Source organism: Osmerus eperlanus, chromosome 14 (genome assembly GCF_963692335.1).
Source record: "Osmerus eperlanus chromosome 14, fOsmEpe2.1, whole genome shotgun sequence".
NCBI lineage: Eukaryota > Metazoa > Chordata > Actinopteri > Osmeriformes > Osmeridae > Osmerus > Osmerus eperlanus.
The window spans coordinates 1,805,149-1,877,005 of record NC_085031.1 but is presented as its reverse complement, the minus strand read 5'-3'; the positions used below and the strand labels follow the sequence as shown (position 1 = coordinate 1,877,005).

Sequence of the window (71,857 nt, the reverse complement as noted above, 5' to 3'; positions counted from 1 at the left end):
CAGCAAACACTTACCCCAGCCCCGGTTTTTGGCTGTTCGTGACGGTCAGCTATGACAGTCTTGAGCCTCGATTTTTGCAGATTTCTGTGAAACTTGCTAAAATAAAAACGATCTAGCTAGATTATGTACACTTTAAGCTCAATGTAGATACCTTGTTTGGCCAATTTGGTCGATTGTGGAAAAAAAGTCGAACCGTTTTTAGTTATGGAGAGCCATCGCGCTAGCTCGATTATAAGAGAGAATAACAGAAATGTAGCTAGAATCCACACCTCAAACAAGTTAACCTAGACGCAAAACTATACGTCCAATCCAAAAAATAATGATATTTTCCGAGACCCAAGACTCTGCCGAAACCAGAGATGTCCTTTATATTTCTGTGCGGTCAGAAATACGACTCTACCGGCAGTTTCAAAATCTTGTTCTTTTTGCTTTCTCTGACGATTTTGTCACCAGATTTGCATTGGTCTCTATGGGGCGAGAGTTGGACTTTGTCTCGCTTTCGTGGGGCTCTGAACAAATGTGTACGTCTGTTGGATTCAACAGACAACTGTCTACGACCAGCACAAAATGAGCTATCTATTGATCCAAAAATGAAGCATGAAGAGCGAAAATTGTGGCAATGCTGGCAAACTAGAAATATTTTATCAACGACATCCGAAGCTGCACACACCCATGTAAATCTCAGAAACGGCTTGAAAAAGTCATGAAACATAATCAGTGATATTGAAAAAAGTTGAATAGATATCAAAAAGCTGAATTATTTAAAAATAGTTTAGGGTTTTGTCAACATTTTAAAGATTGAGGAAGAAGAAGGATTGGAAGTTGAAGAAGTTTTAAGAAGTTTGAGAGGATTTGAAAGTAAACTCCATTGGAAAACCATGTTAAAAATATTATGAATATTGATTTATATTAATTCAAGCATAAGAGGTACAAAGCTGAAAAGTCATAGCAGGAATGGCCTGAAACTGCAGAATTTTTTGATAGCTGAACGGTTTTAATAGCTGAAGATTTGAAGGCGCTGAAACGTGCCACGGAAGAAATAGAATAAGAAGAATAAGAATATGAAGAAGTTGAATAAAGATTCAAAGAACAATACTTGGAATGCTGAAGCAGCGTTCCAACAAATATGAAGAAGTTGAATAAAGATTCAAAGAACAATACTTGGAATGCTGAAGCAGCATTCCAACAATAATATATATGTGAGAGAGCAAAGGTTGTGCCCTTGCCGAAGGCAAAGCACACCCAATTAGAATGTATTTGTTCACTGAGTGAAACATACAGATGCATATAAATGAAATACTCCCCTGAGCTGTAACACAGGAGTAAACATTTACAGCAGAGACATGTTGTGGAAAAAACATCACACTGTTGTAATTATGAACATGGGTAACGATTATGGATTATATGATTGAAAATTAACCCCTTAATCATTTTTTTACCTTTTATATGCTATATTACTGAAAACCAGATGCAAAGCTGTTGACTGATGAGTATTGTCACTAATATGTAGAAGATATTAAGCCCAAAAGTGCAAATCTGGATATTTAGGGGCTGAGGGCGAGAGAAGATGGTGTGTGTGCTTCTTCCATAGAAAACTACAAGGCCCAGATATCATGGACTACAAGGCCCAGATATCATGGGACAGATTTACGACTTTACACTCAGCAACCCAGTGCAGCTGGTCTTCAAGGCCAGAGCAAGCCTAAAAAATAGGAGAGTTTTCTATGCACCTGTAATCTGAAGCCTTTAGAGAGAGAGACCAATAGAGCGTAAAATGCATTATGCATCTGTGACAAACAGTAATGTACCAATAGCAAAATTACAGAACTGATAAGGTTTTGATATAAAAGAGGAATGTCCGGAGAAAAATTCCAGTCTGCTCCCGGGAACACACTCACTTGTTTAGATACGTTTGTGTCTGAATAAACTTTTGCATCAAACTCTGAGTTCCAGTGCGCCTGTTGGGTCTTAGGATCTAGCCCTTCACGACACTTAGAATTATTCTTCACTTCAAGACGTAGTATATTTCACAATATAATGGAACTTACAAAAGTATTTACATCATTTCAAACATTGAGAAATTGATAACACGTAGTACATATTTATCCACTTCAGACAGCAGACAGTGAGCTCTCCAACTACTTCTAGCACATTAGCTACCATTTCACCAAAATACCATCATTCTACACCGAGTAGCCTAATATCAAGTTAGCAGTTTGCACTAATTATAGCAGAGATACCTATGGAAAAGTTATCTAGTATAATTATAACAAGCACACAGAACTGAGTGATGAACTGCTGGCGGCGGTGGATGGTCCAGGTGCGACCGGAGGATGAACGGCCGGGGGGGCGATGCTCGGTACGGCTCCGCGCTGCAAGAGAAGCCGTGTGATGGTGAACCTCGTCTGTCTCTGGTCCATCGTAAAACTGTCCGGCGTGAAATGGTCAGTGGCGCAGAGGCGGCTGTTGGAGTTTATCCGAAGCTTTCCATGAGCGTGGCTCTTCACAAAATCTATCCACCTATTTTTCCTTTCATTATCAATAGGGAACTTAAATGGCGTTGCAGCGCAGCTGGAGTTCTTGCATCCAGGGAAGATGCAGTTGCGGGTGGTGGGAGACATCCTGAAGCTAGCTAGCTAGCTGATATAAGCTACAATAACAGTACAGCAGGAGGAGCCATTCAGTGATATGACGTAGATAGGGCATTTTTTGGCTCCACCCATTAAAACTTGATCTGAAAACGGAACAGAAACTGTTCTTCGGTCTAACTCCACATTTCAGTGCGACAAAGTTTTAGCGCTTTGCACATGCTTTCAGGAACTAATTTCACACATATATAATGTACTTAGAAGCAAAACATGGAATTTACTTTCCAGGATCTTTAAGTAAAAGTCATAGGGCTACATATAAATGCAATACATCCTCTAACCAGCGTTGGCGAGATACCGTTTGTACAAATCCCATTGGCTTACATATATAAATGCAATATATCCCCAGACCAGCGGTGGCGGTAATACGCTACACCTGAAAAGAGGGGCCTGAGGAGACCCTTCTCATATCATTCAAGCTCCCACTTTTGGTCTGACTTAAAGTAGCAGATTTGTTAATAACTGTTTGGAAGTGCTCAGTGCTACTTTTATTTGATTTAGCTTTTGGTACCCACAACACCAAACTAATCACACTAATAACTAATTCACAATGGCTTAAAAGTCAAATGTAGTAATAAAAAAAATTAATTAAAAAAAAAAGAGTAAAATGTAGAAGTGCCGGTGTTACGTCCCAACTGGTTCCCCATTTAACTGGTTCCCCAGCTGTGCGTGCACCTATCAGTCTGCCTCTATCACCAGATTCGTCACAAATACACAAACATATTACTGGCGATTTTCAAGTCGGATCTCATATTTGCTGCGGCAAATATGAAAGTAGGCCTATACGTGCGCACTACATTAGGCTACCATTCGCGACAAAATAAATGGAGACAAAATAAAACATTTGCAGGCTCCCATGAAGTGGGATTCGATCGCACTAGAGCAAAAACACGTGCGCACCAAAGTCCATTGATTTACACCGCAAGCTATACAAGCTCACAAAATGTAACTAAATTGTTATGTATTTGTTAACTACGTTGGCCTTCAGGTAACATTTTGATTTGGCTTTTTCTGAATCAACTGGTTCCCATAGACACTACCCGAATGTAGGCTACTATGCACGTATTTGGGGCAGGGCCGGATGCACCCTGCTTTGACTGGGGGGGCAGTGAACATTTCTGGGGGGGCATCATGATTACGGAAGGGGGTCATATAATTTTTTATATAACCATTATGTTATCATTTTTTAGTCTGCTTAACGATCTGAGTGTTAATCAGGCACGGAGCCAGACAAACCCATGACCCCGTATATCCTTTTTTTTATGTGATGCTGGATAGGATCCTACACAGTGCGAGCGCGCGCAGCGAACGAAATTTTTGGGCATTCATTTGAGCGCAAAATAGTTTTTTGAGCTCTATGTAAAATAAACCGCTGCCGTTTTCCAATTGGTAAAAACCTTGTCTAGTGAAGGTGATGTCTTTATAATTTCTGGCTCCAAATTGTCGACAGGGGAAGCAGAAACATGCATGTAGCTTGGCTGAGTACTCTAACCAAGTTTGAGAGCGATGCCCTAGGACCGCTTGGCTGAAAATGCGCACGGGGTACGTTTGCAGAACAGGCTGCATTGGATTGCTGTCATTCAAACCATGCTCGCCTTCACCCACAGGCAGCAGCGGTAATGTTGGTACCGAGAGACAGGGAAGTGCTTCCACTAGGACCAGCACGCTCTGCCTGCTCTGGAGTATGAGTTTAATATCCCTTGTCGCAGGGGCTGCAGTAGATGGTTTGGGGATCAGAAATCGATGCATGATAAAAGGTTTTTCTTGTATTGTATAACAATAACTTCGAGAACAAGTGAGTGAGTGGCTAGAGATTCAAGGTTGATTTAACTTTTATTGGTAAACGTGGATGCAGAGCTCTAACCTACGTTGCCCAATATCAACCAGACAATCACTGGGGAATCTTTTAAAAAGATTGGTTGAAAAAAAAAGCATATTACTGAAAGCACTAACAGAATTTTCATAGCTTCAACATGTAACCATTTTGTCTGAAGTCAGAAGGAGTTTGGGGGGTGATGACACCTTAATGACACCACATATTGCGAAGCACTACTACTTATGTGAAGCACTACACATGTTTGTATGAAGTAGCCTATAAACAACTATTACATCTAACATCCAGGTAACTTTTGGGGTTACTTGGTTTGGGGTTCATCCAAAACAGCTGGTTACCTGTTAGGGTTACCTTGCCATGATTATCAGAAGTAGGATCATGTCTGTGCCCACGTTTCTATATCATGCAGCGACGATCTAAGTATTACTTCGCAATATGTGGTGTCATTAAGGGTCTGTGATATCGTGGTTAATATGGCTATTTCCTTGAGACAACTCCAAATACGTGATGAGTAGCCTACATTCGGGTAGTGTCTACGTTAACTAGTTGATTCAGAAGAACCAAAACAACATGTTGCCTGAAGGCCAACGTAGTTAACAAATTCGTGACTGAATTCCTGAAACACTCATGTGCTTCAGTAGCTCGCGGTGTAATGCATAGGTATAGCTTGCGGTGTAAATCAACGGACTTTGATTCGCACGTATTTTTGCTCTAGTACGATCGAATCCCACTTCATGCGAGCCTGCAAATGTCTTATTTTGTCTCCATTTATTTTGTCGTGAATGGTAGCCTAATGTAGTGCGCACGTAGCCTATAGGCCTACTTTCATATTTGCCACAGCAAATATGAGATCAGACTTGAAAATCGCCAGCAATATGTTTGTGAATTTGTGACGAATCTGGTGATAGAGGCAGACTGATAGGTGCACGCACAGCTGGGGAACCAGTTAAATGGGGAACCAGTTGGGACGTAACACCAGCAATGGGGCTAACGTTATTTCATGTTCCTGACTGTTTCATTCAAATAAATAACCAGTGTTGTCATGTAAATCTACAATTCAAGATGCATGTTGGTCCAGATCTATTTTTCAGCAAGATAGCCAGAGATAACTGAAGTTGAGTTGAATCACGATAGTTTGTTTGCTAAGCTGTAGTGCTAACGTTACCCACTTAAGTCGATCCTGTTTGCTTCGACAACATAAGTGGAAACAACTAAATCATTTCAAATGATATGCAGTCAATCTGTTAAAAACAGTGTTGTGTAGACACAATAGATTTATTTGTACATTTTTATTTCAAGTCTCCACCTTCATGTTTCAGTGAGTGTTGGCCGTGTTGCGTCTTTGCTCCGCAGCTTCACTCGTTGTAGACCAACCAATCAGTGCGCAGCTCATCTATATATTCATGAGAATACCATAAAAGTAGAAAACCTAGCGTTTTTTCCCGGGAAAATTTCACTGGATGTATAAGGGGATATAGAACATCACCCTGGCCAGAGTTAATTATTGGATGCACTTCGGAAAATGCTGCCCCCCTCTTCATTCCGCCCTAGGCGGCTGCCTATGTCGCCTATCGGAAGGACCGGCCCTGCCAACCAATGTTACATACCCTATTCAGAGACCTTAAGGAACAGTGTGAAATACCCCAAAAACCCAGTCAATCATCCCTTTAATGTTTTACTCTGAGGGGATTACTAGTAGGCTATTTGTGTTTTTTGGATAAGATTATGCGTATCAGATTTCTTGAATCATGTGTGTTGAAGTTCTATTTTGATCGATTTGTGACTGCATTGAACAGTGTAGGCTATTCCTATTCAATAAATTGATCCAAAAAGAGGCTTGAACTTATTTCAAGTTTCTGTGGCTCAGTATTTAAAGCGTTGCATCTGCAATTCCGAAGGTACGTGTTCGAATGTCCATGATAGAAAATAAAATATTTAACTCCGTTGTCAGTTTTTAAGTGTAACCTTCTTTATGTCATTTTTGCAATGTTTTGTTATTTTGAGGAGGAATCAGCCATTGCTGCTGCAGCTATATATATTTTTTTTCTTATGGTAGGGTTAGTTAACTACAATAAAGTTGTTTGCGACTATTGGCCTACTGTGTTTGGATACAATCTTTGCCTGCATCTGGAAATAGAAATCTGCTTAAAACATCTCTATTCAAAAGTCTGCTAAATTAAACAGAACAATTCTCTCCCCCTTTATTTGCATGTTTATGATATAAATGTGGTTCTAGCCAGCTAATCTTATAATTTTAAAACAATATTTTGTGATAATGTTCCCCATAGGCCTATGTAACGCTAGCCGCAATGCTAATTTCCACTATGTTAAACACTATTGACTTATGCTAAAACCAAAGTATCCTCCGACCAGCGGTGGCGGTAATAGTGCTGCAATTGGACCCTATTGGCTTGAATTATGCGAGAGCGAGCGAATAGCGAGAGCGAGCGAATAGCGCGAGCGAAGAGCGAGAGAATAGCGTAGACGTAGCGTAGACGTAGATATGTCACAACGTATATACGTTCCACTTCTAATCTTAGCCACCTATCCAGATCTTCTCCACCTGCCCTCTTTCTATAGGGCTCTGGAACTGCCAGTCTGCTGTGAACAAGGCACAAGACTTCATCCCGGCGTTTGCATCCAATGCTTCTCTGCACGCCCTTGCGCTGGCAGAGACATGGATCCGCCCAGAGAACACTGCAACTCCAGCTGCTCTCTCCGTCAACCACTCGTTCTCTCACTCACCCCGCTCAACCGGGCGAGGTGGTGGGACAGGTTTGCTTCTTTCCCCTCATATTAAATACACATCCACCCCACTCTCTGTTACTGACAAATCATTTGAACACCATTATGTGATGCTAACTGATCCTATCAAAGCATTTTTAGTTGTCCTCTATCGCCCACCAGGGCCGCTAGTCGACTTTGTGGAGGAGCTGGACATGCTCCTCAGCGTCCTCCCGGATGATGGAACACCGCTGATAGTCCTTGGGGACTTCAACATCCACCTCGAAGGAACGCAGGCCGTCGACTTCAAGTCTCTTCTGACTTCCTTCGACCTGACGCTGCTGAACACACCAGCGACCCACCAGGCAGGAAAACAGCTCGACCTCATCCTGACACGTACAGTTAGGTCCATAAGTATTTGGACATTGACACAATTTTCATCATGTTGGCTCTGTATACCACCACAATGGATTTGAAATGAAACAATCAAGATGTGCTTTAAGTGCAGACTTTCAGCTTTAATTTCAGGGTATTTACATCCAAATCAGGTGAACGGTGTAGGAATTACAACACATTTTATATGTGCCCCCCCCTTTTTAAGGGACCAAAAGTAATTGGACAAACTAACATAATCATAAATCTAATTGTCACTTTTAATACTTGGTTGCAAATCCTTTGCAGTCAATGACAGCCTGAAGTCTGGAACCCATAGACATCACCAGACGCTGGGTTTCGTCCCTGGTGATGCTCTGCCAGGCCTCTACTGCAACTGTCTTCAGTTCCTGCTTGTTCTTGGGGCATTTTCCCTTCAGTTTTGTCTTTAGCAAGTGAAATGCATGCTCAATTGGATTTAGGTCAGGTGATTGACTTGGCCATTGCAGAACATTCCACTTCTTTGCCTTAAAAAACTCTTTGGTTGCTTTCGCAGTATGCTTCGGGTCATTGTCCATCTGCACTGTGAAGCGCCGTCCTATGAGTTCTGAAGCATTTGGCTGAATCTGAGCAGATAATATTGCCAGAAACACTTCAGAATTCATCCTACTGCTTTTGTCAGCAGTCACATCATCGATAAATACAAGGGAACCAGTTCCATTGGCAGCCATACATGCCCACGCCATAACACTACCTCCACCATGCTTCACTGATGAGGTGGTATGCTTTGGATCATGAGCAGTTCCTTCCCTTCTCCATACTCTTCTCTTCCCATCATTCTGGTACAAGTTGATCTTGGTCTCATCTGTCCATAGGATGTTGTTCCAGAACTGTACAGGCTCTTTTAGATGTTTTTTGGCAAACTCTAATCTGGTCTTCCTGTTTTTGAGACTCACCAATGGTTTACATCTTGTGGTGAACCCTCTGTATTTACTCTGGTGAAGTCTTCTCTTAATTTTTGACTTTGACACAGATACGCCTACCTCCTGGAGAGTGTTCTTGATCTGGCCAACTGTTGTGAAGGGGTTTTTCTTCACCAGGGAAAGAATTCTTCTGTCATCCACCACAGTTGTTTTCCGTGGTCTTCCGGGTCTTTTGGTGTTGCTGAGCTCACCAGTGCGTTCTTTCTTTTTAAGAATGTACCAAACAGTTGATTGAGCCACACCTAATGTTTTTTCTATCTCTCTGATAGGTTTGTTTTGATTTTTCAGCCTAACGATGGCTTGCTTCACTGATGGTGACAGCTCTTTGGACTTCATATTGAGAGTTGACAGCAACAGATTCCAAACACAAATACCATACTTGAAATGAACTCTAGACCTTTTATCTGCTCCTTGTCAATGAAATAACGAACTCCCATGAGGGAATAACATACACCTGGCCATGGAACAGCTGAGCAGCCAATTGTCCAATTACTTTTGGTCCCTTAAAAAGGGGGGGGCCACATATAAAATGTATTGTAATTCCTACACCGTTCACCTGATTTGGATGTAAATACCCTGAAATTAAAGCTGAAAGTCTGCACTTAAAACACATCTTGATTGTTTCATTTCAAATCCATTGTGGTGGTATACAGAGCCAAAATGATGAAAATTGTGTCAATGTCCAAATACTTATGGACCTAACTGTAACTGTATCACTGACTTAACCTCTGTAACCGCACTACACATCTCTGATCACTCATTTATCCAATTATCTGTCTCTCTCCCTCCAACTCCTCCTACCTTCCCTCCCCTCGTAACTTTCCGCCGCAACCTCCGCTCCCTATCCCCCTCCCATTTCTCCTCCATTGTAACATCCTCCCTCCCATTAACGAGTTCATGTCCCACCCCACTGACACTGCCACCAACACCCTGTTATCCACTTTAACTGCATCACTGGACACTCTCTGTCCCCTGTCAACCAGGCCTGCACGATCTTCTCCCTCCTGCCCGTGGCTCACGGATGTTGTTCGTGAAGAACAGTTCATCCTTCGGGCAGCTGAGAGGAGATGGCGCAAGTCCAAAGACGGTCTGGACCTTGATAAGTATCACTCCCTCCTTAAATCCTTCTCTGCCTGCATAACCCACCACTTCCTGAACAAAATTAACTCTGCCTCAAACCCTCACAAACTTTTCCCTACCTTCTCCACCCTTCTTAACCCAACCGACCCCACCACCCCCCTCCACCCTGACAGCAGACGACTTCTCCTTCTTTGAGAAAAAAGTTGCTGACATTAGCAGTCGGTTCCCTGAACCCACCTTTCCTATCCACTCACCCTCTATGACTGACCCTACTAAAGGTCTAAACTCTTTCTCTCCCCTGTCCGAGGCAGAGATCTCTGACCTCATTCTCTCTCATCGCCCCACCTCCTGTCCCCTTGATCCAGTCCCCTCCCTTTCAAACCATCTCTCCCTCCATCATAACTTTTCTTCTCCATGTCCTCTTTGTCCTCTGTTCTCTTACTTCCAGCACTTTCCCCTCTGCCTTCAAACAGGCCAGAGTTAGCCCTCTATTCAAAAAACCCTCCCTTAACCCAGCCGTCCTCCAGAACTACAGACCGGTATCACTGCTACCCTTCTTTTCTAAAACAATTGAACGGGCTGTATCTAACCAACTGTCAAACTTTCTCTCTCAGAACAACCTGCTTGACCCCAACCAATCGGGCTTCAAGACTGGCCACTCCACAGAAACTGCCCTCCTGTCAGTCACCACTGCCCTCCAGTCTGCCAGAGCGGCTTCGAGGTCATCCGTCATCATTTTGCTGGACCTTTCTGCAGCGTTTGATACGGTTAACCATCAAATCCTGCTCGCCAGACTTTCTGAGATGGGCATCACTGGCACTGCACTCCAGTGGATCTCATCCTACCTGTCGGGAAGATCCTACCAGGTCTCCTGGGGAGGCAAAGTGTCAGGCACACGCCAGCTCTCCACTGGTGTCCCACAGGGCTCCGTCCTTGGACCCCTCCTCTTCTCTCTGTACACCACCTCACTTGGACCAATCATCACCTCCCATGGCTTCTCCTACCACTGCTACGCTGACGACACGCAGCTGTACCTGTCGTTCCCCCCGACTGATCCGGGGATCTCAGCTAGAATCGAGCACCGAGTGGTGCTCGGTCATCTCCGCCTGGATGACCGAGCACCACCTCCAGCTGAACCTCGTCAAAACAGAACTCCTCATCATCCCGGCTAAACCCTCCATCTCCCACGATCTCTAAATCACCCTGGGATCTGCGACGGTGACCCCTTCATCCTTTGCCAGGAACCTTGTGGATGACGAGCTCTCCCTCACAGCCCACATTGCTGCGGTCTCCCGGTCGTGTAGATTCACCCTCTACAACATCCGGAAGATCTGGGGCCTCATGTATAAACGTTGCGTATGCACAAAAAGCTTGCGTACGCCGGTTTTCACGCACACGGTGTGATGTATAAAGATTTACTTGACGTGAGAATGTGCGGGCCGTCACGGAAACTTTTGAGCAGACGTGAGAATGTGCGGACCACCCGCAAAGTCTTGTCTAGCTCTATAACATGGCGAATTCTAACTGAAAAGTGCCGAAACTCACCAAACATTACAAAATAAAGTTTTCACTACTACGTTTATGACGTTGACTAATAAAAAACATGATCAAAAAAAAAGTTTGATCATTAATGTGGATGATCACATCAAAATGCCAAAACCCAAAACGGGAAATGCTATATAGCCTTCTGTTTAATCCGCCACCACTTAATAACTTCTGTTAAACTTGAGGGTGTCAAACGAACGACAAAATCATTTAGGAAATGCATGTCACGCTAACCCTATAGCTGCCATGCTGTTACGATGCGCCACCACTCGTTTCTTCATTTAAAGTTTTACATTGGACCATTTCTTCTTAATTTCTGCCATGGTCCGGTTCTCTGAACCCACATCATTTATGGCCCTATAATAATAATAATGATTTTATTTGTAATGCACTTTACATTTAGCTAAATCTCAAAGTGCTACAGGTTAAAAACAAGAAAGGGCGCAAATAGTGACAGTTTTCCACTCCGCCAACTTTCTTTTGTCCCTAAAACCTGATGACAGGCCGACAAACAGGACACATTTTCTCACCTCCACCTCTGTTCAGAACCTCGAGCTCACGGTCACCCTTATTTCTTCGAATAAACGCTGCAGCGTTTATTAAATAACGTTCGTTTTTGGTGCTGCGTTTATTCGAGGGCAGCGTTTATTCGAAGAAATACGGTAATTCAGACAAAGAAATGACCTCAGGAGCGCATTTATTGTCCATCTGCATATTCATTTATGGGAGGAGGCAAGGCGGGGTCAGTGGCTCGTTCACGTGCGGTCAATTTCACGTTGATTGTTATTTATAAAGGAAAGGTGCGCAGGACCTGGCGTTGGCCGTACGCCATCTTCTGGTATGAAAGCTGTGCAATCCTTTATACATGAGGCCCCAGGAGATACCTGTCTGAGCATTCCACCTAGCTGCTAGTCCAAGCACTTGTCCTCTCAAAGTTGGACTACTGCAACTCGCTGCTCGCCGGTCTCCCAGTATGCGCAACCCGCCCTCTCCAGAGGATTCAGAACGCAGCGGCCCGTCTGGTCTTCAATCTACCCAGACGCTCCCATGTTACCCCGCTCCTCATCTCCCTCCACTGGCTTCCCATCACGGCCCGTATCAGATTCAAGACTCTGGTACTGACCTTCCGAGCGGTGAACGGGACTGCACTCGACTACATCAAGTCTCTCCTCCAGCCTTACACCCCCCCCCCCCCCGCCACCTACGGTCTTCTTCTGACAACCGTCTGGTGGTCCCACCGCTCAAGAGCACCCGGTCCCAACACAAGCTATTCTCCTGTCTGGCCCCCCAATGGTGGAATCAACTCCCCACCTCCATCAAGGACACTGACTGTCTCCCCACCTTCAAGAAAAGGCTCAAGATGCACTTGTTCCGGGAGTACAACGGCACTTAGGAATGCTTGGCTGGACCTGATGTTAGTTTCCTCCAGGATCACAATGACTCGTATTGAGAGACTTGTTGCTCTTGTTGGTTAGTTGTAACGGTTTTAAATTCTTGTACTCGCTGTGAAATATTTTACTGTTGATTATTTTTCTACAGGTACACTCTTGCACTTTTTGAGTTTCATGTTGTTTAATTGTAACTTGTTTAACTGCATGCTCTTATGGTCAGGGCCAGGTTAAGGTCATCTGGGGCCCGGGGCAGAAGCCTCCCTGAGGCCCCCCCCCCACGCAAAATATTTGTAAATATATATATTATTATTACTATGATTTTTATCAATATATATTAGAGAGAGAGGGATTGGTAATTAAATTATGACAGACAAAAATATCAGTATGTGATACATTGTAATCAGTGGCGGCTGCTGGTCTTTCAAAGAGGGGAAGCTCATTTTCGGCCTACATCCTAAAAATGTTTTATTTATTTGGCTATTCACTGGCTAGTTCACCCCTACGACACTAGCCTAGCCTACTGAATGAATGAACGAACGATCTAACAAAACAATATTAATCAAGGAGGAAATGTGGAAATTAGGTTCAACTGAAACAAGGAACGTGGTGTATAATTGTATGAAATGTATGATGAAAATTGGTTAGCAATTTCGCCAAGCAAATACCAAGAAATAGGTTGCTGCAGCTTCGGTGACTTTTTGCGTCCAGGCCAGCCCACTTCTCCATTCACCCCCAGAGACGCTGAGCGTCCGAGGCGGGACATAATCTCAGCATTCATCCAATGACCGTATATTTTCGAAGCGCTGAAAAAAAACTGTTAATAGCAGCCCCATTGAAGTCCATGGAAGCTGAGCTTCAACAGGGAAATGCACTGTGACGCTACGGGAATGTATGAGAAGGAAATCTGTCAGTCGACCGGCTAATATATGTAGCTGATTCTGAAAGAACTCGTCTTCGATATGAACGTGTTCTAACGCATTTAAAATGTTAACACAATAGTAAATGCGTTAGGGAATATTGGACCATTAATTTTTTGAAATTTTAGGGGAGCTTCCCTTGCAGTCTTAAAGAAATCGCCACTGATTGTAATACATTGTAACACGCACCCCTAGCCAGCCACGATGTCAAATAAATTGGAACATGCAGTCTAGCGTGCACACACATAGCCCAGCGAACACATATATACAAACAACTCGATTGAACAATTTAATTATCAGGCTGTGGCCACCTACTGATAAGAACATAGGCTAGATAATCAGTGTGGGACTAGTTTAAGTCCACTCGTCTACTTTTTTGAAGGCAAAGTCACAAATCAAATCGTTGAAGTAAATTTGGCGAAGCAGGTCAAACTCGTTTGACATCACCTTCATGCGAAGCCATTGTTGTCTTGCATGATTTGATACCGGCAACGACACGTGACGCTAAGAGAACATGGACTTCACTACGGGTGGGTAAATGCATCAAAAATATATATATTTTTTATTATTTCTTTTTTTTTTTTCTCCCGTGCCGGGGCCCCCTAGTGGCCGGGGCCCGGGGCAGCAGCCCCTCCTTCCCATTGCACAAACGCGGCCCTGCTTATGGTTCTTCCCTTTGGCACTTATTTGGTTTTTCACAATGTATGCTTCATGTTTTGGCTGCTCGCAATGTTTGGGGCTATTTCGTTGTTATGATCAGTGACCTATGCTCTTTTGTAAAGCTCTCTCTTGGAAGTCGCTTTGGATAAAAGCGTCTGCTAAATGCGTACATGTAAATGAATGAAATTGGAATTCTTCTAACTGTAAGTGATGCTATGATTTGGACTGCTTGCTTATTAGCCTTGCTGGACTTTGCAGACTCCCTGGGATATGAGTTGTTTATGCAATATTGTGTAGTTGTGTGTGTGTATATGTACTTGTATGTGTTGTTTGTAACTGCAACTGCTTTCAATAAATTCATAAAAATAAAAAATAAATACGAACTCTATTCATTCGGTTAAAGGAGACATGACATGCCGTTTTTGGATGCTTTTATATAGGCCTTAGTGGTCCCCTAATACTATATCAAAAGTCTCTTTCCCGAAATTCAGCCTTGGTGCAGAATTACAGCCACTACTAGCAGTCCCACAAGGAGCTTTCCTCAGAACGCGCTGTTTTGGTGTCTGTAGCTTTAAATGCTAATGAGGAGCGGAGGGGCGGCACCATGCGCTAATGTTTACAATGGATGCATCGCAATGGCTGTAGCCCCGTTGCTGTAAGATGCCTCGAATTTGCCCATTCTCATCTGATAACCCTGGTTTGCAGAGGTACACACTCAGTCATTTCAATGAGGGGAAAGGCGGATATCGCGCGCGCCATAACACCAACAGCAGAACGGTTATCCAAATAACAAAGAAGTGTACAACACTCACGTTACAGCATGTGTATTCACACACATACTTGACGCTATCTACCTTTCCATTAGCGACAGTAACTCAGCTGTTAGCTGCAGAGCTAATGTTACAGCCACATTCTAAGGGTAGCAAGCTAGGTAACCTACAGTGAAGCTACAAAATGATATAGCGTTAGTTAACTTACTTGTCCGAGGTTAGTAGCTGGACGAAGGAGAGTTAGTACTGATCCAGAATTTAATTTCAGCAAGGCCAGTTTTGTATTAGCTCAAATTGAAGAAACAGTCGTGGCTGAAGTGTTTGGCGCAGACATACAAAACAAATGCGCCTAGTGTAGGCGCATTTCCAGAGAAAATAAAATTAAGACACTGGGTCTTCAGAGGCTCGGATGAAGGAACTGTAAAAAGATTTTTGTTTTCCTTTGTACATCCAAACTGAGCAAATGTAATGCTTCGTTCGTTTGCAAGCCATGATGTCTCTCCAGGATAAAAACACTTGCACGGTCATAGCTCAGTTTCTTATGGGCGGGCCAGATTCTCTGGGCGGGCAAAGCAGAGAGAGGGGAGGTAACCTTCCTCCTTGTGACGTCACAAAGAGGAGATTTTCAAACAGAGCAATAGGGGTTATGCGGAGCGCCCAGCGTTCGAACCGGAAAACAGATGTAATCGTTTCCGCTTCTAATTTCCGTACACATCTGCAGCGCTTGGTGATGCAAAGAACTTATATTGACAGAGAAGTTCAAGCATTTTATAAATTATATTACTCTCTACATTAGGCTAAGTGTGACAGGTAAGAATAAAGTGATGAGTTTATATAACGTTATAATAGCCTAACGTTAGACCGTTTCCCAGGAGGTACGCTAGCTCTACAGTACACATTACAACGTTAGCCTACAGTATACACAAATAAGTTATCAATGAAATATATGAATTCAGCAAATTAATTTAAGAAGCTCATTTTAATTTACTGTCATATCCATATAAATCATTATTCTGGTTTCTATGGCTAGGACCTGCAGTTCCTAGAAGGAATTAAGTTCACTAGCCTACTACTAGACAAAAAAAAACGTTAAAGTTAGCAGGTGCATAAGATTACGCTACCGACAAAATTGACCTGTCAGGGTCTTTGGGAAAGCGATGAAAGGCATAAATACTGTCACATTGATAGTTGTTGCAGTTGATTTCCGAACACTGCGTTCTTTGAGTCCACTTGGACTTCGTTGTCATATTGTGTCTCTTTCTGTGTAACTGTTATAACTAGCTAGTATGTAACTTTGTTACTATTAGTCCAGGCAAAGTAGCGTTTTACAACAGACTAATTGTAAAACCTTTTTTTTTGCAGCTTAGATCATTTCTATGAGGTGTCCAGAACAACATACTAAAAGTCCTAAGAAATCCTAGTTGAGGAAATATGTTAAATTCTCATCAATACGAGATGTGTGCCAATAAGGCCAGGCAACATTACACCCCAATGGGGCTATTTTTTTCCTTTACTCCAATCAAAATGAAACTTTACACAATGAAACTACCCATGACAAGTACAAAATTTTGCATTACAAGTTTCTTTAAAAATGAATGTTAATATGCAAATGAGCTATACACTAATCGAATATGCCCAAAATACACCCAAATAGGCTTAATTTTTTCCTTTACTCCTACCACAATAAAACTTAACATAGTAAAAGTATAAATGAAAAGTAACTTTTTATTACAAGTTTATTTTGAAAGTAATTTGAATATGCACATGAGCTCCACACTTATTGAATATGCTCTAATTTGAATAGGCAGAAACACCATTCATATGACAAATACATCGGCCCAATCTTCATCCAATCATCCTTCTGCCAATGACCTGATGGTCATTATTGGCATAAATCTCCCATCCAAAACATGCCACCCCCAGTCTTTTGGTCCATACGTTCACTTCCCCCTTTCCACTCCATCATTTGGTAAAAGACCCGAAGACTATGGAACTTTGCAGCTGTTGACGTTGGAGGGATAGTTACATTTATGCATTTAGCAGACGCTTTTATCCAAAGCGACTTCCAAGAGAGAGCTTTACAAAAGTGCATAGGTCACTGATCATAACAACGAGATAGCCCCAAACATTGCGGGTAGCCAAAACATGAAGCATACATTGTGAAAAACCAAATAAGTCCCAAAGGGAAGAACCATAAGAGCATGTTTAGACAAGTTACAATTAAACAACATGAACTTCAGAAGTGCAAGAGTGTACCTGTAGAAAAAGCAAGCAACAATAATATAATTCACAGCGAGTACAATAACTTTAACCCTCGTGCTGCCTTCGGGTCACATGACCCAAAGGTTCATAACGAACCATCGTTGTGTTTACCCAATTTTACCCAATACAAAAACAAATAAAAATAATTTTCTTTTAACCTTCGCAATGTGGGGGGTCTGAGACAGCCCAACGGTTAAAAGAAAATGCTTCACTTTGTTTTTGTATGCGGTAAAGTTGTCGCAATACGACGGTGGGTCACAATGACTGATGGGTCAGAACGACCCGAAGATAACACAAGGGTTAAGTCAGTTACAACTAACCAACAAGAGCAACAAGTCTCTCAATAAGAGTCATTGTGATCCTGGAGGAAACTAACATCAGGTCCAGCCAATCATTCCTAAGTACCGGAACAAGTGCGTCTTGAGCCTTTTCTTGAACGTGGGGAGACAGTCAGTGTCTCTGATGGAGGTGGGGAATTGATTCCACCATTGGGGGGCCAGACAGGAGAAGAGCTTGTGTTGGGACCGGACACTCTTGAGCGGTGGGACCACCAGACGGTTGTCAGAAGAAGACCATAGTTGGCGGGTGGGGGTGTAAGGCTGGAGGAGAGACTTGATGTAGTCGGGTGCAGTCCCATTTACCGCTTGGAAAATAAACTGAGTCTCCACTATATTACGCTGCACCTCAAAATGCTTCTGACCTTAGATCACAATACTTTCTTTTAGCAATTTACCATTTTTATTGCTGCACACATAGCCTAACTCTTACATACATATACAGTACATTTGCCTCAACCCTTACTGTAGTTCTGGGCTTGTGCTATTGTTGTTCAGTTTCTGTGCAGGCATGAACAGGGGGGACAACCTGGATATTGAGCTCTGAGTAATGAGCTGTCTGAAAGAGCAGTGCAGCAGTGTCATTACACACTGCTGTGCCAGCTTTGCACGAACACTGACTGGAGGTCATGACGACAGGTTCTGAATCACGTAGCACTATCTGTGTAAAATATACAGAGTCAATCAGACAAACATTGATACTGATGTATCCTTTGAAGTGTTTTTGAAGTGAATTTTGCTACTATTCAGATACCGCTGAATTAAGAATTGGCCTAGTAAAGTTGCTGGGGTACGTTTGTTGACAAGGGGTTTCCTACAAGTCTATTACAATACGAGGTGAGGTATACCATACCAAATATGTTGCAATAGAAAGATTTACTGTCAATCAACTTCGCCCCAATTACCTTACTTCTCCACTAACAGGTAGACTATAGCCATTTATCAAGTGTCTCAGAAGAATGTTTACATAGTCGAGAACATGCTCATGGTCAAATGAAAGCAGTTGTAATGTAAATATTTTCGTTCTGAGAGGCTTGATGAACGCATGCTATGCTGCAGTCATTGAACTGGAACAGACTGCAAAATTGAACAGAATACCCAAACCCATCCCTAAACATTAGCCAACTCTCAAGCTGTGTGGTTTTTCATTCTTCTGCATGGACCTGTGACAAGCTGCTCTGACACTGATAGTACCGGTCAACCTGTCTTTGTTTGAAACTGGTGGACAAGAAGATACAGCATTCATCCACTCAGTACTTTTATCATTATTCTAACAATATTTTAGAAATCTGAAACACCTGCCAGAACAGCAGTCTACATTAGACCTACAGTCGACACATTAGACCTACAGTCAGATGGAATACATAACGGTTGACCAGCATAAACACACAGGACATCGTAGTAATTATACTGTTGGTACTATAACCCCATCGCTAAAATGCAGTCTTCGTTTGACTGTTTTAATCGTCTGCGAGCAAAAATAAAAGACTAAACTACTGATAGCATACAAGTCTAAACTAACTACTGATAGTTAGCTAACACTATCGCTATATCCAATGCCATTAGCAAAAGCTACTAGTACACATATTACATACCTTCATAATTATGAATAAATGAGGAGGCGTAAAACTTAAATACCTTGTCTAACAGAGTACTCGGGGCTCTGGACGTCCGTTTGGCAATACGGTGTACATCGGAAATTGTAATTAAGGGTAACGTTAGCTCCTGTAAACACCGAAGGTGGCCATTACTACGCTGTGTTTACATCAGTAGCGGACGGCCGGAAGTAGTTACATCTGTTTTGTAGAACCCGGAAGAATGTTGCGCATAACCCCTATTGAGCCTTCATTTTCTCAAAGGCGGAGAAGAACACCCAGGGCTTGGTTTACACCTATAGAAAATTCTAGCCACTGGGGGACCAAAGGCAGGCTAGGGGAACTTATATTAATGTTAAATAACCTCCTAAAGTGAAGTTTTCATGTCATGTCACCTTTAAGACCTCGGATGAAAATCTGGCTGTTTTTAAGGCCTTAAATTTAAAGTTCTGAATTTTAGACTTTTTAAGACCCCGCGGGAACCATGTAGGTGGTGAGGTCCAGTGGAGGGGAGGTGGGAGGGTAGGTGGTGAGGACCAGTGGAGGGGAGGTGACAGCAGGAGGGGCAGAGATTCCTGGCGTGGCTGCAAGGGTAGGAGTGTTGGCCTCAGATGGTCCAGCGGCGTCCTCTGGGGCTCTGGTGGGACCTGGAGGTGATGTCAGCGGGAGGAGGCAGCTGGTGTCCACTGCGGCGGGGTTGAAGGGGAAGATGCCGCAGTTCCTGAAACCTGCAACCACAAATCTCCGGTCTCTGCACCGCTCGTACGGGCTGCCTAGGGCTAAAGAAAAATTAGCCTTATTTAATATAAATGAATTGTTGTAGAGGCAGAGATTGCTGGCAGCCTTAGCAAAATCTGCCTTTAGGGGGGAAGAAAATCCCACGTCGAGCGGTTGCAGGACATGGGAGAGATGTGGTGGCAGGCACAGGAGCACAACACCTTCCCTTCTGGCTGTGTTGATCACCTCCAGGTCCAGGTGGCTCTTGTGTCCATCAAAGCTGAGGAACAGGGGGCGCTCCCTCACGGCATGTCTATGTACCCCGAGGGACTCTTGCCAATTAAGGTCCCTCGGGGTGCTCCTGTGGTGAAGGCCCCCCCCGGGAAACCATTCCCATAGATAACAAAGGGGGGGATGTCGCCTCCAGCCGCGTTCAGGCACGCCAGCACCGTGATGTGGTCCCTGGTGCCGGGTGCCTGTTTGTAGGGGTGCTTGCACCCCTTTTTGACCAGCACCCTGTCCCTGCTCTTGTCCATCTGAAACCCCGACTCGTCACAGTTATATATCTGTCGGGGTTTCTCCCTCAGCTCGTTCTCTTCCAGTGTCCTTCCAAGTAGTTCGTAGAACTGCCCCACATTTTTCTCCCTGGCACACGAGGCTCGACCTCGGTCAATGTTGTCTGGCGCCCTCATGGTGAGAATACCACGGTGACGCTGGCGGATGTTCCACCACCATCTTCTGCAGAGGAGCTTGGTGGCGGTAGGGTCTCTCTTCCTCCTTTAACAGAATATAAATATATGAATTTGTTTTACAATAAGTATTTTGAGGGGTGCATATGTAATATTGAACATACCTAATGGCGGTGGCAAATGCCAGGATTTGGGCCTTGGTGAGTGGGAACCCATGGCCTGCGCGGTAGAGGCAGTACTGGACAAGGGCTTATTCATCCTGGTCAGTTAACAGGAGCCCTTGCCCAGACTTGTGGCCATGGGTTACCCGGCCCTTCACCCTATCCGCCAGCGTCATCCGTGGCACATTGGTGATCTTGGCTGCCTGCCTCACTGATACACCCTCCTCCACTGCTCTCAGAGCCCTGAGCATATCTTCCTCCCTCCACAGCTTCCTTTTGCTAATCTGGCTCATCTAAATAAAATGTTGATATCTGTTACTACCATAAATTAAGAAACTACTATGTTATTTCTGTTATCTAGAGTTCATAACAGTCATATGAATAGAGCTATCTATGATAAGCTTCAATAATAGTTGATGTCTAAAACAAAATGCTTGCTTTCTAATTAGAAGAAAATTAATACTTATTACTATATTGTCTATAGGCTACCTCTTTAATATATATTACACAAAACACAATTTAAATAATATGTTTGTAGCCTATACCACTCTTAACCAACATTGTCATGTGCTTGACAGAAAATGGCATGTATCAGTTGTTATTTTATTGATATTTTCGTCTTTTAAAACCAAATCCAATAGTAATGCCTGTAATCAGAACACACCAGCTGTAACCTGGTTGAAATCCTTGTGACTGAATGTATCGGATACATTGTAACCTAGCCTTGTTAAAACTTTCAGTCGCAGACAGCTGGGAGAAAAACGTCAATCCAAATGTTGTCATGGCATCATATTCACTCGAGCAAGATAAGTCCAGTCGCGGAGCCAGAGGGGTGACAGGGGTGGCACTGGACCCCCCTGATATCGGACTGGCCACCCCAGGTGCCACCCCAAAATGTAATTCGCTATCACTGGCAATTGGATGCTGATTGACATTTAATTTATCTTGATAAAAGAAGCGTTTCTTTAGACATATGACAGCGCATTTTTTCAATCAAGGATATTTCCAGTTCACAAATCAGTCACAAATCACTACGCCAGCGTCTGATACAGCGCCAGCGACGGAAGACAAGAGCATCATATTAGTTATCGTTTTAAGGTTTAGCATTGGGTTTGAGGCTTCCTGAACAAAATGTTATGAAATTTGAGTTGAGTTGATTCATATTGGCAATTTGGTTCCATAACAGATTCAGATAAGAGAAATGTCTCTGTTTTTGTTTAGCACGTAACACTACCTTAGTAGCTAACAGCGCAGTTCCTACTGTGGTGTAGTTGATTCAATTTCATTTTCATTTATAAAGGCCTGCACACTTTTAAAACAACAACAGTATCATTTAGCAATTTAAGGAACAATCATCCAGGCATAAGATGAAGTTCCCGAATTGACGTTTATTAACCACACGGTACACAGGCTACTATTAAGGCAAACAGCTGTTTGGCCCTAGCCCACGCTAAATTTACATTTAGTCATTTAGCAGACGCTCTTATCCAGAGCGACTTACAGTAAGTACAGGGACATTCCCCCGAGGCAAGTAGGGTGAGGTGCCTTGCCCAAGGACACAACGTCATTTTTGCACGACTGGGAATCGAACCGGCAACCTTCTGATTACCAGCCCGACTCCCTAACCGCTCAGCCACCTGACTCCCTAAATAAAATAAAGGTAGCCCACAAAACAATAGTGACCGTCTCTTGTGAAACCTGGTCTAAACTTCGAATGCGCCATCCCCCCTCAATGCACCAACCGCCAAGATGCCCGGCATTCGAACATTCTGGGCATTCCCGTGATTGGCAGACAGCAGGTTGATTGGCATGTCGGACCCCGCGAACACTACTGGTAAACAACAGCCTAACATATAACACACGTCTTTCTGTGTGGGTCGCTACACTATTTTTGTACTTTAACTGCTAAGATTCCTTGATGAGATGCCTTTTATTCACGTTACAAAAGATTAACACTGCAGGCAGATAGCTACCCTGTTTGCTATTGTATAATGCCTGTTTGAAATACGTATTTCAGAGTAGGGATAGCCATGATCTAGTAACTTAAACGCTGGTATTTTGATTGAAGATAATAATGGGGATATGTTTAAGATTGAGATTGGACTCAAATGTGGGTAATTGGATGTGTAGGCCTACATGTAATTTTTTTGCTTCTACTTTTTTTTTTTTTTTTTTCACTTTTTCACTTCAAACATTAAAAGAAAGGGTGAGATAGCAGACTTCTTCAAAAAGCTGAGCAAACAGGATCAGATGGAAATAGACCCCAGTACTTGCACCACCCCAAGACCTCAGAGCAGCTCTCTCCCCGAGGCTACAGGCACAAGGTCAGAGCATACTAGGCAGTCAGTCACATGCCAAGTTCAGCTTGTGTTTGTAGGCCACACATGTAAGCCTACACAAAAGTTTTTTTCCGATTAAGCCTCACGTTAAAATGTTGGTTGTTGATTCATGAGTGTTCTTGTGTTGATGGCTGTGGCATTTTTTGTGTGAGTATACACTAATAGTTATGTTTTAATGTAAAAGAAGGATTCTAACCTCTCACCTGGTTAGACCCAAATTATATATTCATGAAAACAAAGTGACGAAAGTCTCCCAGTTTGTGAGTAGCCTACAGTACAGTGTGTGTGTAAGAAAGAAATTAGTTGCAATTCAGATGTAGAGACACAGTCTATTCAAATTAAATGTAGAATTTGATTAAAGTAACCCTAGTGGACCATACTAGGCCACACTGAAGAACTCAGGCTTAAGTGAATTTGAATTTCTATTTCTCATCAGCAATCATATGAATAATTTACACTGCTTAGATGCCAGGCTAAGGTTAAACACACATTTTCAGTTTTGGTCTGTGGACCCCCTGAAGTAGCCCTGGCCACCCCTTGGCCACCCCATATATAAAAGTCTGGTTCCGCCACTGGATAAGTCTACAAAATAGGTAAGAAAATGGATAATCTGGATCTCTTATTGAAGTGGGCAGTTGTCAGATACCCAGTAGATGATTAGTACACAGAACATAACACATTTTGTTAACGTGGTAAATTGTAAGTGGGCTGATGAATAAAAAAACGTGTTTAACAAGTCCCATTTACTTCAACAGTCGAAAGTTAAATGTTCAGTAGAACAATAGTCCTCATTAGGCTACAGTACGCAGCTAGCATGCCATTTCTAGCTCTGCTTCACAATATGGCTGCCTATTGTTATAGGTGAATTATGTAATACATAAATGTTAATAAAGTATGAGACATATACATGATGCAACACACCAGTAACCAATTGATATTATGTGTTATAAGTATACCGAAAATGTCAGTAAATCGAGATGGTGCTGCTGTCTGTCCCGTCGAAAACCATTCAAACAGGTTGACAGCAGGTGCTGTTCGTGTTTTTCACCGCTCCTTCCTGTTAAAAGTAAGTCCGTCTGTCCAATCAGGAGGGTCAATCTTCTGCTAGATAGGCCCTACCTTTTCCGTCAGAAGTTAATGTCATTGTGCTTTTTGATTTTGCGTTGTGTTTTCCTATTTGGCGTCGTGTTTTCCTATTTGCCGTTGTGTTTTCCGATTTGGCGTTGTGTTGTCCTGTTTGGCGTTGTGTTTTCCGATTTGGTGTTGTGCTTTTGATTTGGTGTTGTGTTTTCCTATTTGGCGTTGTGTTTTCCTGTTTGGCGTTGTGTTTTATGATTTGCTGTTGTAATTTGCACTTCAGGGCCACTGTAGCAGCTTCACTCGTTGTAAACCAACCAATCAGCGTGCAGCTCTATTTATGAGCATACCATAAAAGGAGAAAACCTAGCGTTTTTTCCCAGGAAAATTTCACTGGATGTATCAGGGGGCATAGCACAGCAATTTTCAGTTATTTTGGAGTAATGGGGCGCAGGGGAAAGCACATAGACTTTGGGCGCGACTTATAGCGCCACCTATGGGCGTACATGGGGCATTAGCGGTCTGGGAGTAGTGAGTGACCTTTTGTATCATTGGGCCAAATTTGAAAAAATCGGGCAAAGGACTTTTTGAGCTATTGAGCCATTTCATGGAGAAATATAATAAGAAGAATACTAACAAAAACAATATGTTCCCTCCTACCGGAATAGGTGGTGGGCCGAGCCCGCGTATCTGTTTTAGTTTTTGAAATGACCTGTCCCCATCGATGGAGGAGCTGGATTTTTGATATTATCAACATTGTTTTTTTCTTAACCCTTGTGTTATCTTCGGGTCATTCTGACCCATCAGTCATTGTGACCCATCGTCGTATTGCAACAACTTTACCACATACAAAAACAAAGTGAGGAATTTTCTTTTAACCGTCGGGCTGTCTCAGACCCCCCACATTGCATGGTTAAAAGAAAATGCTATTTATTTGTTTTTGTATTGGGTAAAATTGGGTAAACACAACGATGGTTCGTTGTGAACCTTTGGGTCATGTGACCCGAAGGCAGCACAAGGGTTAAAACATTTTCATTTGTTGGCACATCCAATTCTTGCACACTTTTTCTGTAGCTTAGTTCAAAGTTAGCAACTTTATCAGGCAATCGTCTCAACTACCTAAACTCTCCAACCAACCAGAACTTGTGTATCATCTTGTTAGCTAATCGAATGGTTCGTAACAGGATCAGTTGATAGTAAAAACAACCTAAGTGACCATGCGTCAAGTAGCTAGCCTAGTAAGCCTACAAGTCTCGGCACCACAATGGTAGCTCGGTTGAGCTAAAAATCTTGCTTTCTGTGTCACTGTCTGTCTTTAATTTACCTTATTTTCTTCATTTTTTAAATCAGTGGCGGTGATTAAAACAGTTGGGTACTCACTGACACTGGAGATTTAGCTGGCTCAGGATAGCCAAACAACACAAAGAAACATGAGAACATTATTGAGACGTTTTTATACAACGAATACCATAATATGTAGCATGTTGAAAGTGTTTATGTAGTCTTGGCTCTTCCTCTTGTTGTGTTTAGTGGAGACTTAAAATCGACAGTGGCTGACCCTGAATGGGGTATCCCTTGCAAGAGATCCTGTTATGGCAGTTTTTGACATAGTTACAATATCTATGTTTCTTTAAGCGGTAAAAAGTAAGTTCCTTTGTTATAGACAGACGAATGTTAGAAACTGAGGCTCTGTGGTGTGGTTTACTCTGTAGAATGGACACTCAGATTGTCTTAAGGTATTTATGGTGTTGTTTTATGATACCTAACTAAGAGCCAGAGGGTCTTAGTTAGGTCTGGGGGTTGGGGGAGATTGTTATCTCAGTTGAGCGAGCTGACCTAACCTTTTGGCCAAGGAGATTGTGTCCTGTGTCCTGTTTGTGTATCATTAACCATCTCCTTCTTTAGAGAGGGAGCTGGGGCATCAATGAACTGTGGGACACTTGATGTGGAGTCAAACTGTCACTGAGCAGTGCTGACCAATCACAGAGACCGCCATATTGATGGATTGACCATCAGAAGAACCATTTGTTCTAAGTTTATATAAGGCAGGGTTTTAGGGTTGTTCTTCACCACTCTCTCGGACGACCTGTAGGTTACATCTGCATGTCTTTCGCTATGACCGGTCCAGAGTACTCTGTTAATTCTTAAATTGTACAAACTAAATAAATGTATTGAAACCGCCATCTCTTGACTGTTCAAATCTACACAGTGCCACTAGAATTTTTCCACAACGTCTTGGTGGCCAGTACGGGTATCCTCGATTGGTCTACGGCGTTCAGCAGGCGGCTCCCCTCGGCGAATTGATCTTCCGGCAAAAAGCCGCCTTTCCTTCCGCCATGCGTGAGACAGCAGGGCCAGGGGGGGCGCCCGTTGGACGTTTTGTGGCTGACGCGGGATCTTCAAAAGGAACCGGTGAGATATTCTTTTTGGACACTGTGTGATATTAAATTGTCTAGATGTGTTTTTTAGGCTATTGTCAATAATTCGGTTAATTGGGCAGAGGTAAAACTGTGTCCTGTACGTATGAAGTCGTACGAAATTAATAAGGTAAGGTTGATGAACCTATCTTTTACGTGGGAGTCGTAAAAAAAAAGTCTGCAGAAGTGTGTCGACGGACACACATAGAGGTAGTGTTGTTGACGAACACACATAGAGGGAGATAAATTCACATGTTATATCGTGTTATGTGTCTTTTTGTGGCCTAAACGTGATTCTAAGTCCCGAGAGTAAAAGTATACTAGTGAGGTAATCAGCTGAGTGTTTACAAAGGGTTTGAGTCCCTGAAGGTGAAGAACAAAAAAAAAAAAAAAGTTAGGACGTATCCTGAGGGATTTTGAAAACAAAGGTTTGAGTTTTTACACGCGTGTTCATTTTTTGTTTTAATTGCAAGTTATGTTTTTTGATGTTAAAAGAAGTATGAGTAACTAATGGTGTCTACTATTCAAGCTATATACAAATTACAAAAATCAAAAATTTAATTATTTTTCGGTTTGAATATTTGTAATTTGTGTGCAGTTGGGGTATATTTTCATTGAAAGTTGTGAAGTCGGAATTTAATTGTTTTTAGAAAAGAAAAGGGGTAATTGTGTCTTTATTTTCCGTCGTTGGTTATTGTTGGTTGGATTGTAATTCTAAAAATGAATGGTCTGGAGGCAGAATTGACCTGTCCAAACATCGATTACATAAAACAAAAGTATGGTAACGATAGTTTATTGCAAATGCAAATATGGATTGATAAATGTGGATTTTCGAGTGTGGGGTCGTTTTGTTTTAAGGACCTTATTGAATTGCGAAATAAGTTTGTGGAGAGAAATAGATACACAATTTTTTTAAGTGGAGAAAAGAATAGATTTTAGCCTGATTGGAGAGCTTTTTCTGATTGGATGGAGATAGGTCAGATGTCTTCTGACATCTGCCATCTTTCCCATATCTAGGAAAAGTCAAGAAAGTAGGATCCTGGAATTTGTTTATAGATTTGCTTTGGATTCCCGCAAAGATTGCGGCTTGTGCTTTGACTTGCAATTGCCTATACTTATTATTTTGCGTTTCAAAGAAGGAGGGGTTAAAGTCCTCTCCGGTACAAAGGGTTTGAGTCCCTGTTGTGTTTGGAATAAAAAATGTTGTGGGCTATGTTGGTCAAAGCTAATGCAGAGCGTGTTGACATGCTGTTGAAAAACATGTAGGCCAACGCGAATTGCTAGGTATGGTCAATCCAAAATGCATGCTTTAATTGTGGGAATTTGAGCAGAATGTACATGAATGTCCGGAGATGTGTCATCACTGTTGAAAGTTTTCTGGAAATTGGGGGCGAATTCTCGCAAATCAGAGGGGTTCGTGACCGGAAGTTGAGTTCCGAACTGGTGACGTACAATGTTTATCGGTTATGACACTGTTGGTAGAGGAGAGACGATTGACTTGTTATATTGTTTTACAACTTTGTGTTAACCGTTATATATTTGATGTTAGACTTTACATCGGTCTGATTACCGCCAGAAGGCATTTGTTTTTGAAGACAGAGACATTCTGTTTTGAAAATGCTAATGTTAATTCTTTGACTGAATTCTCCACTTGAAAAGAGGCGCATGCGCTTGAGCCTAGCGGAAGTTGATTCTTTCATTGAAGCTCATTCTGCGTGCAGTGGCCCACACCCCTCATGAGTGCAAAAAACAACAACAAAAATTTTACAGAGAATTTGACGTTGAATTGAGAAATATATTGGTTGGAAAACTTTTATTGTGTTTCTGTTTCTTTGTCAAACTTAAGAAAATATTGTGAGTTGCCATACTCTTGATTTGGAAATTATGTACAGACCGATTTTCGATATTATGAGCTTGATTCGATATTGAATAATGCGCTGGAAATTTCGTTTTTTGGGTAGGATAATTGGTTAAAGGCCAGTTTTGGCAACAAAAGCGGTATTCATTTTAAGAATTACAATCCCGGGGTTATTGAAACTTTTATAGAAAGTTATGTGTTCAAACGGAAATGTTATGTTGTTTAAGGTATATTTTTGTTTATGTCTGGAAATGTTCGATGGTTTTTATTTTTAATTTTGTGGGAGTTCACAGATGTTACTGTTTAAAGAAATATGTAAAGGGTTATGAAGAAGTGATTAGAAAGATTGAGCCAGTCCAAGGGACTGAAGTGTATACAAGGGGAACTAGTTCGAGAGACTGAATTGCGATTGTTGTTAAGGGCAAAGGTGCTACATGTGTGTTTATTGCTGCTGAGATGATTTGTTGAAATGTGTTGGGTTTGGTGGTATTCATATTTACCTATTTAAATGGACTTGAAGTTGAAGCTTTGTCCAACCAGAATGCTAATACATGTGTAAACTGTCATTCTCTGACGAGTGATATTAGGTGCATATGTAGATTTCGGAGCCTAATTTTTATGTTGAAATTAAAATAGTACTAATGGTTGATAGAATTGTAAAGGTTGTAATTGTAGAAGAAATCCGAAGGCTGACATGATTCTAGCGAATTTGCCAGTCCGCTGTCTGTTGAACCAAGTCATTTACAAATTGCTAGGATTGCTGGGATCTGAGGAAAAATCCAGGCTGTGACTTTGTTGGCTAATGGCTAATGGTGAAAACGTGGAGGAAGTGCATTTTGCTCTGTCCTGAGACAAAGGAGAGTCCAGGAAGTTGAATTTGCAACTATGGCAACGACATTAGCTAACAAACTAACAGACTCAACAGCGATGGCGGCGGGGTACAGGCTAGTAAAGGAATTGCAGCTTGATATTTGAGATCCAGGATGAGTAACCGCATGACGCATGCGCAGACGGAAATTGAGAAATTGACTAAGACGCAAATTTAGAGAAATAGATAAATTTGGAGCGAATTTTACATATTAATTTGGTTATTTTTGAAATATGTTGGGTGATGAGTATTTTGAGACATTTGCTAACAAGGTTTGTGTTTGTTTGAGGACATTTTAAAATGAGTTTCAGAAATTCCGAGGAAAGGTGGGGGCTAAAAAAAGAGTCCCGTTACGTTGAGTTTTACAAAGGTGATCCCAGAGGGTGTAATTCTGCATAATTATGTGAGTATTAATGGTGAAAGATGTGTCCGTTTAGATGAATTCGAAGTTTGGTGGTTTACGAATGTATGATTAACATTTGTTCTAATTCCTAGCCAAACAGGGAGGTAAAGCCTTTCAGACCAGAACTTGTATTTACGAGCGGAAAATCTGTGATGTGTGATGGTACCCAGTAAAATGCAGAAATTAAACCCCTGGTTCATAAATTAGTTCTAATTGGATTGGAAAAGTTATACTTTAGCAAAATTAAGTGAATAGACGGTAAACGCCAACCATCTGTGTTGTTCAGAGGAAAAAAAAAAAAGAGAAAAAAAATAAGTTAAATAATAAGGTTTTGTTTTACGGGTTTATGTTAAATTGTGAATTTAAAGGTTTAAAAAGAAAAAGGGAGAGTTTATATTTTCTTTTGTCTTAAGGGCATTGTTTGATTGATGTGATTGCGAGTCGTAGAGTAATTCTAGCATGAATTACTTATTCTAAGAGCAGTTTTAAGTGTGCGAACATGGATTTAATGAAACAAGAGAATGTTTTGTGGATGTGAAGAGATGATTGGTTTAAACACTTTGATGTTCTGAAGAGGGAACTATGCATATGCTTTGAAGAGGTATATGGACAAACATTTTAAGTCAAAATAGTAAAATCTAGAGGTTTTTAAGAGTTTTTATAAAGGTATTAGATGACGTTTATGAAATGAGAAAGAGAAAATAATTACAATGTACTTTTGTTTGGAGTTTGACTGTAATTTGATTTTAAGTTTTCTTTGAGAGTTTTATCAGGGCCTGGTACAATGTTTTGGGATAAACAGTTAGGCTGTGATGAGGTTGTTTTATTATGGTATTGGTTCATAAAGAGGGTTATTATAACTTGGTTTTGAGATAATTTGGGAAGACTCATTAGGTCTGATAAATTGTGGTGTGATGGTTGGAACTAAGTAGCTTGTTCTGGACTGCAGCCAAAGCAAGTTATGAAGTTCTACCTATCTAACCTATATAGAAATATAGATGGGGTATAAGTTTGGCTAATGGTTACATTAAGAACATTTTATGGTCTATGTTTCATTTTGGAATCCTACAGATAAAATTCTGGTTTGGGGTAGTGATTTTCCTCATGTCTTGGAAAATGAGAGATTTGATTTGGTGAATTTAAATACAGACAAACAAATAAAAAGGGAATCTGAAATATAAAGGTATTCATTTGAAATGTTCCTAAAGGTTTTTTTTAAGAAAAGATAATAAGAGACTAAAAGTTGAGGTTATTCGTAATTTGGTTGTTTTCTGAAATAGTTTTATTTTATACAAATTGGTTCAAAAGTTGTTTGCTTCAGTGTAAGCTTGTTAATTCATAAAAGGGAAAAGAGTTAAAATATTTACTGATAGTTAAATATATCATTGGTGTTATATATGATTTTGGGAAAGGTATGGAAACAGGAAGTTTCTTATTTTCACTTATAGAACAACTTGCTGTATGCAAATGTGGAATTCACTCTAACAATGATGATTATTCCACAGGGAAAATGCTAGTGCTGATACTAGCTGGAGCAGTTTCTAGATTGCCTGCATGCATTGATGAACTAACTAGAATATGTTTTTGATGTTGATATGTTTACAGGAAGTGATGAGATGATGTTGCTATGTCCGGATGAGCCTAACTTGACAAATTTGGGCTTACAGGACTCTTGAGGAAAATTGTTGTGTGACCTTGATACAACATTTGTTACAGATTCTTTAAGGGAAGCGCAGGCTTCTTAGAGAGGAAGAGATGACGTTTAGGAATTTATGACTGACTGATGACTGACTGATCCAAACAGAGAGTGACTATGGGGGTTTTATGGTTTTATGTCTTTAGCTTCAGTAGTTTGGCTTTGTGATAGGACTGTGAGATAGGAGAGGTTTGATATGATACTGCTGAGTTGAAAATATTGGACTGTATTTAACCCAGAGTGAGAATTTTGTTTTTGTTTGAGTATATTTGATAAGAATTACAGAATACAGCGGACAGATGGAGAAAGGAATGGTGGAATGGAGATTCGAACTTGGACTAAACCACAAGAAAATGCTTTTTGGAAAAAGGAAGGATATGAGAATAAAAATGGAGGTTGTATGGTCTGCATAAAACATTTATCTTGAGATTTTGCTCAGTTAACACATGGAAAGATCATGCCTCTACAGTTTGTGTGATATCAAGAATGCATTATTTTAGCATACAAGAGGATTTGTAATGGATGCATAGTCATTTTGTCAGTACTTCATATGTGGGACAAGTATTATGAGAAAAGGAATTTAAACACGATAAGCTTTACAGTTAAGGTTAGAGAAACCATTTGAGTATTGATAGATGGATTTTGTAGAGTTAAATTTTTGGAGAAGTGATACTGTTTTAATGATTGTTGATGGTTGTTGGATGGGAAGAAGTTTTAGACTTCTCAGGGGCTCAGTGGTCAAGTTTTGTTAATTTAGATTATTCTTCGAGGATTTGGGATTTTTCTTTGAGGGTATGTAATGATAATGGGTCACACTTGTTTAAGGAAGTTATTTTGGTGTTGATAGGATTCAACATTGTGTTAATCACTTCAGTTGAATGAGAGAACAGAACCTTGAAGACTAAGTCAGACGACAAGAAGTCAGTTACCTTTGACTGACCTCTGTGAGAATGTGCTTGTTTATCACTGTGCAACCTTTTGGAGTCTACTTTGTGTGAGATTCACAGGCAGGTGAAGGAGGCTATTCCTATGACTGGACCGCTGCATGATTTGATACCAGATGACTGGATCGTGGTGAAGGACCTGAAACGCCTGGTAAAACCCAAGGTGGACGGGGCCATACCAGATTCTCCTGACGACTAATCCGGCGGTTAAGACCGGAGGGAAGAGCAACGTGGATACGCGCTAACCATTGTAAGCGTGCGCCCTGCCCGGAGACGGAAGGAGAGGATACGCATTCTGCGTAGTACCAAGGAAAGCTCAGAGTCTGTGCGCACAGTGCAGTTCTTTGAAAGTTGCCCTGAAGCAATTTGATCGTCGTTTGCAATTGGTTCAATTAGGCTATCCTGCCTGAAAGAAGATTATCTACAGCCAACTGAAGATGGCATCCGTTCCGACAACCTGGACTGTGTGGTATACGGGGTACAATGGGTTTTGTCTTGGGAATGGCATTTCTTATTGTGTTTCCAAGGTTCTAATGATATTATGACGACAAATGTAATGACTTCAATTGTTTCACCAGTAATGATGCAGCTGTTAAAAAGAGGATTAGAATGATGTTTTTGCGTACGGCTAGCAAAATGTGGATTGTATTAATTATACATATTATAATCAGCAACGTTTTATTAATTACATGGTGGATACGATTTCTGGGTTAGAGAACAATGGCTAAGACTTTTTCAATTCAGATGGTGAACTATAGTCCTTTAGAGAATTCTGACTGGGTTTCAGGAAGAAGAGGTTAATGTGAATGATAGTATGAAATCAGATTTACAGATGAAGGTATTAATGTGTTTGCTACTTTGTTGAGGTTTGAGTCTTATTTTTCTTAATGGACTGTTTGAGTTTATGTTGTTTTTTAAAAAAAATTGAGGAATGTTATGGCAGTTTTTGACATAGTTACAATATCTATGTTTCTTTAAGCGGTAAAAAGTAAGTTCCTTTGTTATAGACAGACGAATGTTAGAAACTGAGGCTCTGTGGTGTGGTTTACTCTGTAGAATGGACACTCAGATTGTCTTAACCCTTGTGTTATCTTCGGGTCATTCTGACCCATCAGTCATTGTGACCCACCGTCGTATTGCGACAGATTTACCGCATACAAAGACAAAGTGAAGCATTTTCTTTTAACCGTTGGGCTGTCTCAGACCCCCCACATTGCAAAGGTTAAAAGAAAATTATTTTAAATTGTTTTTGTATTGGGTAAAATTGGGTAAACACAACGATGGTTCGTTATGAACCTTTGGGTCATGTGACCCGAAGGCAGCACGAGGGTTAAGGTATTTATGGTGTTGTTTTATGATACCTAACTAAGAGCCAGAGGGTCTTAGTTAGGTCTGGGGGTTGGGGGAGATTGTTATCTCAGTTGAGCGAGCTGACCTAACCTTTTGGCCAAGGAGATTGTGTCCTGTGTCCTGTTTGTGTATCATTAACCATCTCCTTCTTTAGAGAGGGAGCTGGGGCATCAAAGAACTGTGAGACACTTGATGTGGAGTCAAACTGTCACTGAGCAGTGCTGACCAATCACAGAGACCGCCATATTGATGGATTGACCATCAGAAGAACCATTTGTTCTAAGTTTATATAAGGCAGGGTTTTAGGGTTGTTCTTCACCACTCTCTCGGACGACCTGTAGGTTACATCTGCAAGTCTTTCGCTATGACCGGTCCAGAGTACTCTGTTAATTCTTAAATTGTACAAACTAAATACATTTATTGAAACCGCCATCTCTTGACTGTTCAAATCTACACAGTGCCACTAGAATTTTTCCACAACAATCCCCAAAAACCCTGTAAAAAGTAATACACAACATCCGAGTTGGACTATTTTTAAACATCTGATGCTATAATGTGTTCCAGGTAGAGGGTGTAAGCTGTCTTGTGTCTACCTCTTGTTGAGTATACTGTAGAGTGAGCTGGCTGGTGATGGGTCCCTGAGCTGACTGGAGATGGTAGACTGAGCTGGCTGGTGATGGGACCCTGAGCTGACTGGAGATAGTAGACTGAGCTGGCTGAAGATGGGAGATTGAGCTGTGTCAACATAATCAAACGAGCGACAGGTCTCGGTCAGCTCTAAAAGTTATTTCCCAACCTTTAACCTTCGTCATTGTCTTTCTTGCACTGTCCTTAAACATATAGGCCCAGTTTCCCAGACCCGGATTAAGCCTAGTCCTAAAGTAAGAGAAATTGGGCCCTAAAGATTATGTTTTTTAATCTCTTCACTATATCCTTTATCAGGGCTCTGAAGTTTTGAAGACAGGCAAGAGTGACATTCCCCCCCATACCCCCCCCCCCCGGGGGTCAAAATTAATTAATTAATTGCTTTTTACCTAACATCTTTGAAATGCAGCCATGATTAATGCATCCATGGCCAGGATATAATGATAAAATATGACATTATTTTAAAACTGACCTATAACATCGACTATGCAAAACACTTAAATGTATTTAGTGCTAATAAAATTATTACGCGTATTTGGAAAGAGATGTTTATAATGTGACAATATGTCAGTCATCGTGTGATAACGAAAATATGACTAGGCCTATTATATGTATCAGACGAAATATTGCAAGCTCCGTCAAAGGTATCGGGCATATGTTCGTCCCGCATTTGGTTCGAACCTGCCACCCCAAGCGCCACCACTACCAACTACGCCAACGAAAAGCTAGCTAACCATCGACGCGGGTAGCCTGGGTACATACCTGAGGAGTGAGTTTCACCGATACACACCGGCTACATCTATGAACTACTTGTTCTGAGCAGGTGTTGTCAGTGAACAGGCTGTAAAACTGTTGGTTAAGACACTCATGAAAAACTGATGCTAATTATCTGGGAAACATTTTCTAACAGCAGTCAAGTTGTCATTGTTTGTGTCAAACAAGTTGTGAATTTGTTGTAACATTAAAACAGGAGATCATGACTGTGCTCAAAGTGATGCTCAAGCTCCAGTGGTTTGCTCTGTAGGTGAACGAAACTTTTGGAAGATGTTGTAGCAGAATCACGTGAAAAATTACAGGATATGCTTTTTTTCCATTGGTTGTTGCATTAAATCTTACCCAGATACAATGGTGCTATTTTCCGATTGGCTATTGTACAGACCCTTTCTTTTTTTTGATTGGCTGATAAGTGGCAGGCTCGACTAAGAACTCCAAGGGAGGCGCGCTTGATTCCTGCCGGTTCCATAGTGAGAGTGGCGCGGCCAGAGGAATTTTGGTTGGGTGCTGCGGCATATTAACCCTTGTGCTGCCTTCGGGTCACATGACCCAAAGGTTCATAACGAACCACCGTTGTGTTTACCCAATTTTACCCAATACAAAAACAAATAAAAATAATTTTCTTTTAACCATTGCAATGTGGGGGGTCTGAGACAGCCCAACAGTTAAAAGAAAATGCTTCACTTTGTTTTTGTAGGAGGTAAATTTGTCGCAATACGACGGTGGGTCACAATGACTGATGGGTCAGAATGACCCGAAGATAACACAAGGGTTAAATATATTATAAATATTTTTTTTCTGTGTGAGAAATACAATGTGTGGCGGGAGGGCGTGACAAAAGACCGAAATGAGTGACTGTCACGCTCAATGCGTGACACTTGAGAGCCCTGCTTTATTGTACAAACTCTACAAAGGCATTGTCTCCTCTCTCTTCCGCCTCAAAAATGTCACTGACAACAGCATCTGAAGCTAGTTTTCATGATGTTATGTGACTTTCTCCCTCCAATGTCTGGTCAAATGGGTTGATCATACATTTGATTGTTGACATGATGTTTTGACTATCCTTTTTATTGTACCTGTAGGTATATGCAAAATGTGTGTCCTCCAGACTGTTCATCTCCAGCCAGTAAGAAGAAAGGCATCTTGCATAGTTTACCTTATCAAATGAAAAAAAAACATACGAGCTGACACTCGGACGTCTAGAGGGGCATGATATTCCACATCAGATTATAGGTTTTCTTTGTCCTGCCCATCCTCTCCTATGCCCTGCCCGTCCTGTCTGTGCTTTTAATAAGCATGCTATGTACTGTATGTCAACTAATTTTCAAATAAAATGTGGTGCACTTAGATTGTAACAGCAAAATTGATTTTGCAGTAGGTTATTTGTATACACTGACCCCACTGTACATCTTGCCATACAAAATACAGAATTTCATACACACCTTCTGTTTGAAAAACCTTCTCCAGACCTGCATTTTCACTCCTCCTACGTGCTTTAGCTATATTTGTTGTGTTGGTGAAGTTACTGTAACACCCTTGTGAAATCCAGCATTACCTAGCATATGGTTCTGAGGTGCTGAATTTAAGTTGAATCTTTCCACTGCTTTTTCTGCAAGAATGCTTTCCTTGCTGTCAAAATGTTGCAATTGCAATGGACTCTGAACAAACTTGGACCAACTAGCTTCAGTAAATGGGTAGATTAAATATTTTGGTTTGCTACCTACATGCATACAGTATGATTGCAACTACTTGTGGCCTTGAATACACTGCTAGCAATACAATTAATTGTGCACATGCGTGAATGAGGTTTGTTTTCCAACTTGCCAAGTGTGCAGAGATGTCAATATGTATTGATAAGTGTTACTGATGTGTAGGGCTGTCCCCACTCAGTCGACTAGTCGATTTTCTGGTCGATATGCTCTTGGTCGACTAAGAATTTTTTAGTCGAGCTGCCGTATGGCAGTGTGAGATCTGATTCCTGCTTGTGACATCATTGCTGAATTAACGAAATGTTCTACAGAAATTGTAGATTTTATTATTTAACCCTTGTGTTATCTTCGGGTCATTCTGACCCATCAGTCATTGTGACCCACCGTCGTATTGCGACATCTTTACCGCATACAAAAACAAAGTGAAGCATTTTCTTTTAACCGTTGGGCTGTCTCAGACCCCCCACATTGCAAATGTTAAAAGAAAATTATTTTTATTTGTTTTTGTATTGGGTAAAATTGGGTAAACACAACGATGGTTCATTATGAACCTTTGGGTCATGTGACCCGAAGGCAGCACGAGGGTTAAGACAAATAAAGCAACTCTAAAAATATATAATTTAAAAGAAAAGGTGTTACTGTTTTCCCTTTCGTTAATCTGCTCTGTTTTGTTATTTTGCACACGGCACGAGCACAATTGGCTGCCGAACTACAAACTCTGCCATAGTCGGTGTTATTAGTCAAAATGGCAAAGAAAACTGTGGTATGGCAGCATTTCATTAAAGTACATTTACAAAGTACCGGGTGACTCCAAAATTGTTGAATGCAAACTCTGCCAACAACGGTTTATTTTTCATAGTTCGACGTCGAATAATGATGTAGCCTACCACCTAAAGAATATATTGTGCTTATTAAAGTTATGTCTTATGAAACTTAGAAGTGTGCTCAGGCTTAAACACTGGGTCTCACACTGAGTGTGGGAAGCAGGCTGTTCTTTGTGTCTCTATCTCTTCATTTTCAGAAACAACCTTGAAACTGGGTGGAGATGCCACCCGAGCAGGTGGGACGCGCGTAGGCAAGAACAACTCCCTGACGCACGAGAGAACAAGCTGAACCCTTTTTTGATACTTGTGTTTCAATTGCACTGTATAAATATATGCTGGGGAGGGACAGATAGCCAGTTGGACTTTGTGAACCAGCCCAAACTCTGTTGCGGGTAGGGAAACTTAGACAACCCCAGAGCTCTGTACTTGTTGATTTCCAACTGCTGCATTAAAGCTGATATTATCGGACCTCTGCGACTCCAGACCACTCTTTCTAGAACACAGATTTGTGTCATTGAATACTATCATTACATATTGGAATAGACACATAGAATTTGAATTCTTCACACCTGAAAAACGTAAGTTGGCCTAGCCCTACTTCGCTCATGCTAACGCGCTGGGTTGAAAAATGAATATGCCTATTATAAGAATCACATCCAAATCGAATGACATTATCTTCTCCGGCCAAGACAACAAAATCTTTCTCTGTTGCACCGTTCCCCACTCAGCTTCTACGTAAGTTTGCATGCTGCAAGTTTAGGCAGTGATAAGCGCGCTCTGATGATTTGCATGTTAAACAAACAATATTTTTAATTTGTAGTACATTGTAAGATATACTAAATACCATCGGCATTCGGTTACAACAGGACTGGTGATACGAGTATTATTATTAGTAGGCTATTAGCGGCTGAATCTGCAATGTCCAGCAGCCATTGAGTAAGATCGGGAAAATGTTTGTAGGTTTTTTTTTTGTGAAAAAAAAAAGTGTTTCAAATTTCGATTAGTCGATTTTCAGACGTTTTAGTCGAGTCTTGGTCGACGAAAGAAAATCTTAGTCGGGGACAGCCCTACTGATGTGGTATACCTACTCTTGGCTAATTATAATTACGTATGTCATTGATTCATGTCATTATTATATGTTTAGGCGACACACACTTAAAACAATATATTTAACATATTTATTTGAACAGTGTTCTGCACATTTCATTATCACTTAACTTGCTCTGATTACTAATAGCATAGCATAATTACTGATTACTAATAATCGTTTAAGTGGAATGTTGCAATGTTTTCTTTAGAGAATACCTAAATTAGCCATTTGTTTGACTTTTTTTCCATACATTTGAAGCCCACTCACCCACTGACAACCAGCTCACCAAAATGCTTGTACTTCCTACTTTACTCGCCATGGATATCGGCGTATACGATTGGTGGATTTTATGAAGGTGTCATGTATGAGCTCTTATTGGATGCTGACCATAGTTGTCCGGAAAACATGCCTGTGTCGATAAATAAACAAAATGTTTGTTCCTTGAAAAATGTGCAAGAACTGGACATGCCAACACATTTTTTAAGGGTTGTAGAAAAGTTTTAAAGCGATACAGAAAAATCCAGCTCCTCCATCACCAGGGATCGTTCAATTGCACGATTTTGAGCTTCAGCCCACCACCTAGAAGAACCCTGATAAAAAATATTTTAAACAGAGATTCGCGTCAACGGAAGTCCAAAATGCTTGATCGTTACGTGTTTTACGGACCTGCAAATACACCAAACCACCAGTAGTGACAGTAGTGTACCGCTCCAAAGAAGAGATAGTAGAAGAAGACAGCCGAACCTGCATTGTTTTGGATTAAAAAGTGGAAAGCAAGATATCCTTTTAAATAGTTTTAGAGGCATTTGCTAAAACATTTATTACAATTGCCTTATAATAATAACGCTTAGATGCGCAGGCTCGGTTGTCGGGCTTGTTTACGTCTGAACTGTCACACTGATAGTCCCTGCTAGCTATAGCCTATAGCTAGCCAGAAAACCAGAAAAGCGGACTCAAATTATATCAGGTAAGTAGTTTCATGTCCCCATCGACAGTAAAACAACTGTCGATGACAGTTGGTGATGTTGATGTGGTTGTTTTGGATTCAAGGGATTTTGTCTCCAGTAGCGGTTAGAACCGAAACTGTACTGTAACGAGTGGTACGTGCCAGTGGAGCGAGTGATACGTGACAGCATAGAAAAGGGTAGATGTCTCGTCCGCGTTGCCGGACAACGGAGTCGAACGTCCGCACATGGCGGCCATCTTGCTACAGTCAACTCATACTTATGAATAGTTATGTTATTTTTTTTTAAATAGAATAGAAGTATGCAGTGTCATAACGACATCTCTGACGTTGATAACAAACCAAACCGTTTAAAAATCGGTTGAAAATTGAGCAAGTTATGGTAATTTAAAAAGTACATGTAGCATCAACACAATGGCTGTGTCTACTACCGCGCACTTGTGCACTTCGAGCACTGACTTTCAGTGCTTAGGGCGCTTACACTGACAGAACCAGCAGAATTCAGTGCACTGAAAGTACCCGGATGACGCAGTGCAAACGGTCAAAAAATGCAGTGTACAACGATGGACACTACTCGCTACGTAGCGATATTGGCTACGTAGCGGAAGAGGAGGAGCCCTTTCGGCAGCATTTCATTTCTAAAATAATGGCGGACGAAATGACTCGTGAACAGATTCGCCTTAGATTCGCGGGTGTCACAATCAGATTTGCATCCGTCACTTCCCGCCAAGTGGTTAACTTAAGGATGTGTCTACTACCACGCACTTGTGCACTTCGAGCACTGACTTTCATTGCTTAGGGCGCTTACACGGACAGAACCAGCAGAATTCAGTGCACTGAAAGTAGCCGGATGACGCACTGCAAACTACAGATGTAAGTGCACTGTATTGCAGTGTACTTAGTAAAGTGCGCGGTAGTAGACACAGCCAATGTTATGGGTGAGCGAGTTGATTGTAGCAAGATGGCCGCCATGTGCGGACGTTCTAGACTCCGCCGTCAGACATCTAGGCTGTGTCTACTACCGCGCACTTTACTAAGTACACTGCAATACAGTGCACTGCAATACAGTGCACTTTCATCTGTAGTGCACTCCGTCGCTGAGAAGTGCTGTCTCAAATGGAACACTTAAGTTAACCACTTGGCGGGAAGTGACGGACGCAAATCTGATTGTGACACCCGTGAATCTAAGGCGAATCTGCTCGCGAGTCATTTCGTCCGCCATTATTTTAGAAATGAAATGAAAAGCTGCCGAAAGGGCTCCTCCTCTTCCGCTACGTAGCCAATATGGCGCCCGTTTAGGGCGAGTAGTGTCCATCGTTGTACACTGCATTTTTTTGACCGTTTGCAGTGCGTCATCCGGGTACTTTCAGTGACGTGACAGCCTGCTCAAAAGAGCAGGCAAACTGAGCATTTGATTTGACATGGCTTGAAAATCTTGCTAGCTGACATGTCCAAAAATCGTTGAAATTAATATTAGTTTTTCATAAGTAATCATATAGAGTGATTTCAGGTAATGTGGGACACTTTACCTGAAACAGGCTCCAGTAGAAAAAACTGTTAACTCACCCCAATGGTGTTTCTGTAAATGGTTTTAGGGCTTAGGAACATTTTCATGTTGGATTGAAATGAGAATACACAGTATTTTGGGAGCTACACACTTTCAAACATAACATGATCCCCTCTCTTACTCAGGCAGCATTTTCAGGTAATGTGGGACTTTGTTAGACTTACAGTTAGGTCCATAAATATTTGGACATTGACACAATTTTCATCATTTTGGCTCTGTATAACACCACAATGGATTTGAAATGAAACAATCAAGATGTGCTTTAAGTGCAGACTTTCAGCTTTAATTTCAGGGTATTTACATCCAAATCAGGTGAACGGTGTAGGAATTACAATACATTTTATATGTGGCCCCCCCCTTTTTAAGGGACCAAAAGTAATTGGACAATTGGCTGCTCAGCTGTTCCATGGCCAGGTGTATGTTATTCCCTCATGGGAGTTCGTTATTTCATTGACAAGGAGCAGATAAAAGGTTTAGAGTTCATTTCAAGTATGGTATTTGTGTTTGGAATCTGTTGCTGTCAACTCTCAATATGAAGTCCAAAGAGCTGTCACCATCAGTGAAGCAAGCCATTGTTAGGCTGAAAAATCAAAACAAACCTATCAGAGAGATAGCAAAAACATTAGGTGTGGCTCAATCAACTGTTTGGTACATTCTTAAAAAGAAAGAACGCACTGGTGAGCTCAGCAACACCAAAAGACCCGGAAGACCACGGAAAACAACTGTGGTGGATGACAGAAGAATTCTTTCCCTGGTGAAGAAAAACCCCTTCACAACAGTTGGCCAGATCAAGAACACTCTCCAGGAGGTAGGCGTATCTGTGTCAAAGTCAAAAATTAAGAGAAGACTTCACCAGAGTAAATACAGAGGGTTCACCACAAGATGTAAACCATTGGTGAGTCTCAAAAACAGGAAGACCAGATTAGAGTTTGCCAAAAAACATCTAAAAGAGCCTGTACAGTTCTGGAACAACATCCTATGGACAGATGAGACCAAGATCAACTTGTACCAGAATGATGGGAAGAGAAGAGTATGGAGAAGGGAAGGAACTGCTCATGATCCAAAGCATACCACCTCATCAGTGAAGCATGGTGGAGGTAGTGTTATGGCGTGGGCATGTATGGCTGCCAATGGAACTGGTTCCCTTGTATTTATCGATGATGTGACTGCTGACAAAAGCAGTAGGATGAATTCTGAAGTGTTTCTGGCAATATTATCTGCTCAGATTCAGCCAAATGCTTCAGAACTCATAGGACGGCGCTTCACAGTGCAGATGGACAATGACCCGAAGCATACTGCGAAAGCAACCAAAGAGTTTTTTAAGGCAAAGAAGTGGAATGTTCTGCAATGGCCAAGTCAATCACCTGACCTAAATCCAATTGAGCATGCATTTCACTTGCTAAATACAAAACTGAAGGGAAAATGCCCCAAGAACAAGCAGGAACTGAAGACAGTTGCAGTAGAGGCCTGGCAGAGCATCACCAGGGACGAAACCCAGCGTCTGGTGATGTCTATGGGTTCCAGACTTCAGGCTGTCATTGACTGCAAAGGATTTGCAACCAAGTATTAAAAGTGACAATTAGATTTAAGATTATGTTAGTTTGTCCAATTATTTTTGGTCCCTTAAAAGGGGGGGGGGGCACATATAAAATGTGTTGTAATTCCTACACCGTTCACCTGATTTGGATGTAAATATGTGTCAATGTCCAAATATTTATGGACCTAACTGTAGTTACAGGTTAGTTGTGGGGTTTGACTTATACAATAGGCATGAAGTGTAACTGATGTAAACTTTAGTGATCTGCAGTCTATGTGCTAGCTAGCTAGTCACGATGCGTTAGCATTCTGTTGGACTAGCGTAAAGGCCGATTTATACTACTCCCGACTCCCAGAGGCGTTGTTAGACATAAAGCTCTACTGGGGCACACACAGGCCCCTATTCATATCTCTTTTTTTTTATTTCAAGCTTGCTGCGCACAATGCACTACTAGGCTATAGAAACTCCCCTTGCTTAATCCACTATACAACAGTTCAGGGACTCAAGTTTGATATCAGCTTTGGCAGGTACATCAATAGTTAATGCGTGCGCGCACATTTTCTTTGCTATCATTTGAGCGCAAATACTGTTCTTCGAGCTTCATGTAATATTGTTTTTATGTTTTTGTCAAAATACGATGATCGGTAGGCCTATCATTTAGAAACTCTTTAGTTTTGTAATGTTTTCGTAGTCTACCTCAATTCTGACTTGTGTGCAGAGTCCGACACCTGGACTTCTGTGTGCGTGCTGCACCGGCTATTTGGCACACAGAAGAGCGCGTTGACATGGAATTCTGCGGGTATCGGTTTGTGTTTTCGGCTAAACTGCTTTGATTTTACAAGCGTTGATTCGGATACTGAATTTATTTTTTCTGGGATTATCAATCTAAATAAATGCACTGACTAATAAAGTAAATTGTTAAAACTCAAACTTTTGATTTTACTGGGGCACATCAGATTTATACTGGGGCACGTGCCCCAGTAAAAAGGGTCTAACGACGCCCCTGCCGACTCCGTTACGGACAGACAGACGGAGTCGGACGGATTCGTTGAATTTATAGTACTCCGAAGGCTGTGGGTGCTGAAAACAAATCACCCCCAGAAGAGTAGGTGGCACTGCAATGCTAGCTAGGTTATCGAAAAGTTGGAGCAAATTTACAAATTAGCCGTTTCATCAATAAAATAAGCACATTATCAGCAACTACACTGCCCATTTCTCGTCACATTTTATATATATGTTGATTTCCATGTACTGTTTAGCTGAAATATGAATTGTAAAAACTTACGGCAATGGCGGTCAAAGGATTCTGTTCGTCTTGTTGGTCACGGCAACCCCGCCCCTGGCGCAAGCGGTTTTTAATACGGACCAATCACAGCAAAGGGGTATCCGTAAAATGATGGACGGACGGATAGTCAGGAAAATCAGGAGGTGCACGTAGAGCTCTCCGAGGGGCTCAGATACCCCTTTTCCACCAACGCATTTTGGGGTCCGGTTCGGAGCCGGTGCTTAATCGCGAACCAGTTCTTTCTCTTTCGACAGACTGAGAACTGGAAAAGTGGTTCGTAAGTGGTTCGTACGTGGTTCGCAAAAAGCACCACTTCGGAGCTGGGCTAGATTGTGAACCAAGAAAGAACCGCTTGCGTCGGGGGCGGGGTTATCGTGACCAACAAGACAAACAGAATCCTTTGACCGCCATTGTTCTAAGTTTTTACAATTCATATTTCAGCTAAACGGTACTTGTAAATCAGCATCTGAATTAAAATGTAACGAGAAGTGGGCAGTGTAGTTGCTGAAAATGTGCTTATTTTATTGATGAAACTGCTAATTTGTAAATTTGCTCCGACTTTTCGATAACCTAGCTAGCATCGCAGTGCAGTGCAGACACTAGTTGCTGCGTTTTATCATAATCCTATCAAATGAGTGAAATGACAAACACAAATGTTATGAGCTATTGAGCCTATATTTAACACAAATGTAATACACAAGCACTATACAGCAAAAGTTTATAAAATGTTGCACTGATAATGCCAGTGTTGTCATACTGCTGCGAGTCCAGGGTATTGCGCAATAGCCAAGAAAACACGTTCTTCGGATTAATAAACAGCCTTTAGACGGGCTCTGCTTTGTGTTTGGCGCTGCCGCGCTAGCGTTGCTAGGAAAGATGAGACATATACAGTGACGTAATGACGTGGCTCTGTGGTGGCTCTTTAGCCCATGGAAAAGCAAACCGGTTCTTAGTAGGCTCCGTTCTTGAACCAGCTCCGAACTGGCTCTAGCACCAGCTCCGAACTAGCTCCCGGTTCACTTTGGTGGAAAGGGGGTAAGAGAGGGCTTGGAGAGGGCATTCCACATCGGAGAGGGCGTTCCCTGTGTCCATCTCCGTGAAAATGGAGTAGTATAATTCGGCCTTTAGTGGTCACGCTTACAAGTCTGAAAGCGCTGGTTCGATGACAGTGAAAGTTGTTATTTAGTTGGGAACTTAAGTGCAGTATGATGCATTGGTATTTAAAATGTGAGAACTGTCGAATTAAATAACTTTTATAGTATAAACAAAGCGTTACTAGATGTCCCACTTTACCTGAAGAATGCTGCCCCACATTACATGACATGATCAGATAATGTGGGACAGTCACATAAAACGTTTTTTTTTTGCTATCAAAGCTGCTCATTCTTATTGTTATTTTTATATATATTTTATTTCATATTTAAATTGTTGTATTCTTAGATTGTTTAGTTCTTAGAAATAGTTAAACTTTTGTACTTTTACTTAATTTAAGATTTGTATATGTTTAGTGTTTTGCACCTCCCTGCCACAGTAAATTCCGTGTTTGTATAACATACATGGCGAATAAACCGAATTCTGATTCTGATTCTTATTATTTTACACATTTTTGTGTGTGTTTCAATCAGTGGTTAAACCCCTTCATTATGCTGCAATAGTACTCATTGTAACTTAATTTAAATTCCTTTGCCAGTCTTATCATTACAGAAATAGAATGTCATATGCCGCTGAACTTTCGATGCGTTTTATCTGTACGGACCCCGTCAAGCCAGATCACGCATACTCAGATTATGTCAGACAAATAAAAACCACTGCATAGTGACTAAAAGTGTTATATTTACGAGTCAAGATCAGCTCTGGTGATTAGATGTCGGTTTTGCACATATTAAATAATCAAAATGGGCAGTTGCCCAGGGCCTCGGCCACCAGGGGGAGCTTGTCATATTTACAAATTATTTTTTAAATAATTAAAATAAATCACTTGTCATTGCAAACGAATGACAATTTTAATTAAGCATGAAAACACAATTCTTTAATTCTATTCTTTATAGCTAAACATATGATTCAGGTCATGACGTTTCTGTCAGGAGAATTTGTCGTGTGGTGGAGTGTGTATGATTGCGGAAACATGAAACGATTTCAAAGTGGCAGTGAAAAAAGAAATAAGAAAAGGGAGGAGAAGTTAAGGGAGAAATTACCTAAGCTAACGCAGTTTTTCCAATCAAAGAATAAGTCTGTGGAAGATGAAGACATTTCTGATAATATTTCAAGTGCTGCTGGGCCAAGGTTAGCTATTGCTAGCAGCAGCAGCCAAACAGCCACTTCCACACCAACTACCGTATTTTATGGAAAATAAGCCGCGGCTTGTACTCCGATTTTACAGTTTTCTTGTGCGGCTTATATTCCGGTTTTAGAACAAAAAAGTGGCTTTGTCATTGTCTCAAGATCTCTACAGACCGTGCAGCTAATTTAATGCTCAACACTTGAACGGGGGCTTATTACTTGAAAGAGGAATTATTGACTGTGTCGTCTCAGTTACACTATCAGGGCTTAGAAATACAGTGACTTGCTAAAGTAGGCAAATAGTAGAACATAACATTTCATAATAATTTCAGTTAATCAAACAGCGGGGTTGCGGCTTATGGGGGGGCCTATTTGCCCAGGGCCTCCAATTAGCTAAAACCGCCCCTGGTCCCACATTACCTGAACTCACCCTTCTTTTTGTACATTACAACGAAGTTTAGGGTGTTAACTATACAAAACATCAAAAATCTCTCAATTTTGACAGAAAACGATTTTCGATCTTTTATATAGCCAACAATGAGCAACATCCACAGGTTTCCGCAGGCCGCCACACATATTTCAAAAATAAAAGTTTATAGCCTGTTCTCCTATTCTAAAATGGCCACGGGGCAGTTACACCACAGTAAAGAAAAGCTGCAAGACACCCAATGAACTGCCACGAGACACTTGCGTACCACTATCATCAAAACAGTAACTGTCATGTGCCAGTGGAGGCACTGTAACCGCCTTTAACCGCCTCTCGGATTTTGTCATTTCGTCATGGGCTAGCTAGCTTGCAAAGCAGTTTGTCTCATAAAAACATGGTTTTGTGTGCCAACCTAAACAAATATGCTGCAAGATATAAACAAAATGTATAAGTAAACATCTAGACAAAACTAAAAGATGATCTGACTCAATTTACATCAGTGCTGAATTTTAATTATTTAGGCCTTTTTAACAACAAATTGATTTTATTAGCTTGGAGTGAAGGACATGAAACAATACTGCTGCTGATATTTTTTTACTGATGACCCTTAATGCCAGGGTGAAAGATGGGCACCCTCGGAAGCCGTTTCCAGGATTCTTCCCATGGACCGGAGGAGGTGGTAGAAGGGGCTGGTATCAGCCGCAAGCACGGGTGTGATTGCAAGAAGAGGAAGAGGAGCTCACACTGCGACTGCGACAGCGAGCCCGAGGAGGAGGATGTCCTTCTGGACACACCACGCAGGTGAGAGGCGCCATCATTCAAAGAAATGCGGTATGAACGGCTGTGACTGAAACTAAAAACTGTGTTGGAACTAACAGGAAGAAATTGAAAAGCACCTCAAAGTACATCTACCAGACCTTGTTCCTGAATGGAGAGAACAGTGATATCCGTATCTGCGCACTCGGGCAGGAGTGGAACCTGCACAAAGTATATCTCTGTCAGGTTAGTGACAAACACTCATGCTTACTGAAGAGCAATGGCTTTAATGAGGGCACAGTTGACAGTATCTTATACAGATATGCAACAACAACCAATTTAACCAGTCAGTTTTTGTTTCTGTGTTACAACATCCTGCTCCCAGCCAGGACCTACAGTAGGCTACTTTGACGCTCTCCATCAGATACTTTATTAACCAAACTGATGCCCATCTCCTGCCCTTGTTATTGGTGTCAGTTGCCTACAAAATACAGCAAAGTAATAAAAAAGAGTAACATATGAAAGTAGAGGATTTATAATTAGTGAACAATCAATGGAAGCCATACAATCAAATTAAATGCTGAATTTTAGGGCTTTCATTACATAAGCCTCACCAGTACACAGACGTTATGAAACCAGTGAACACATTTCCTTTACAAAGCTAAAATAAATAGAAATAAAAAGCTTATTCTTCCTCACTCCTCTTCATCCATGTTTCTCTCTACCTTCCACTCCTGATATGCAGTCAGGCTATTTCTCCAGCATGTTTAGTGGCTCGTGGAAAGAGTCCAACATGATGGTCATAGAGCTGGAAATCCCAGACCAGAACATTGACACAGAAGGTGAGCCTATTCCAAAGCAGAAGGTTGATTTATATTTACATTTAATTATTTATTTAGCTGATTATTTTATTCAAACCAAGGTACACGTAGAGCCCGACCGATAAAGGATTTTTAAGGCCGATACCGATACAAATATTTGGTGATTAAAAAATCCGATATTCCGATATAAAAGATATTTTTTTAATCCAGAAACGCGTAACAAAACAAACTGATTTCCCTAACTGTAGTTATTTGTAGTTTACATTTAGTCCCTTTTAGCAGAAGTTCTTATCCAGAGCGACGAAGTACAGGGACATTCCCCGAGGCAAGTAGGGTTAAGTGCCTTCCCAAGGACACAACGTCATTTGACATGGCCGGGAATCGAACCAGCAACCTTCTGATTAATAGCCCGATTCCCTAACTGCTCAGCCATCTGACTCTTATTATTTCCTCACAAAAATAATGTTAATGCAGTTTCTGATAAATAAAATGTATAAAAATACAAACTTAAGATATGAAACTTAAAGTCCTTTGAACCTTTAAAAAAAAAATAATATTCATTTATCGTCCATTATAAATACCGATAGTTTGGAAAATGCCCAATATCGGCCGATAATATCGGGCCGCCGATATATCGGTCGGGCTCTAGGTACAAGTGGTGCATAAACTGTAGTAAGTGTACACTCAGTTACATGACTGATAATCAAGGACTAGAGTTTGGTTCTAGTCCAGTTCTAACAGTATTTATTTAGCTTGGGTTGCATCCTTGTTCCATTGTTTTGATGTTGTGCGTCACTAGTTATGGTTACTACTAGATATATTGTGTTTGTGTGTGTAGCTCTGCAGGTGGTGTTTGGGTCTTTGTATAGGGACGACGTGCTTATCAAACCCAGTAGGGTCGTTAGTATCCTTGCAGCTGCTTGTATGCTCCAGCTGGTCAGTATATTCTTATCAATATGATTAACCAGTAACCATTAAAACATCCACATAGATCAGAATATATTTTACATAGATAAAGATTTTACATTTTACAAAGATAAAGCTTTGTGCTGTGTACAGATTATTTATTTGGTTCATGTACAGGACGGTCTTATCCAGCAGTGTGGTGAGACCATGAAGGAAAATGTCAATGTTAAGACTGTGTGTGGCTACTACTCTTCTGCCAGTATCTACGGACTAGACTCAGTAATGAAGAAGTAAGCTCAACACATACACACCATTGGTCAAACGTTTTAGAAAATGTTCACAGTTTTATTGAAATGTAAGCAGTTTCCCCTCCCTTGAAATAACCTAAAATGGTAAACTGCTAGAGGTTTACCAAAAAGTAAAAAAGCCCTTTCATACACCGTCAAAACGCACTTGGAAACTGGAGGATACTCTGACAGGAAAAGGTCAGGCAGACACAATGCCACAACAGAATCAGAAAAGTTTCTGAGAATCAACAGCTTGCGTGATAAACGGCTCACAGGACAATAGCTTCAAGCACATCTTACTCGTCGAGGTATGCAAATTTCAAGATAAGACTTTAATTGCTCGATCAGGACTGTCATGATCTGGGGCTCTGGATCTAGAATCGCGACTCGCACAGATGAAGTGGTACCCTGAATAAAGATGTCTACCTCAGCATTTTGCAGCGCAAGACCATTTTGAGTCAATTTAGAGTCAATTTTGTGTCATATACGAGAGGATACGTATGTCCTCTGGTATACGTTTAGTTGGTCAGATTTTCATCCTACAGAAAGATAATGACCCAAAATATACCTCAATGTACCCTCAACGTAACGTGAGGGTCTGCTGGGAACGGCTGGCGGAATCCCCTGTCAGAATGAGCTTCAACTCCCACCTCCGGGAGAGCTTCGATCATGTCTCGGGGGAGGCCGGGGACATTGAGTCCGAATGGGCCATGTTCCGGGCCTCCATTGTTGAGGCGGCTGACCGGAGCTGTGGACGCAAGGCGGTCGGTGCATGTCGCGGCGGTAACCCTCGGACCCGGTGGTGGACGCCGGAGGTGAGGGAAGCCGTCAAGCTGAAGAAGGAAGCCTATCAGACTTTGTTGGCTGGTAGGACTCCAGAGGCAGCTGATGTGTACCGGCAGGCCAAGCGGAATGCGGCTTTGGCGGTCGCGGAGGCAAAAACCCGGGCGTGGGAGGAGTTCGGCGAGGCCATGGAGAATGACTTCCGAACGGCTTCGAAAAGGTTCTGGACCACCATCCGGCGACTCAGGATGGGGAAGCAGTGCACTGTCAACGCTGTATATCGGATCGGTGGAAGGAATACTTTGAAGACCTCCTTAATCCCACCAATACGCGTTCCGACATGGAGGCAGAGTCTGGGGACATTGGGGGGGGCCCTTCTATCTCTGGGGCTGTGGTAGCCGAGGTGGTTGAAAAGCTCCGCGGTGGCAGGGCCCCTGGGGTTGATGAGGTCCGCCCGGAGTTCCTTAAGGCTCTGGATGTTGTAGGGCTGTCTTGGTTGACACGACTCTGCAACATCGCGTGGACATCGGGGACAGTGCCTCTGGACTGGCAGACCGGGGTGGTGGTTCCCCTCTTTAAAAAGGGGGACCGGAGGGCGTGCTCCAACTTTAGGGGGATCACACTCCTCAGCCTCCCTGGGAAAGTCTATTCAGGGGTTCTGGAGAGGAGGGTCCGTCGGATTGTCGAACCTCGGATTCAGGAGGAGCAATGTGGTTTTCGTCCTGGCCGTGGAACTGTGGACCAGCTCTATACCCTCGGCAGGGTTCTGGAGGGTGCATGGGAGTTCGCCCAACCAGTCTACACATGTTTTGTGGATTTGGAAAAGGCGTTCGACCGTGTCCCTCGGGGGCTCATGTGGGGGGTGCTCCGGGAGTACGGGGTACCGGACACCCTGATCGGGGCTGTTCGGTCCCTGTACGACCGGTGCCAGAGTTTGGTCCGCATTGCCGGTAGTAAGTCGAACTTATTCCCGGTGAGGGTTGGACTCCGCCAGGGCTGCCCTTTGTCACCGATTCTGTTCATAACTTATATGGACAGAATTTCTAGGCGCAGCCAGGGCGTTGAGGGGGTCCGGTTCGGTGACCTCAGGATCGGGTCGCTGCTTTTTGCAGATGATGTGGTCCTGTTGGCTTCATCAGGCCGTGACCTTCAGCTCTCACTGGAGCGGTTCGCAACCGAATGCGAAGCGGCTGGGATGGGAATCAGCACCTCCAAATCTGAGGCCATGGTTATCGACCGGAAAAGGGTGGAGTGCAATCTCCGTGTCGGGGAGGAGATCTTGTCCCAAGCGGAGGAGTTCAAGTATCTCGGGGTCTTGTTCACGAGTGAGGGAAGGATGGAGCGTGAGATCGACAGGCGGATCGGTGCGGCGTCCGCATTGATGCAGGCTCTGCATCGGTTCGTCGTGGTGAAGAAGGAGCTGAGTCGAAAGGCGAAGCTCTCTATTTTCCAGTCGATCTACGTTCCTACCCTCACCTATGGTGACGAACTGTGGGTAGTGACCGAAAGAACGAGATCGCGAAATGAGTTTTCTCCGCAGGGTGTCCGGGCTCTCCCTTAGAGATAGGGTGAGAAGTTCGGTCATCCGGGAGGGGCTCAGAGTAGAACCGCTGCTCCTCCGCGTCGAGAGGGGCCAGTTGAGGTGGCTCGGGCATCTGATAAGGATGCCTCCTGGACGCCTCCCTGGTGCGGTGTTCTGGGCATGTCCCACTGGGAAGAGGCCCCGGGGAAGACCCAGGACACGCTGGAGGGACTATGTCTCTCGGCTGGCCTGGGAACGCCTCGGGGTCCCCCAGGAAGAGCTGGTGGAAGTGGCCGGGGAGAGGGAAGTCTGGGCCTCCCTGCTTAGGTTGCTGCCCCCGCAACCTGACCCCCGGATAAGCGGAAGATGATGGGATGGGGATGGGAATATACCTCAATGCTATATCAGAAGTACCTCAGAAGAAAACTCTAAAAAATGTGTAATGGCCAGCACAGTCTCCTGACTTTGTGTGTTACATCTGCAAAAGGTGGCTTTTTTGATTAAACAAAATTAATCCATTAATTTCCAATTATTTATTTGTTCTGTGCTTTAATTTCAGAGTACATGCAGACTGTATACATTTAAATAAAATCTGGAAACATTGGTGTTCTAAAACCTTTGATCTTAGCTCTTCTAGATTTAATACAATACGTAACACAATATATTTTTATCCTTATGCTCACATGCTTGTGTCTCCTGCAGGTGTCTGGAATGGCTCCTCAACAACCTAATGACGCACCAGAATGTTGACCTTATGAAGGAACTTGGGTATTTTGAATGAATAAGACTTGAATTACCAATAATCTTGATAACCATCTTAAGAACTATCTTATACTGTACTCATAGCAATAAGTCAATGTGTTGCCATCAAGTAAGTATTTACCATCATTTCAATGGTTATTGCTTTTATTTATATTTTTTCCTTAAAAAAAAAAAAAAAAATATATATATATATATATATATATATATATACCATTTTGCTTTGTTCTAAGGTCCTTAAATTGTTTCACCTGAAATGATTTTTGTCTGAATAAATATTGGTGTAACTAAATTTATTAAAATAAGTACAAATTGCTGCTTCAACAAAAGGTTTGCCATAGCTTGGAATATACAACATGTTGTCTCTATGATGCTTCTGAGCAAGGAGGTCTTCTGTTCTGGTTGTGCAGGGTGGAGGTGATGGAGCAACTGATCCAGTCATCTGACCTGTTTGTCATGCAGGTGGAGATGGATGTCTACACAGCCTTAAAAAAGGTAGTCAGCTCCCATCCAGCTCCCCTGGGCTGGATGGGAGATGGATTGCTTATCTATCTGCCTCATTTTCTTATTCTCCCTACTTCTCCCTTCCTCTCAATTCAATTTTTCTCCTCAGTGGATGTTTCTGCAGATGAATCCCTCCTGGGATGGTCCCATCAAGCAGCTTTTGGCTGATGCCGACTCTTGCCTGTGCAAACGCAGGACAGGTAGGTGCTTCTGTGATGTTGCTGGTACGTAATATAGTACTGTAAAAACGGATTTAAACAGTGTGATTCACACACACATTCATTTACAGAGGTTAACAACCGACTGACCAGTCTGTCCTGATGTTTCATTTTGTGCAGAGCTTGCTGAGGAGGAGCCTTTCTTGAAGACAGAGGAAGGATCTCTCTTCGTCCCAGTCTTCAGACACGTCCGCCTGCAGTACATCATCAACGACCTTGCCTCAGCGCGCATCCTGGAGAGAGATAACATCTTGCCTCCTGGTGTGCTTTAAACAGCACCATTACAAGGATAATCATGTTCATCAATTTATATAAAGTATTCCAAAATATTTATAAAGAGTATGAGTGATTGGAGTTTTTGACTTGGTCCCACCCCCTTCTTCACAGAATGGCTAACCTATGTGTACAAGAACCAATGGTTTGCAATGCTCAGGACAGAACACGACAACGACAATGGGTAATGTTCAGTGTTTCAATTCATTGAAACACTGAACTCTTTCTGACACATGGTATACTAGTACACATACAGGCCTGTTTATGCTGTTTATGTTGATATTTTAAGTTATCAGTTAACAATAACTGGGTTTCTTGACTCCTGGTAGCCAGCTATAAAATCACAATTGCATCTTGTATTGTTAAACTGACCAAATATTTAAATTGTAGGCATTGCTATTAATGTGCCTGTAGTCCCCAGGAGGCCAACAAGGAGGAATTTGAGCTTAACAGCATGAGGTGTGGCAGGAAACTGACTAAAGATGGAGATGTGAGTCATACTACCGGTCTCTCCCATATAAAGTCTAATTTAGTTGAACTTATACTTGGATGGTATCTAAACGTGTTTTATATTTACAGCTTGATATTCAACTTCTCTTATTTTAGTACTGTTGGCGTTGGACAGGATTCAACTTCGGCTTTGACCTGCTGGTGACCTACACAAACCGCTTCATCGTGTTTAAGAGGAACACACTCAGCCAACCTTGTGGGGGTGCTGTGAGTCTGCAGCCTCGCAGGCATTTGGCATACAGGTAAGTCAAATATGCTATACTTTTTCCTGTGTAAATAATTAAATAACTGATAACAATGTAAATATTTATGTACTGAACATTCTGTGTTTTTATTCTCAATTGAGTATTGAAGGACTCTAAATGTTGTGTCTATTCCAATATGTAATGATAGCATTCAATGACACAAATCTGTTCTAGAAAGAGTGGTCTGGAGTCGCAGAGGTCCGATAATATCAGCTTTAATGCAGCAGTTGGAAAACAGAGTACAGAGCTCTGCGGTTGTCTACGTTTTCCTACCCGCAACAGAGTTTGGGTTGGTTCACGAAGTCCAACTAACTATCTGTCCCTGCCCCAGCATATATTATACAGTGCAGTAAAACAAAAAACACAAGAAGAGGGTTGAGCTTGTTCTTCTGTGCAGCAGGGAGTTGTTCTTGCCTACGCGTCCCACCTGCTCGGATGCCGTCTCCACCCGGTTTCAAGGTTGTTTCTGAAAATGAAGAGATAAAGACACAAAATACAGCCTTTTCCCCCCACTCTGTGATCGAAACTCGTCTGGATTGTTCCTCTTTCTCGCACCCCTGACTCCCCCCGCCCTGTGTGAGACACAATGTTTAAGCCTGAGCACACTTCTAAGTTCATAAGACAGAACTTTAATAAGCACAATGCATAACTTTAATAAGCACAATATATTCTTTAGTATTCAACATTTTATTTGATTGAAGATTAAAAATCGAATTACATTTAGTAATTTCGCAGACGCTCTTATCCAGAGCGACTTACAGTAAGTACAGGGACATTCCCCCGAGGCAAGTAGGGTGAGGTGCCTTGCCCAAGGACACAACGTCATTTTGCACGACCGGGAATCGAACCGGCAACCTTCTGATTACTAGCCCGACTCCCTAACCGCTCAGCCACCTAAATTAAATATAACATGTTTTTCCTCCTTTTTTTTCCTCTCCTTGTTTCCAGGTTACGCCTGGCTTCTTTTGATAGCAGTGGTAAGATGGTTTGCAGCAGATCTACAGGTTACCAGCTTCTCACTCTGGAGAAAGACCAAGTGAGTAAAGGGGTTTGAACCACCTGTTAGCAAAATGTAGAAGTTTAGTTGTGATGTCTCAATATTAAGTAAAAATGCATCGCTACAGTAAATTTGAAAATTCAGTTATATTTTTTCTACCTCTTCTTTTTTCCTCTTAATCTATCTCAGGAGTATGTGGTAATGAATCTGGACAGCAGGCTACTGTCTTTCCCCCTCTATGTGTGCTGTAACTTCCTGTACACCTCGACACAGTCAGACAGACGGCCCGACAGCCCAGAGCCAGAGTGCAGTGCTCGCAGTGTTTCGTGATACTTGGGACACATCCTTAAACCACAGTGTGCGTGCATTGGCCACTTACTGTCACAGCTGTATGATCCCTCACCCTGACTTTTGATGTCTGCATGCTCTAGAGCCTGGCCTGGGAGTTCTTTTATGATAGTATTTATCTTTCTGCAGCTTTCTTTTTTTTTATCACATTTTCTTACTTTTATGTTAAACTTTTTCATTCCTTTTGAGATCTCATTTAGTATTATTTTATTTTAAATATTGTATGAAAGAAAATATTAGGAAAAAGCTTCAACATCCCAAACATTATCCACTCCTGAAGACAGTGGTGCTATTAAAATTGTGTAATTATACAAACAGGGGACTAAAAAGGAAGCAAACCTCTATTTTTGTACATCCATAACTGTCTTTAATCCTCTTTACCTTTACTTACTCCTAGCTTATGAACAATTTGTTTAGTGCTCCAGTGTTTTAATTTTATTTTAATAACTTTGAATGCTAGGATAAGTACACTGTGTGTGAAAGTATTTATCTGGACCAAAGTGAAAAGCAGTGATTGCATAACAATGCCTTTACTACTCCTTCTATGACCTAGACTTAGTCACTGGTGTCTACAGATAATCCAGATCATTACATTGGTCATTGCAGTATTTTTTGTTTAGATGTACCGTCATTCAAATGCAGTCAACAAAAAAAAGTGTACTTTTGTATGTACCTGCACATGTACGGATAATATGTTCCTGCTGACATACTGCATGTGACTGTTGAACATGCCTATTGTTAATAAAACTCGAGTAGGAAATGGCATCTGAACAATACTTTCAATTAAGTTTAGTTAACCCCCAATGTTTTAAGTATAAACAAGCCTGTACCAATCACAAACCTATTCAGATGTGGACCTATTGGTTACAGTTTTTCTGCTATGAAACTTTTACCAACCTCGGCTATAATACTTATCCTCAAGCTCTAGGTGACAGATGTGCTTTTCTGTTAGTAATGTAACATCAGTCAAGACCATTCAAGAATGTTCTTTAATTTCCATGCTTAACAGATTCACAAACAAGGTGAAGTTCGTTCCACACTCGTGGACAGCAATCAAAACAAGTATCAGAGGTCAATGGGGAAGAACAGTCACACAAAGGTAGCAAAGATTTCAGAGCACAATTAACAAGGAAGAGTTCACTCAACAACTGTTCAGTTGTGTTGTAATTCACCTTGATCCCAAAAGTTCAGTGACGAGATATCAGGCAGGGTTACTATGTTTTTCATCTGTTCTTGTCAGCTTGAAAACCACAACAAAATAGGTATTTCCAAACTCTGGTACTGTAACTGAGACAAAGAATTTGAAATGGACAAGCCTTGTACATAAACTGGCCAGGTTGCAGAGGATTTGAGAAGAAAGTGCCCTCTCCCCACTGTAAAGCCTTCAGAATAATCTTTTGAAGCAGAAACCCAACCTCCCAAATCCAACTTTATTACATCTTCCATTGTAACTTATTTTCACTGCAGTGTACACCATTACATTGAGTTAGTTCGTAGTATAATTCCTTCTCCTTCATTAGAGGTAAGTAAACTATGAACTCCTCCCTGCTCATTGTACTATAGAATGGGGTCCAACCTTTCTTAGTGAATTATCTGTAGCACATCTCCTCACTGAGGTATAGAGTCCAGGTTGTCTTTGAGTCTGCGTGTCATGCTAGGAATTAAGTTGACATGGTCATCCACACAGCTACCTACACAACTTTCCATCAGTGCTCGTACCGCTGGCTCCTTGTCCCCTGAGTCAAACAGGTCCTTGGCTTTGTCGTTGCAATGCATAGTGCACCTGCTTAGTCGATCCTGGAGATAAGGAGTAATTGCTTTAGCCTAGACCGTTGGCAGTGAAACGGCAACATGTGATTTGATATAATCACATTTGTGATTACATGCATTCGAGGTGGTTCTTGAAATACTCACTTGAAATTTCTCTAGCTCGGAGGTGACCAGTCCTTGAGCTTGGGCCAGAGGCGTGTGACAGCGGTCAATACAGTGATGCACCTGTGACATCGAGTCCGTGGAGTGCTCACAACATTCTGCACTGCATTTGAACATGCGACCCTGTTTACATTAACACAGATAATTCCATTGGTAAATTGAACAAGAAAACACTGGTGATTTGGAAAAGTTGTATGCTACGTCCACTTACTTGCATTTTTCTAATATGGTCTCTTTCCAATTTTTGAACCATATCCTCTATCACTGACTGCACACGAGCTTGATGCGCCTCTGCCATCTCTGTATGCAGCGATCGATATAAGAACCACAGCTGTAAAATGTGGTGCTTTACAGGGGAGTTGTGTTTGCACAACAGAAACTCAAACTACACAAAACGTATTGTATTCTATCTTGAGGCTATTTGAATTGCCGTTGAGGTCACGTCCCGAGAAGGCATGGCTTCATCACTTCAAGATAACCCCTTTAGCTTTCCGCTTCCTCCCTCAATTTCCGGTTCCGTTTACAAACATGGTTGCAACATGATCAATGTCTCATTTGGAAAGGCTGCACCTTTATAGATACAATTATCTAATCTTTTCCCATTATTATGATCAGAGAAAGAAATGAGTTACTAGTTTGCTATAGAGTTACAGAACTACCGACCTAGGACACAATCCGAATCAAAAGCACTCGAAGAAAGAACCTGATGTCTGCTCCTGAACGGACTTAAATGGTGTGTGAAATTCTGATATTGCCACCTTTTTGAGCACGAAACAACCATTTTAGGTTCAAGGTAGGTGATATTGTTTTCTTAGATTGTTAGACAACACAATACAAAGAGATACGGTTAAGTATTGTTAGGTTGAACCAGAGAATGTCTAATATGGGGAGAACTACTCTCGGGAAACTTCCGGGTTCTGAACTGGTTGCAGTTCCACTCTAGTTCCATATGAGGGCGCTAACGGTCGCGTGCAGAATGAATGGAGGTCTATGGAGCTATACCCCTCAAAATCCACTTTTCTCAGGATATCCTTTTTTGTCTAGTAATTTGAATGCTGAATTCGAAAGGGGAGGCAAAAAAAATACACACTGCTGGGTTTTAGATTTTCTAAAAGTCGCCTTTTGTTCTAAAAAGCCTTTTAAAATGTTGATGACGTCGTACACATTGTACGGCCAGAGATACTGCATTACGGCAAGCTCTGGTCACTTCCTTTTCTCTCTCGAGGCATCAACAACACAGCTGACAGGTTAGGCTCTCCTTGACAATACACATGCTAGAAAGAGTTTTGGTTTGCTGATGTTGTTGCTAATGCTCTGACATTCTGGTTCCGCTTCGGATGCCATCAAGCGGGATCTCTGGTCGTAGTCAGTCCTTCACTAACCAATCAGCATTCATTAGCAGAATGCTAGCGTGTTATGGGCAACAACGACTCACCCTGTAAGAAATCGAAAGGACATACTCGTTCATTCAACTTTCGACCTATAATCCATGTTTGACATGCAAAAACTACAATAAAATCTGAAATTTATCAACGACAATCAGGTGAAAGAGACACATTTAGCCGTTTAGCTCCATAGATTCCCATTCATTTTGCACTCGACCGCGATCACTCCCAGTGGAACTTTGGTGGAACTGCAACAACATTCGGAACAATGGGGCTTAAAGATCCTGTAAAGTGGAATTGAAAATGAGTTTTAAGTTCATCACACCACAGAAGAATGTGTTATTAATTACCCATCCAAATTAGAATGAAAAAAACACACCGACAAGCATGTTAAATTAGGCTTTGAAATCGTGAGAAAATCTTCTCTGCTTGAGACTGGGGGGGGGGGGGGGGGGGGGCGCGTGTCGCCTGAAGGAGCTGAATCTCCGCCCCCTCGAATTTATTGAATTTAGCAACAACAGCAACACTAGCTAAATCATTGCAGATATCAGAACAGACCTACCTGCAGTCTCTGAGTGTTTTATGTATTAAAGATCCTGTAAAGTCAATTCCATGATTTGCTTCTCAGTACATTATATACGTGTGAAATGAGTTCCTGAATGGGCAAAGCGCTAAAACTTTGTCGCACCGAAAAGTGTAGTTAGACCGTAGAACAGTTTCTCTTCTTTTCAGATCAGGTTTTAATGGGCGGGGCCAAAAAGTTACCCATCTACGTCATTTCGACCCATCTATGTCAGATCACTGACTACTGTACTGTTATTGTAGCCTACAACAGCTAGCTAGCTTCAGGATGTCTCCCTGCATCTTCCCTGGATGCAAAAACTTCAGCTGCGCTGCAACACTTGAATTTCCCTATTGATGAGGAAAGGAAAAATAGGTTGATTGATTTTGTGGAGAGCCACGCTGATGGAAAGCTTCGGATCAACTCCAACAGCCGCCTCTGCAGTGGATAAGAGAGTCTGCTAAATTACTAAATGCAGTGACCATTTCACGGCGGATAGTTTTAACATGGACCAGAGACAGACGGGGTTCGCGGACACACTGCTTCTCTTGCAGCGCAGAGCCGTACCGAGCATCGCCCTCCCGGCCGTTCCTCCTCCGGTCGCACCTGGACAATCCACCGCCACCAGCAGTTCATCACTCTGTTCTGTGTGCTTGTTATAATTATACTACATAACTTTTCCAGAGGTATCTCTGCTATGAGTTAGTGCAAACCGCTAAATTGATATTAGGCTACTCGGTGTAGAATGATGGTATTTTGGTGAAATGTTAGCTAATGTGTTAGAAGTAGCCTAGTTGGAGAGCTCACTGTCTGCTGTCTCTGGTGTCCATTTTTACTGTTACAGCTCACATTTCATTTATATGCATCTGTATGTTTCACTCATTGAACAAATAAATTCTATACGGTTTTGTTCGGCTTGACGTAGCGTCCATTATCTGGGTCGGAGGTAGCCTACTTGAGAGAGCTGGCGTCTTCCAGCAAGGGGGCCGAGCTTCAGCTCCTTCAGGCGACACGCCCCCCCAGTCTCAAGCAGAGAAGAGTGCTGATTTTTTCACGATTTCAAAGCCTAATTTAACATACTTGTCTGTGTTATTTTTTCATTCGAATTTGGATGGGTATATAACACATTATTCTGTGGTGTGGCGAACTTAAAACTCGTTTTCAGTTACACTTTACAGGATCTTTAATTACTTTGTCTTTGCATCGTACCAGCTGAGTAACAGAATGCAACAGTCTGTGATCTGACATAGATATGTCAAAGTGACGTAGCTCGGTACGGATGGGCAAACCGAGGCTTTCCGAAACACAAAGACAATTGAAACATTTGAGTCGGGGCCTTTGAAATGCTCGAAACTTACTCAATTGACATCTGGAGCTGTGACAAACACTGTCAAGTGACCGGAAGTGATTTTAAAGCCCGTATCGAAACGTTGTTCCGATGCAGTGAGTGTTAAATGTGTCGAGACAGTATCGACACCGTAGTACCGAGCGGTCCATCACTATAGATCGGTCATTTTTTGGCTCCGCCCATTAAAACCTGATCTGAAAACGGAAGAGAAACTGTTCTACCTCCACATTTCAGTGCGACAAAGTTTTTGCGCTTTGCACATGCCTTCAGGAACTCATTTCACACGTATATAATGTACTGAGAAGCAAATCATGGAACTTGCTTTACAAGATCTTTTATAGCGAGTGGACAGGCTCTCCGTAGACGGGCTCTGGTTGAACTTTAGTAGTTTACACATTAAAGACGTTGATTTCCTGCCTCCATTAATAGTTATCAGTCATCTCTTATCATTCACAGCCCATACAGGCTAGCTATCATTTTCAGTGGCATTGTTATTTTATTCTGGATGTGTTTATTTTCACAGGCGCCTGCTCATGTGAATAACTGAATTCTTCAAAATGACTTTGAAAACCTTGTCAGTCAGGGCTCTTCTCTTCTTGGGTCTGTGTCAGACTGGAAGGAGAAGTTTAGCCTCAGCTCCTGAGCTAAAAGAACCACCCAAGAGGATAGGTAAGCCAGGCTAAGACCAAAGTCCAGATTCTACTTATCATTGGCACTGTGAACAGGTTGTGAGGCTAGCCTAATCTATGCATGTATTTGGAGAAAGAGTTCTGTTGGTATATGCAGCATTTGTATTTAGCTTTTTGACCAGAGTTCCGTTGGAATTTATGGTTCCATTGTTGAAACCTTTAGTTTTGATTCACCTCATTTCACAGCTGTGGTAGGAGCAGGCATTGGTGGAACAGCAGCCGTGTACTTCCTGAGGGAGGAGTTTGGAGCCGGGGTGAAGATTGATGTGTTTGAACCGGGGACCATAGGTGGGAGACTGGCCACCGAGAAGATTGGGGACAATGAGTATGAGACAGGGGGCTCAGTCATTCACCCCCTTAATCTTCATATGAAGCATTTTATTGAGAAACTAGGTAAGGTTATTATATACTACTAGAGTTAAACTGGATTGCCCAGAAACAACAAAGGGTTTCACAACGGTGGTTCACTTTTTACTGAGGTACCGCGCCATGGTTCAAGATAACAGATAAAAAGGTATAAAAGCACTGCCTACTGACCAATCACTTATTTTGAAAAAAGTTATTACAATTGTCCTAGAAGATTCCATGGACCATGAATAGCGAGAGGGTAGTTAGGAAGTTTTGTTCAGAGACCGACAAAACCCTTTCCCTGATGATCTATGGGAAAGATATACTATTGATTCTCAGCAAATGCGAATGGCTTATTTTACACACCATAAGAATACACCTAAGCAACACATTCATTTTTTGGAATACACAATTGTAATTACTGTCAGATATACTCGTGCCTCAATGATGGGGCAGTGATATTGATAAGCCTAATAACTTACACATTCAGACAGTCAGATTTGTTTTTGCCAGCTTTCCTTCCTTCCATTGGCAGCAGTAACTTATGTTTTTTTCTTTAAGCCTGGATTATTAAAATTCTTCGTATGTGTTTAATATTATAGTTTGTCCATCTTGTGTAATATGCATCTCTGGTAGACGTGTCCATGTTTGTGATTGGTCATGTTGCAAACTGCAAATGTTTACTCCTCGACAGGTCTGCAAACGCCTTTGTAAACCGAGATAGTTTTAAACAAACGTTTTAACAAATCGAGGCGACAAAGCGTTTGCTGACCTGTCGAGGAGTAAACATTTGGTTTCTTATATACTACAACAATACGTGGGAAGATCCCAAATCAAACACGTCGAATCTGGATCAGACGCCATGTTGTCAGAGCAATCAGCTGCACTTGCACTGGTGACGTCACTACATCTCCAACGCAACATATCAACAACATCAATTCGTCTTCTGTCTGCTTCAGATACTTCTTTAAAACGGGAAGCGATTGCGGGGCGTTTGCGGACCTGTGCTAAAACCATATTTGGTTGTTTTAGTTTTTTTTTTAGGCAATTTAGGCTACTTTGTTGCCGAGCAGATGCCACGTTGTTAAGGTCAATGGCTACATCTCCAAGGCAACCGCTTGTTGCTAGGTCCGTAAAAACGTTTCTTATATACTAGTGTAATAATTGGACCAATACGCTGTTCCTATTGGTCTAGAATACGTTCTCAAAAGTTAATAAATCCGTTTATATACCTCCTGAAAGTTCGCAGAGGTAAATAAACGTTTTACGGACCTAACAACAAGCGGTTGCCTTGGAGATGTAGCCATTGACCTTAACAACGTTGCATCTGCTCGGCAACAAAGTAGCCTAAAAAGCCACAAAAAAAAGCCTAAAACAACCAAATACGGTTGATCATAGCTAGATCGCGAAAACCTGGGTAGACCTGACTCAAGTTGATAACTACCGTGGTAAATGGTAACACTACTTATGCGTGATTGCAGATGTTAGACTTAGTAAAGTCACTTAACAAAAAGATATCCTGGGTATGTTGAACTTGCTTTGTAGTATAGGCCTTAGGTCTCAGCGTATGGTATATCATAAGTGAGAAGATTTAAATCCTATCTTTAAATATTTTTTTACAGGGATTTCTCAGAGAAAGGATGTTCCCTCCAAGATGGCCATCTTTGATGGGAAGGAGCTTACCTTTGAAGAGAGTGACTGGTTCATTGTGAATTTCCTCCGTCTGCTCTGGCGATATGGTTTTAACTTCCTCCGCATGCACATGTGGGTGGAGAGTGTTCTTGACAAGTTCATGAGGTGAGAGGTTGTTTTGTATGGTCTGTATTTCAGGCTGGCACATTTCAGCATCAGCATGTTTAAAAGACTTAATTTGTCTGCATCAGCAATTTATCTTATCCTCTATTCACAGTGCACATTCCCCAAGAAGCTTATTGACATGGGATCAAACACAATTATCTTTTCATACTACACTGAACAAAATTATAAAAACTAGTGGTGGGCCGTTATCGGCGTTAACGCACTGCGATGCGACTCTTATCGGCGATAAAAACAATATCGCCGTTAATCTATTCTCAAAGTTGTGTTGGGAGCTGGGTCTATACTACGCAAGCTATGCGGATGTATACCTGGCAGAATTGCACTGTAGGGGGCGAGAACGAGTCTTTGAACCTGTGTGTATGCCTTGTGTATGAAATTATCACATCAAACGTGACGTGCTAACATGGATGCAGCTATGAAGCCACCTGGTTTGCTTCAGGGAAAATGTATTTTTAAGAAGCTTCCCAATGGAAACCTCGACAAGACTAAGGTTGTTTGCACCTTGTGCTATGCGGAATTAGTTTACTGTAGGAGTTCTTCCAGTCTCAAATACCACCTAAACGCAAAGCATCCCTTAGCTAATGCGGAAGATGCCGGGCCAAGCACTGATGTAGCGCAGGGGAAGAGTCGTCGTCAAACTACGATGTTTGAGTGCAACCGAGGCAAGCCCGTCAGCACAGCTCTATCAGCCAAGCTAACTAATCTAATAAACAGTTAATAAACACAAGTACATCTTATTGAACATAATTTATTTTCATCACCAATTATCATAGTAGAACAGCTTTCTCAAGCAGTTTGTGATGCATTTTGGAAGCAGGAGATGAGCTCCTAGTCTAATGCGCCACCTGGCTTGAGAAACCCATTCTCAAAGACTTACTTTTAGTCATTATTTGGGTAGCAAACATATTCTGAATGCCTTCGGCGGAATTCAAATAAGCCATTTTAATCTAGATTAACGCCAAGATTACAGTGAGATTAATCTAGATTAAAAAAATTAATCTATGCCCACCACTAATAAAAACACAACACTTTTGTTTTGCCCCCATTTTTCATGAGCAGAACTCAAAGATGTAAGACTTTTCTATGTATGTTTCTATGATTTTTCTCAAATCCATCCACCTCACAGTTGTGGCATATCAAGATGCTGATTAGACAGCATGATTATTGCACAGGTGTGCCTTAGGCTGGCCACAATAAAAGGCCACTCTAAAATGTGCAGTTTTACTGTATTGGAGGGGTCCGGGGGGGGCCAGAAAACCAGTCAGTTAGGGTGAGAATTTCTGCACAAACTGTCAGAAACCGTCTCAGGGAAGCTCATCTGCATGCTTGTCATCCTCATCGTCCTCATCGGGTCTTCCTCATCAGGTCGGGGTCAGGTCGAGGGTTAGCTCGAGGGTTAGCTAACCCTGGCCTGACCCTAACCCTAACTGACTGGTTTTCGGACCCCCCCCCCCGGACCCGCCCAATACAGTTAAACTACACATTTTAGAGTGGCCTTTTATTGTGGCCAGCCTAATGCTACGGCTAAACCAAGAGCGGAAATTTTGCCGTGCGGAAATAGAACGTTCACAGAGCGGATCTTTTATTTAGCCGGCTACACTGGACGCGTTGAAGATGAATCCGTTTTGCTGTCTTTGTTTATTTGTTTTACAAACACTGTCAACTATCTTACTTCCTATTTAACACTTTAATCTATCTACTTACTATCACTGTCGTATCTTCAAATAGAAAAGCAACGTTAAATCTCGTTAAATCTCCATGGAAACAGCTCTCGAGGTTTGGGAAATAATCGGATGTATTGCTTCCTTCATTATTTACATAAAAATATATAATAATTTTCATAGATTTATTACCAGACTATGTAAAAAGTGCCACGTAAAGCTTGCGGAAAATAATAAAAATAGAAACCAGTCTATTTCTCAATTTTCTGCGCGGAAATTGTTGGCGTGTACATTTCGTTTCCGCGCCTGGTGTTGCCACTGTCATTGCTTACAATGGATTAGAACTCTGCTGAGTCCACACTGCGTCCGCAAAACAAAATTTCTGCGCTTGGTGTAGCCACGGCGTAAGGCACACCTGTGCAATAATCATGCTGTCTAATAAGCATCTTGATATGCCACAACTGTGAGGTGGATGGATTTTCTCGGCAAAAGAGAAGTGCTCACTAACACAGATTTAAACAGATTTGTGAACAATATTTGAGAGAAATAGGCATTTTGTGTACATAGAAAAAGTCTTAGATCTTTTGAGTTCAGCTCATGAAAAATGGGGGCAAAAACAAAAGTGTTGCGTTTATAATTTTGTTCAGTGTATATAGGTTCTACATCATTATATTTTACTATTCGTTGAGCATGTTCCTTGCCACCTGTTTGTTCAGGATTTATCAGTACCAGCAGTTTGGGTACTCTTTCTCCAGTGTGGAAAAGCTCCTTCATGCCATGGGTGGTGATGGCTTCCTCGTACTAGCCAATCAGACGCTTGAGGAGGCCATGCTGGGGGAGGGCTTTTCTCAGAGCTTCCTTAATGACATTGTAGCACCAGTTACTCGCATAAACTATGGCCAGAGTGTCCGGATCAATGGTTTTGTGGGTGAGTTTTACACACAAAAAAGGGGGGTAAAAAAGTTCACAGTTTACTCTGACTGCCGCATGACCCTATATTGCTATCAAATTTAATAAAAACAGGTCACATATTCTAAAACCATAGTGGTTTTAGAAACATGCCTTGTAGAAGCTAATCATTTCTAGCAATTTAACCCTAAAGCATGCTGCCTGCAATTTCTATGTGTTATTCTAAATTGAATTTAAATTTAGTGTTTGGCTTTAACGCATATTTAATTTTATTCTGTTGTCTTCAGGGGCTGTCTCTCTAGCCGGGGCTGATCCAGGCCTGTGGGCAGTAGATGGAGGCAACAAAAGAGTGTGTACAGGCCTCCTTTACCACAGCAAGGCCGAGCTCATTCCTGCTAGAGTGACCGCCATCTCTATCAAGGTGCGGCACTCCAAGTCAGGTACGATTGAGGTCAAATCTTGAAGACTGGATTGCAGTTGTGCAAGACATAATTTGGACAGTAACCTGCATTACCTTATGTACTTTCATTGTCTCTGGTTATTCTGTTTTGGATTGCGCTGTCTTGCCCTAATTGAAATTCCCCTAGACTATACACCATATTTTACTATCTCATTATAACTAGCTTTTATCATCCTTAGGCTCAACAGGCAGTTTTTACGAGGTAAACTACGTTGGAGAGTCTGCCGCCGGCCACTCTCTCTATGACATTGTGATCATAGCCACGCCTCTTCATCAGGAAAAGTCTGACATCACCTTTGCAGGTTTCTCTCCTCCCATCCCTTCTCATTACCCAGGGCGCTACCACCAGACTGTCTCTACCCTGGTCCATGGCCTTTTGAATGTGTCCTTCCTGGGTACCACTGAGCAGCCCTCCCAGTTTAGGGTGTCAGATATTTTTACCACAGACACCAAGGGCTCCATCATCAAGAGCTTGAGCTCCATCGACCCTGTACACATCCCGCCAAGCTACACCCGCCCCCCGGCAAGCCACAACAAGGTGTGGAAGGTTTTCTCTCATCAGCCTCTTTCTCAGGAGCAGCTTCATAGTATGTTCCTTTCCTGGGACTCTGTCTCTGAGACCAGGTGGCTCGCTTACCCTTCCTATCGCCCGCCCCACCGCCGGACCCCGCCCTTTATCCTCCACGATCGCCTATATTACCTGAATGCTGTAGAGTGGGCGGCTAGTGCCATGGAGATGAGTGCCATCTCAGCTAGGAACCTGGCACTGCTGGCACACCACCGCTGGTACAACCAGATGAGCAAGATTGACCAGGAGGACCTGCACACCCGCCTGAGAGGGGAATTGTAGATAGAGGTGTAGGGGAGGGATGGATAGATGTATGGAAAGGAGGGTTGTATGGAGGGGAGCATGTGGAGAAAGTAAAAGAGATGGAGTCTAAAACAATAACTATCAATTCGAAATTTCACATTGTCCTATTGCTAGACACACTGAATCAACCTGATACTAACTATCACACCTCTCTTTGCTGTATTTTCAATAGATCCAGTCACGATGCATAATACCAGCACCAAATATTCCTCAAAATTTTACAAGATATGATACTGTTTCTATTGATCATTGTGATAACATTATAGAACACACTTATATGACAGGGTTCAAAATACTTTTTCTACTTAATGCTTTGGATTTCTTTTTTTTACCACCAAACAATTCTGGGCCACTCAAACATGTTTTAATGTTCAAATAGCTGCTAAGTTAATAAGTAATTTAGATTAAATAGAGGTTAGAACTCAGTACATGCACAAAGTCCTGTGGCTAATTGTTTAATGACATGGTCTAGTGAAGTGACAAAGTGAATGATAAATCCTCTCAGGGAGGTGTCAGTTATTTATCGACATCAACTAAACCATCTGCTAATCTTCCAACACTAAGTGATATCATATGAAAAATGTGTAATGTTGTGAACTATAGTGCCTTGTAAATTACTAACCAATATGTAGTTATTGGACGTTGACTAAGCATTTTAATGGCCTTTTGTCTGTGTGTAGCATATATACATGTATGGATAAAGCTCTTTCATCTATAGATGATCATTACAGTTACATTCCAGTCACTTTGGTACATCTCTCAGATCACAATTGAAATTCTCAAAATAATTGATTAAACCTCCACATAATCTAGTCAATTGTGTTCATCCTAAAAGCAACTTCACATTCTTTTGAACAAATTGTCAATGCTTTGGTATTTTCTTGCATATTATTATAGAAAATTAGCTTATTTTTCATACATTATCAATTGCCTGTGTCATGTTGATTAAAATGTGTTATACTGGTTCTGTTCTGAAGTTAGTAATGTCTTAACCAATTGTCATAATTATAATGCCCCATACCAGCATTGCATGTACAGTCCTGCTGAAGGGGTATTTCCTATGTTTACATTTCTCCTGATTAGTAGTTTTTTCCCTTTGTGCTATAAAACAATTTTGTCCCTTTTTTCTGTATCAGATTGACATGGTCCTTTAAACAACAGTACAAACAGTAAAAGTGTGGATGTGAATCCTGTTCAAACTCTTGCAAGCAATCTCCCACTTACAGTATGTAATGTGTAGCTTTGTTCTGTTGAAATTGATATATGCCATACACAAAAAGTGCATCCTTTGGCACTTTCAATCGTGCAAAACCAAAGTTTACAACAGAAACTGCTTACAGAGTACACTGTTGTATTGACAACATGGTTAAGCATGTTAACCATCTTGTTTGTTAACAATGAGACAAGGACTTATCATTCTGATAGCACTTTGTACTAATTATTTTGATAAATGCTACCGTTTTGCTAATGTTAAGGATGATTTGAGAAATATACCAAAGCGACTGAGATATACTGTAAAGTGTTTATGGGTGGTTGACGAGTAAAAGTTGAATTCATGACCATCTTATTCCACAGGTAAAAAAACACTTTTTAAACAGCATTTGCTAAAAAATATAATTTTTTTACAGGGTTGTCTAAAGGTCGTCTTTGGAGATATTAACCCTATCACATCCAATTGGAAGACACTTTGCAATTAATGTTTCCAATCATCAATAAAAGTGACAAAAATATTTTGTGTGATTGTCGCCGAACCTGACGAGCAAACCCACTATAGGCCAGGAATCCCAGGACACACCACAACAGAGACAGGAGTTATGTTTAGAAAAGTATTTACTTTTATTTGTAATTCATAAAATACCCCTGGATCAGGTTTAGCGGAGGGCACCGGCCAATACACAAGATTAACCCTTGTGCTGCCTTCGGGTCACATGACCCAAAGGTTCATAACGAACCATCGTTGTGTTTACCCAATTTTACCCAATACAAAAACAAATAAAAATAATTTTCTTTTAACCTTCTCAATGTGGGGGGTCTGAGACAGCCCAACGGTTAAAAGAAAATGCTTCACTTTGTTTTTGTATGCGGTAAAGTTGTCGCAATACGATGGTGGGTCACAATGACTGATGGGTCAGAATGACCCGAAGATAACACAAGGGTTAAGGAAATCGTAAAGACACAGATCACTGCACACAGATCCATCTTCAATCCTCACACGTGCACATAAGGACACCCAGCCTCAACCTGCAACTCCCAATAAACCCACCCTCAACGCTATCCCTTGTCCAGGCAAACACAGACAGATAGAAAAGAAAAACGTCCGTTTGGTCGGGGTCCCTCCCGACCAAAAAGAAATAAAAAATATCAGGAAACCCAGAGTGGAAGACAGTCCAGCCCCTCTCAAGGAGACTGGTTCCGGAGCCTATGCTGTGCGTCGAGGCGAGGCTGACAATATCTAGCCGGAATCTCTCTACCTCGCGCACCAGCTCAGGCTCCTTTCCTGCCAGCGAGGTGACGTTCCACGTCCCTAGAGCTAGCTTCTGCAGCCGAGGATCGGACCGCCAAGGCCCTCGCCTTCGGCCGCCGCCTGTCTCACACTGCACCCGACCCCCATGACCCCTCCTGTAGGTGGTGAGCCCTTGGTGAGAGGCGTCGAGCTGGGGTGGGAATACTTGTTTCCCCTCGGTTTGGCGCCTGTACATTGGGGTTCACCCCGGTGGAAGATAGGGTAGCCTCCCTCCGCCTTCGGGTGGGGGGACGGGTCCTCACTGTTGTTTGTGCTTACGCACCAAACGGCAGCGCAGAGTACCCACCCTTTTTGGAGTCTCTGGGGGGGGTGCTGGAAAGCGCTCCTCCCGGAGATTCCCTCGTCCTCCTGGGGGACTTCAATGATCATGTGGGCCTGGAGGGGTGTGATTGGGAGGAACGGCCCCCCCGATCTGAACCCGAGTGATGTTTTGTTATTGGACTTCTGTGCTAGACACGGCTTGTCCATAACTAACACCATGTTCAAGCATAAGGGTGTCCATATGTGCACCTGGCACCAGGACACCCGAGGTTTCAGTTCGATGATCGACTTTGTAGTCGTGTCGTCGGACTTGGGGCCGAATGTCTTGGACACTCGGGTGAGGAGAGGGGCGGAGCTGTCAACTGATCACCACCTGGTGGTGAGTTGGCTACGATGGTGGGGGAGGACACCGGTCAGGCCTGGCAGGCCCAAACGTAATGTGAGGGTCTGCTGGGAACGGCTGGCAGAAACCCCTGTCAGAAGGAGCTTCAACTCCCACCTCCGGGAGAGCTTCGATCATGTCTCGGGGGGGGCCGGGGCTATTGAGTCCGAATGGGCCATGTTCCGGGCCTCCATTGTTGAAGCGGCTGACCGGAGCTGCGGCCGCAAGGCGGTCGCTGCATTTCGCGGCGGTAACCCTCGAACCCGGTGGTGGACTCCGGAGGTGAGGGATGCCGTCAAGCTGAAGAAGGAGGCCTATCGGACTTTATTGGCTGGTAGGACTCCAGAGGTAGCTGATGTGTACCGGCAGGCCAAGCGGAACGCGGCTTTGGCGGTCACGGAGGCAAAAACCCGGGCATGGGAGTTTGGCGAGGCCATGGAGAATGACTTCCGAACGGCTTCGAAAAGGTTCTGGACCACCATCCGGCGACTCAGGAGGGGGAAGCAGTGCACTGTCAAAACTGTATATGGTGGGGATGGTGTGCTGCTGACCTCAACAGGGGACGTCCTGGATCGGTGGAAGGAATACTTCGAAGACCTCCTTAATTCCACCAACACGCTTTCCGACGTGGAGGCAGAGTCTGGGGACATCGGGGGGGGCCCTTCTATCTCTGGGGCTGAGGTCGCCGAGGTGGTTGAAAAGCTCCGCGGTGGCAGGGCCCCTGGGGTGGATGAGGTCCGCCCGGAGTTCCTTAAGGCTCTGGATGTTGTAGGGCTGTCTTGGTTGACACGACTCTGCAACATCGCATGGACATCAGGGACAGTGCCTCTGGACTGGCAGACCGGGGTGGTGGTTCCCCTCTTTAAAAAGGGGGACCAGAGGGTGTGCTCCAACTTTAGGGGGATCACACTCCTCAGCCTCCCTGGGAAAGTCTATTCAGGGGTCCTGGAGAGGAGGGTCCGTCGGATTGTCGAACCTCGGATTCAGGAGGAGCAATGTGGTTTTCGTCCTGGCCGTGGAACAGTGGACCAGCTCTATACC

At 42.2% G+C, this 71,857-nt stretch overlaps 3 protein-coding genes across 7 annotated transcripts; 2 read left to right on the top strand and 1 right to left on the bottom strand.

The window, feature by feature from the left end:
• Positions 1-39,095: 39,095 nt before the first annotated feature.
• Positions 39,096-56,429, top strand: gmcl1 (germ cell-less, spermatogenesis associated). Its single transcript, XM_062478474.1, has 15 exons — positions 39,096-39,644; positions 47,355-47,538; positions 47,616-47,739; positions 48,239-48,335; positions 49,153-49,250; positions 49,398-49,510; positions 52,515-52,580; positions 52,982-53,066; positions 53,185-53,275; positions 53,414-53,554; positions 53,681-53,750; positions 53,981-54,056; positions 54,173-54,318; positions 55,270-55,357; positions 55,508-56,429. Exons 2-15 carry the CDS (start codon positions 47,363-47,365, stop codon positions 55,646-55,648), a joined length of 1,512 nt encoding a protein of 503 aa, XP_062334458.1. The 5' UTR covers positions 39,096-39,644; positions 47,355-47,362; the 3' UTR covers positions 55,649-56,429.
• Positions 56,430-56,638: 209 nt separating this feature from the next.
• On the bottom strand, positions 56,639-58,093 carry fam136a (family with sequence similarity 136 member A). Its single transcript, XM_062478482.1, has 3 exons — positions 57,810-58,093; positions 57,581-57,721; positions 56,639-57,463 (listed from the first exon to the last, which is right to left on the bottom strand). Exons 1-3 carry the CDS (start codon positions 57,894-57,896, stop codon positions 57,275-57,277), a joined length of 417 nt encoding a protein of 138 aa, XP_062334466.1. The 5' UTR covers positions 57,897-58,093; the 3' UTR covers positions 56,639-57,274.
• Positions 58,094-68,773, top strand: pcyox1 (prenylcysteine oxidase 1). 5 transcript variants are annotated; one of them, XM_062478470.1, is made up of 7 exons: positions 58,094-58,331; positions 61,417-61,562; positions 61,769-61,975; positions 63,553-63,727; positions 66,126-66,337; positions 66,606-66,758; positions 66,958-68,773. In XM_062478470.1, exons 2-7 carry the CDS (start codon positions 61,451-61,453, stop codon positions 67,626-67,628), a joined length of 1,530 nt encoding a protein of 509 aa, XP_062334454.1. In that variant the 5' UTR covers positions 58,094-58,331; positions 61,417-61,450; the 3' UTR covers positions 67,629-68,773. The 5 variants fall into 5 exon arrangements, with proteins under 5 accessions (XP_062334454.1, XP_062334456.1, XP_062334453.1 ...); XM_062478472.1 differs by having other exon boundaries at positions 58,094-58,391; positions 66,165-66,337; XM_062478469.1 differs by having other exon boundaries at positions 58,094-58,391.
• The last annotated feature ends 3,084 nt before the right edge of the window (positions 68,774-71,857 follow it).

Excerpts from the sequence above, each read along its gene's own strand:
- gmcl1 (XM_062478474.1), top strand. The coding sequence starts at position 47,363 with ATGGGCACCCTCGGAAGCCGTTTCCAGGATTCTTCCCATGGACCGGAG. Across the intron at positions 47,539-47,615 it reads CTTCTGGACACACCACGCAG|GAAGAAATTGAAAAGCACCT; the intron begins GTGAGAGGCGCC and ends TGGAACTAACAG. Across the intron at positions 49,511-52,514 it reads CTAGACTCAGTAATGAAGAA|GTGTCTGGAATGGCTCCTCA; the intron begins GTAAGCTCAACA and ends TGTCTCCTGCAG.
- pcyox1 (XM_062478470.1), top strand. The coding sequence starts at position 61,451 with ATGACTTTGAAAACCTTGTCAGTCAGGGCTCTTCTCTTCTTGGGTCTG. Across the intron at positions 63,728-66,125 it reads GTTCTTGACAAGTTCATGAG|GATTTATCAGTACCAGCAGT; the intron begins GTGAGAGGTTGT and ends CTGTTTGTTCAG. Across the intron at positions 66,338-66,605 it reads CCGGATCAATGGTTTTGTGG|GGGCTGTCTCTCTAGCCGGG; the intron begins GTGAGTTTTACA and ends TGTTGTCTTCAG.
- fam136a (XM_062478482.1), bottom strand. The coding sequence starts at position 57,896 with ATGGCAGAGGCGCATCAAGCTCGTGTGCAGTCAGTGATAGAGGATATG. Across the intron at positions 57,722-57,809 it reads ACCATATTAGAAAAATGCAA|GGTCGCATGTTCAAATGCAG; the intron begins GTAAGTGGACGT and ends TAATGTAAACAG. Across the intron at positions 57,464-57,580 it reads CCGAGCTAGAGAAATTTCAA|GATCGACTAAGCAGGTGCAC; the intron begins GTGAGTATTTCA and ends CCTTATCTCCAG.